The sequence below is a fragment of the Mytilus californianus genome, unplaced genomic scaffold, assembly GCF_021869535.1.
Source record: "Mytilus californianus isolate M0D057914Y unplaced genomic scaffold, xbMytCali1.0.p SCAF_2, whole genome shotgun sequence".
NCBI lineage: Eukaryota > Metazoa > Mollusca > Bivalvia > Mytilida > Mytilidae > Mytilus > Mytilus californianus.
This window is the reverse complement of record NW_026262668.1, coordinates 33,057,643-33,129,731: the sequence shown is the minus strand read 5'-3', so window position 1 is coordinate 33,129,731 and position 72,089 is coordinate 33,057,643. Positions and strand designations below refer to the sequence as shown.

Genomic DNA, 72,089 nt, shown 5'->3' with positions numbered 1-72,089 from the left:
TAATATTGGCTACCTAAACTTTTGGTCTCCAGAGTACCCCATGAAGGTCATTCCAAAGACATATTGAGTGCAAACGGAATTCATATCATTCGTTTTATAGAACTTTCCCCTACTAACTCGACTAGGCCTATTCTAATTAACTAAATCTGTAGATATAAGTGTTTTGTATATTATTTAAGAAATCTTAAATCTCCGTTGCCAAGGATCCGTTATGACTTTTGAAAGACGGTAATTAACCTAACAAATAGCTAATGTAAATGTCGCAATTTCATAACACATTGCAGGATAAGACAAACAAATTAAAGCATTTTTCGTATCAATTATTCATATCACACTCCGTTCAGTGTGATACGAACAATATATCTTCATTCGAGAACTATAGATAACAGGCCACCACCATTAGAGAATTTTCAACCTTTATAACAGAACAAAGACAAAGATTGCAACACAATAGAGTAAGTGTATGTTTACTTGTTTTTGTTTAAATGTCTTTTTGATCGAGTTAAGCCATTTCAATTGATAATTTATAGTGTGTCTTTTTATTTTGTAATGTTACACTAACTGTCTCAGGTTAGGGTGAAGGTTGGCGCCTGTTAAAACGTTTAAACCCGCTGCATTTTTATGCAACTGTCAGGAGACTGTTGTTCAGTGGTTGTCGTTTGTTGGTATGGTTCATATATGTTTCTCGTTTCTCGTTTTTTATATAAATTAGACCGTTGGTTTTCCTGTTTGAATTGTTTTACACTAGTCATTTTGGAGCCCTTTATAGCTTGCTGTTCGGTGTGAGCCAAGGCTCCGTGTTGAGGGCCGTACTTTGACCTATAATTGTTAACTTTTTATACATTGTGACTTGGATGGAGAGTTGTCTCATTGGCACTCATACCACATCTTCTTATTTAAAAGAACTATTATATTGAATTTTAACATTTTCATAGCGCAGTCAGGTGGCGTTGATATTGAAAAGGGTTTCAGTTTTGGTGAAAATCATCTAACTTAGTATAAATTTCAAAAGGAAGAATGTCAGATTTTAGCCAAAAACGGCTATTTTCTGAAACAATTTGGCTATACTGAAATAAAACACAAGCACAAAAAAATGTTCTTTGCAATCTAATATATAAACAAAATACACACTCAATGCTGTGTGAATATCTTCAGTGTCGAGCGTTGTGTGTTGGGTCAGGATTCTGTGTTTTGCGTTTTATTGAATATACTAGTATTTCAAAGCTGCATATCGGTCTAGAAAGTAGTTCTTTGCTTAAATCTGCAGATTTTAAGACAAAAAGGCAATTTATGTGTAAGACTGTTTATTTAGACAAAGAAAAATAGAAAAAGACTGTGATACAAATATGAAATATTTATTTTTGTTTGGTCCAATTTTTTAGCATAGCCATATAATGGTAGATAACTCTTAAAGTAAAATAATAATAATGGAATGTTAATAAAAATTTTCATTTTTGACTTTCAGCAAGAAAACAAAATCGGTGACATCATTTTTAATTTTTATTTTCTGAAAGCATATTACAAAACATGACTTTTCATTTTTTATTTCAAAATTCTATCTGATAGATTTCTTTCAATAAAAAAAAAAAAGTGTTTTTTCATGAATAAACTATACAAAATTGGGCAGTTTTTAATACATTTTTGAGAATCTCCAACAATATTCTGATGAGTGACAAAAATGCATAACAAATTAAAAAAGAAAAAGAAATTCGAAAAGCTTAAACTGATCGAGTAGAGTAAAACGGGCAATAGTTTAAACAGGCAACAAATATAGATTTATTTCGTCTTCAAGCCATTGTTCCACTACTAAACTGTCTATTCTACTTACTAGTACACTTGGTACAACCAAAAACCTGGTAATAAATTGTTCAAATAAGGCCTTTGAAAATAGTGGAATTAATTACTTATGGAGTGTCAAAAATTCGTTGGAAGTACTTAATAAATTGCATGCTTATATTGGTGATTTCGAATCTGTTCAGTTTTGATTTTTCTACCCTATATACTACTTTGCCTCATAATCTTATTAAGAAAAATTCCCACACCTAAATAAATGGGCATTTAAAAAGTCAGAATGCGAAAATATATGTTCAAACTCTTTTAGGTCATTTTTTAGTAACAACAAACAAAAGAACTATTTCAATTGGACCTGCTTTGAAACGATAACTGCCCTTGAATTTTTACTAGATAACATTTTTGTTCGCTATGAGATTCCGTATATAGTCAAGTTATCGGAATTCCAATGGAGACTAACTGTGCACCACTTATTGCGGACCTGTTTCTGTATTGTTATGAGTTACAATTTATGACTAAAATCAACAAAGACCCATCGAAACAACATCTGATACAAAAATTTAATAACACTTTTAGATATTTGAATGAAATATTGGCTCTCAATAATGACGACTTCAGTTTGTTCACTAAAGAGATTTATCCTGCGGCACTGACTTTAAATAAACCTAATACTAACAACGAACACTGCCCTTTCCTGGATCTTGATATCTATATCTTTAACGGGAAGCTTAATACCAAAATTTATGATAAAAGAGATGATTTTTCATTTCCTATTGTTAATTATCCATTTTTAGATGGTGACGTTCCCTTGTCACCATCTTATGGTGTTTATATATATCTCAACTTGTTCGATTCGCTCGTGTATGTAACAACGTAGTTGATTTTAACGAAAGAAATCTCTGTATTACTGAAAAATTATTACACCAGGTTTTCGATATCACAAACTAGTCAAAACATTTACTAAATTTTATCATCGGTACAAGGACAGCATTCGTAAATATAAATCAGCATGCAGACATCTTATACGTTCAGGTATTTCACATACAATCTTTTATGGTAATATTCTATACAAAGCACAAAAATGTCGGCACTCACCTCAAAAGCTAACCAAACCTTTAAACTTTGCATCGGAAATAAACACATTTATTCTAAAACCAGTTGTTGGCATGATACGGGTTATGTTCTTCTCATATATTTTATGATGGTATGATACTAAACCCCTAACGGGAGGGATTGTGCTTGATTTTCCTATGATGAAGACATAATCTTTCAATCAGTTTAGTTGAGGTCTGGAGCTGTCATGTCAGTAACTGCTAGCAGTCCTTTGTTAATGTATGTATCATTGTCAATTTTGCTTCGTTTCTTTTGTTACCTATTCTGACATCGGACTCGTACTTCATTTGAACTGAGTTTTACTGTACGTATTGCTGTGGGTTCGGCTGTTTTCTGCTCTTTGGTCGGGTTGTTGTCTCTTTGACACATTCCCCATTTCCATTCTCAATTTTATTGTTTATTTTACATTGGCTAGAGGTATAGGGGAGGATTGAGATCTCACAAAACATGTTAACCCCGCCGCATTTTTGCGCCTGTCCCAAAACAGGAGCCTCTTGCCTTTGTTAGTCTTGTATTTTTTTAATTTTAGTTCATTTATATGTTTTGGAGTGTAGTGTGACGTCCATTTTCACTGAACTAGTACACATTTTTATTTAGAGGCCGGCTGAGGCCCGCCTCCGGGTGCGGGATTTTCTCACTGTGTTGAAGACCCATTAGTGGCCTTCGGCTGTTTTCTGCTCTTTGGTCGGGTTGTTGTCTCTTTGACACAGTCCCCATTTCCATTCTCAATTTTAACAGTTAAAACATAATTGAAAACAATAATCTAACCTAAACATCAAATCTACACTCTTCAAAAGAAATTTCCCTTTCCTATCTAATAAGATGGGAATTGAATACAACCACAGAGGTGAATTTGAGTTCATAATAATAACACAATCAAATTAAAAGCTTTTTTTCTAACATAAGCTTAACGATTTTGGCTTAAATAGTTTCTTATTCTACATATATATATCAGTAAACTATTTTTTCCCAGTTATTATATATATGTACGTCTTTGTGAAAGATGATTATTTATAACATTCACTTATTTGTTTCAGAAATATTTCAATATGTTTAGCATGTATTGTAACAGTTGTGTTTTATCTATATCAATAATTTCTTTTGGACAACATTTTTCTCTGTATACACGTTGTTGATTTTAATTAACTTCGCCTAACTGCTCTGATCTTATAAAGGATCTGTTGATTAGAATTAACTTCGCCTAACTGCTCTGATCTTATAAAAAGCAAATTAACAAAAATATCGAACTCCAAGGAAAATTCAAAACGGAAAGTCCTTTACCAAATGGCAAAATTAAAAGCTCAAACACATCACACGAATGGAAAACAACTGTCATATTTCTGACTTGGTACAGACATTTCCTTATGCAGAAAATGGTGGACTAAACCTGGTTTTATAGTTAGCCAAACCTCTCACTTGTATGACAGTCGCACAATTTATATATTGTTAAATTAGAAACGTTTTTTTTTCCTTTTCAATCCCACTTTATTATAGAAATCGTGTTACTTTGTAAAAATACTAAATTATTTCGAAAAAAAGTTTTGTAAAATTACCAAATATTTTGCCTTAAAATATAGAATCTGTTAATTATCTCGCCGAACTGCTCTTATCTTATAAAGGATCGGTGAATACGTAACGCCTAGTTTTCCTTCTACAGGTGGTGGATTGTCGCCCTTTGGAGGCAAGAACTGAAATCTCTGAACAAGAGCTGTTAGATATAAGAATAACTCAATTCTTGCTAAAGATTCATCAAGACAGACTCTCCGACCTGAAAATAAAAAAAATTATAAAACATGTATACGGTAGTAGTCTGTTGTTGAAGGCTACTTTTTCATGCGATGAAAATAATTTGATTGAATGATTGGTTGATGGGTGTTTAACGCCACTTTCAGCACTATTGTGCTATTTGTGGCAGTCAGTTTTTATTGGTGGAGGAAGCCGGAGTGCCCGGAGAGAGAACCACCGACCTTCGGTAGGAAAACTTGCAATCCTAGTCAATTAAGATTGGAGTCGGGAGTCGAGCGCACCTGCCACGTGCGGGATATAATTTAAGAAAGGGATTCAACAGGATGCTTATAAGTTCATTATGGTTTTAGTAAGAAGAGTCTAAGAGAAAAAACCTTTGGGCTTTGGTGATAAAGGCATAGTGAATTTTAAAGCAAATATAACTACTAAGCTAGAAGAATGACAGTATTCGAGTCCTTTTCATTTGAAAAATATTCCCGATAGAATGACTGAATTAAGTATTTTTCAAGTGTTTTTAGTATATGCATTTTTCTAGTGTCTAAGTGAGTTGTTTGAAAATTTAGGTGTTTTATTTTTGCATAAACTAGAATTCATATCACATATTTACCCAATGAGAAAGTTAGGATTTTCTCCTGACCACTTAGTTTTCCATTTTCATCAATAAAACGTTCAGGATAAAAAATGTGACAATTTGGAAATAAGCTCTCATCATACACCACAGAATCGAGACTTGGGAATATGACTGAGTTCTTTGGAATCTTCATTCCTTTATAGTATATATCCTCTGATACGGTGTGTGGAACTGAAAAGGGAACAATATTTCCAAGTCTGAGTGATTCAAGAATAACAGCTTCACAGTAAGGAAGGTTTGGTTTGTCGGACAAACATGGCAGTCGCCCACTACCCACCATGTCATTAATTTCCTTCCACATTTTCTGCTGAATGTCCATATTGTTCAATAGGTACAATAAAGCCCACCTTATGGTTGTTGCTGTTGTTTCCGTTCCAGCTGCGAATAGATCGCCAATCGTTGATAACAAATTTTCACCTATATATAAAAAAACAAAACTGTATATATATCAGTATAGGGACAGGCACAATGCAATGTGAAGTCTATATGTAAGTGAGTAGTACCAGTCAAAGTCTGTCATTGGTGTCACTAGTTTCTACAACCGATCATGTATCATTTCTTGTCAATGCCCAGCGGCGGATCCAAGGGGCGTAGAGGACGTACGCCCCCCTTTTGATCGAAAAATATATCATTTTTGGGGCATAAAATCGTCCAAATTTTTTTCGCATCGCTCCGCTCGGCCATTTGCATGGTATAATTTCCCTTTTATAGAATTTGGCCTCCCACTTTCGAAAGTCCTTGATCCGCCGCTGATACCAGTATTTTTGTTTCCATTATGTCCGTAACCTATTATAGTGTAGTTAACCATGGAAACAGTACTGTCCCTCACGCAACGAGTGACGTTGCAGATAGTTTTTATCATCGGAAAATTTTAGCGATGGAAAGTAGTTTACGGGACATTCTTGTCAAAAATCTGTTTTGATGTAAATCATTCTTTTTGAAATATATCTACCCTTAGATACACTAGGCAATGTTGAACTAAATCAAGAAAATATCAACAGTGTGCTTAAATCTGCAAGTTAAAACATATTGGATTGAGAAAGGAATAATTCATTGCAAAGTTAAACAACTATAATGTAAAGAAAACGCATCACAAGGGGCGTCTTTCGCTTGCAGAAAATGGTATATATTCTGCCGAGTGGAGCGATGCGAATTGTAAATGAGAATAGAATTCATGACAAAAATATCTGTTTTGTTGATCTTGTATTGCTGATCATTTACTCTGTTTAGTTTCTATCTATCTTCTTTAATTTTTGCTCAAAACACAAAAGAGGGTAAAAAATATCCTCATTTAAGGGCAACCACTCCTATAAAGAGTGACAGTCTACTAACTATATCATCAAAATTTGACTTGTTAGTAGATCTTGACTTGATGATAATTTTTGTGTGTAAAGTGTCTATTTATCTATTATAATTTTTATCATATAAGGCAAAACGCTAAAAAAAAAATGGATAATCGTCATTAAAGGGCAATAACTCCAATAAAAAGTCGTCGGACGATTTCCTCCATATTATCTTGATTGTAGATCTTGTCTTGCTGATAATTTTTTCTTATTTAAGTTTCTATTTATCTATTATAATTTTTATGATATAAGGCAAAAACGCAAATAATTGGTAAAAATCGTCATCAAATGGCAAAAACTCTAATAAGACGTCGACTAACGATTTCGACCATGCAAACTTATTTGTAGAACTTGTCTTGCTGATCATTTTTGCAATTTAAAGTTTTTCTTTATCTGTTTTAGTTTTCAAGATAGTAGGCAAAAAGGAAAAAATGGTAAAATTTGTCATTTAAGGGCAATAACTCCTATAAAAGTCATCTGACAGTTTCGACGTATATGGACAATTGGTAGAGCTGAACATCCTGAACAGTTTTCTTCTCGATAGATTTTCTCTTCTTTTAACGGTTTTCAAAATATGGCAAAACTTGCATTTTACCCCTATGTTCTATTTTTAGCCATGTCGGCCATCTTGGTTGGCAGTCGGGGTCATCAGACACATTTATTAAACTAGATACCCAATGATGATTGAAGCCAAGTTTGGTTAAATTTGGCCCAGTAGTTTCAGAGGAGAAGATTTTTGTAATGGTTAACAGACAATGGAAAATCGTCATTAATGGGCAATAACTCCAATAAGGAGTCGTCGGACTATTTCGGATGTCTTAATTGTAGATCGTGTCTTGCTGATCAATTTTTTTTATTTAAGTTTCTATCCATATATTACAATTTTTAAGATATAAGGTAAAAACGCAAAAAAATGGTAAAAATCGTCATCAAAGGGCAATAACTCTAATAAGGAGTCGACCGACGATTTCGACTATCCAGACTTATTTGTAGAACTTGTCTCGCTGATCGTTTTTGCAATTTAAAGATTCTCTTTATCTGTTATAATTTTCAAGATAGTAGGCAAAGATGAAACAAAGGGGGTGGGGTGGGGGTCGTCTATGCTATGCCCCAATGAATCTGCCACTGTTATTTGTCCTCGTAGAAAGTTGAGCGTATATTGAATAGCTGTCCAGACTATGAAACTAAAATATATATATGACAGATTATGAATTTATGGAATATTTAACAGTGTTTTCACAATTAATCATATTGTGTTCATTAAAGTATGCCATACTCCGCTCGTATTTTGTATTTTGAATTATATTATATGTCAGTTATACTTTTATATTTATATATGGTGTAACCTAAAGAATATTTTGTAAAAATTCTTACTATTGGTGCATATAAATTATTATCAGTATACATTGTACGTATGTATCATATAAGCTGTAATTGCGTTTGTAATAAAGTCTTATTAATCCCTAAAATCAAATATTCATTATTCAATAAATTACCAGAAAAGTAGTTAGCAGTATCTCTTTCCCGTCTGAGCTCAACTAGGTATGCATCAATGAAATCTCTAATGTTATTTTCATCCAATGTCTTTTCATGTTCATTTATTTCATTTTGAAAGAAAGCGTCTGATCGCTCAGCATTCTTCGCCATTCGCTTTGCACCAAAAATGTCAACTGGCAACTTTTCAAGAATAGGAATAAAGTTTACTGGACCCAAAACTGCAGCATTGTTAAAATTTTCATTTAATAGTTGTACAAAATATGAAAATTCGGGATCTTTATAGTCGAATCGTCGTCCAACGGTGATGGCCATGACTATGTTCGACATGCTTGTATGAATTATTTCTGATATATCAAAAGGTTGCTCGTTATACTTTTCCAGTTCATTCAGAAATATTTCTAGTTCCTCGTGTATATTTGACTCAAAACTTCGTTTTCCGAATCCAAAGTCACGTAGTTTTGATAAAGCAAAGGTTCTTTGATGTTTCCAACTAGGACCACTTGCAGATATTATTCCTGGAATAATTAGCAAATATATAAACACAATAATGTAAGATGTCATTTCAAACGTTGAATCATCTTTAGTTTACGAAACACCTGAAGATCTGTTCATCTGCGAAAAAGAATGTGAAAATGTGACTTTAGTCTATGTAATCTTCCAGTTAAGTGGTAAAAATTTTAATAATTAACTCTGAGACCGAATATTTCCTTCTATTTTTTTATATAAAATTTTCTCATTTTTACAAATTGCACCTCGCTATGATCTGTTTTACAAGTACGTTTATTTATGATATGAACATTTCAACAAAAAATAAATTAGTGGAGCTAAGATAATTGTTGCACATATTGACTATCAAATGAAAATAATACTTTCTAAAAATTCTTGCGTCCGAAACGCTGTTTTTGGTTTTATTTTCATCAGTAACGCTCACTAGCTAAAAAAAAGTATGAAAGCCAATGGTGTATAAGTACTTAAATTTGCGAGGAGCTAAAAGGCCAAAAGGAACATAAAAATAATAGCCAAATTCATTTAAACCAGGAATCGCAATAAGAAGTTATGACCACAAACAGATATAAACCATTGACAAACATATACACATGATATATCAAATTACCAAAACAAATTTTACTTGCCTTTATTCTTAACTAGATTGAATACGAAAAATGTTGGTCTATCCGATGTTTTTTCTCCTCTTTTTACCAGAATTTCTCTTAAATTATCATTGCCATTCACTACAATAATCCAAAACGTTCCCAACGAAAGACTAAATATATCTCCGTATTTTTGCCTGAGTTCACGCAGTGATTGCATAAAATCCTTATTTGCTAAGTTATGAAAGTTTCCAATAACTGGGATAGGTGTTGGTCCTGGTGGATAGTCAGATGGTCTCCTTGATCTGATCCATACCAATAAAAGAAATAAAGATGCAATAACGAATATCAAATCTAAGTATCTAAAACTGAATAGAACGCCGTCCATGTTGACGACCTACTTACGTCTATTTTTATCTCGTTAGATTCCGTATCAAATAAGAAAGAAACAGGTCATTTATATCAATGATCTTAAGATAAATCCCATTTTAGATTAATAAAGTATTTTAGGTGTAAACAAAAAGTCCTTTAACTTGCATGCCGTCGATTCTCTTATATTTAATTTTTTCAGTTGTATGATATGTAAAGATTACAATATGAGTCTTATATTTGTGACAAAAGAAGGTTAACTAATAATATAGAATGCTGGTATTTAGTTGAATATTTGAAATTCAGGTTTTTTATCAAATAAGTTAAGCAAAAACTTTGAAAAAGTTTTATTACATTTTTAAACATAAAAAGAACAGAACAATAAAGCGTTAAATTCGATACATACTTACTTCAAACCAAAAACTTTGCTTTTTTCTAGCAGTTTGAACAATCTCTGCAACCCAAAATAGAAAAACAAACCAAAAACAAAAATAGATGGCAACATACAGTCTTCAACAAAAGACAGGTGTCTATATATACAATAAAGTGGTAAATTAGATACTTTCTTCCAACCAAACATTTAGCTGTTCTCAAGGAGTTGATCTACCTTTTCAACCCAGATAGTAAAAAATCAAAAGACACAATAAAGCGGTAAATTAGATACTTTCTTCAAACCAAAATAGCTACTTAGCTATTCTCAAGAAGTTGATCTGTCTTTGCAACCCAGATAGTAAAAAACCAAAAGACGACTAAAGGGCAAGATACAGTCTTCAACAAAATTACAGATATCTATACTACATGTCAAACTCTTAGTCGTCTAGAGTCATAGAAGTTGTGAATAAATTATACAAAAACTATCAAAGTTTGTATCATGCACCGGAATCATAAGTGTATATCATAAGAAACTTTGACTCAAGCTGTAATTACATTAGTTGTAAATTACTACATTTTAAAAGGTTTGTAGAAGGAAAGCTACTTTTGAGTTACTCGTACTGAAGTTGTTTTTTTTTACAAAAAAAAAACGATAAACAACAACAATGCACAAAAACCAATGTTTGCTATAGCATACATGAAAACTTTCTGCATTATGTCTTATTGAAGTGAATTAATTGAGCTGCATTTCATGCATTCAACAGTGTTTTCTTTTATACAATTACGAATTTTTTTTTAATAATTGTTCAGCGGTATTTCGCGACTATCAAACTCAAGCGTGGCACAAATAAATTATCTAAAAAAGCCTCTTTCTTTCTTATTATGTTGTCCTTCTGACTGTCTTGGCTAAGTTTAATGATCATGCGAAAGACTATTTTCAAAATTTGGCAAGCACATATATCATATATATTTGAAAGAGTTTTATGACTTTCCTGTTTGTGACCTTGTCAAGCTATAAATAGACATGAGCCTAGAAAAGTTGTGGATAATTTCAACAGAGACTATCAACTGTATCTGCCTTCCACATTACATTTCCTAAGACATTTTGATATAACTAAAGTCAATTACTAGCTCACAAGGCTTCCAACTTGGGACAGACACGTGAACATTTGGCGGGGCTAAAATGTATGATGTAACTAAAGTCAACACTAGCTCACAAGGCTCCCAACTTCGAACAGACACGTGAACATATGGCGGGGCTAAACTGTCTGATGTAACTAAAGTTAATCACTAGCTCACTAGGCTCCCGACTTGGTGACATTGTGATAACGTTTTTTGTGTTGAATAAACCTTAACCATGTTTTGGTTAGTGTATTGCTATAAATATTTTTTTCATTGTTTCTTAATAAAGTGACATTCTTTTTTTTAATTGCCATCTTTCACACAAATCACACGATATTGCATGCTGTCGAGGTCGGACCCTCTTATATATCATACTTGTCCAAACACACATGAGATCAAAGGGGCCAAGCTGTTAAAAACAATTATCTTTCATGTTTTTCATTTAAAATTTTCATTGATTTTACTCATACCAAGCTAACTACATGCAGTATCTACATCAAAGCTAGTTATAACAGCAATCATGATTTTCAAACACAGAACAAAGTACCAAATTTAGCTGTGTAAATACCAACTAAATTAACAGTCATTATACATAATTAACATTTAATAATTAATTATCAAATCAATAAAAAAAAACATTTCATATGATAATTCTCGAATTGTTATTCATGAAAATATAAATATTTTGGTATATACATCTAAAAAAAAACATCTAATAATTCAAACTGAATTTGAATAAAAATAGGGTGCGAACGTGTAGGGTGCGAACGGATCTAGGGGCGAGTGTGTGAGGTGCGAACGTGTATTGGGAGCGAATGGACCCGATACCATTCAAGAGTACGTCATTACCCATATTCATCATAAACCTGAAAGTGGTAATTAGTTTTTATACTCTTTGAACAAAAGAAACTTTTTGTTTCTTCTTGCAACAATCACCATTCAAAATCACATATTAAATATTCAAGCATTATATAACATAAAATTCCTGCACAATTGTATTCCTAATAATTGCAATGGTTGTTTTTAGAGTGGTTGTTTTTGAGATTACATTAGCATTTCCGATCTTGCAGCAATGGCTGACGTTTTAAGCATTTTACGTCAGTATAATATCAACAAAAAAGAGATTATAGAGAAGGATGACCAAGTCATTTTTAACGATTTAGCTTGGCCAAAAACAGTCAAAACAAATTACGTCATCTGGGGGTAAGCAATATTTGCGATCAGTAAATTAGTAAAAGGTAAACATAACAATAACATACTATCCGACTGCAGAAAACTTGTGATGTTTAACGGTATTTGGAGATCAGAAATCGACAGAATAGTGTGCAAACTGTAGCTAACAGATGAAAATATTGATTATTGAAGAATGCTCCGTAAAGCAACTCAGGAAACTTAAAACAGATTTTGTGAAAATTAAACCTGTTGAAAACAACAGTTAGTTCTATTTACTGTAACTGAGCGTTTTATAAAAGACATCTCAAACGGTCATCTGCTTATAATTGTGTATGTCAGATTTGCATTTCGTCTACAAAAGATAGACTCATCAGTGACTTTCGAATCGAAAAAATTAAAAGGCCAAATAAAAGGCATTTAGGACCAAAATTCTGAAATGTTTTGCCTACTATATATCTAATACTCATAACAAGTGAAAAAATCGTGATAAAAACTTATAAAACTTAAAAGGTCAAAGCAGTTGCTGAACCATGAAAATGAGGTCAATTACATCGGAGATATGCCGAACAAAAACTTAGAACATAAGGCATTTGTGTAGAGGTTATCTAGGTCTTAAACCTTCTGAAAAATAAAGCTTTATACAAATAGTACGACTTTAGAACATAAGGTATTTGTATAGAAGTTATCTAGGTCTTTAATTTTCTGAAAAATAAAGCTTTATGTAAATAGTATGGCTTCCAACATGTCCAACAATGAGCAAATATACTGTTATAGTCAGCTTTAAAACATATATTTGTATAAGACATATATAAATTTTCAGTTTCTGATCTTTCAATGTATCATTTCGCTTGACCTGTACATTTCAGAACTGGAAAAGATGGGATCACAAAAGAGTATTACACACTTGATTGCATTTTGTTTTTGTTGAGAAATGTTCAGCTACAGCATCCATTGTATGTGAGAGAGGCAGCAGTAAGTACTCTCCCATTTGTCTGGCATTCTTTATATCCCAATGATGACTAAATCCTCCTTGTTTTTATACGACCGCAAAAATAAATTTTTTTTTAACTCTTATGATTGAGATTTTAAAGTGGATACATGTACATTCTCTAAACCCACTAATTTTCGTGAGAGATTAATTTTTCCTGAATATGGGAGTAGTAAAATATTGCAAATTTAAATCTTCATGGATTTTTTAAACTTATATAAAACCTTAAGGAACAGGAAGAAATTGGGAAAGTCCGTTACAGAGGGCCATTTATGAAAATAAGTTGGTATGCAATATACATTTATTTAAGAATTGAATGCTTCTTTCTGTAATTTTATTGATGTGTAAAAGCATTGACCAAAGCACATTTTGTATAAAGCAATTCATATTGAAAATGTGCTCATGATCAACCTTTTTACAAGTATATGTTATAATTTATATCATGACATGATGTATATGTAAATTTAGAAATACCCCTGATCCTACTAAATATTTAGTACAATCCAGAATCCTAGTGCAAATCTGGATGTCCCAATTTCTACTAATAGATATTGAATTCTGATTCGTACTAGATTTAAATTAGTGTAAATCAGAATTCCAATTTCTACTAGTACATGTAGATGGATTCCAATTTGTACTGTTATATATACATGTACATCAAAATGTCATAAACAGATATGGAATAAACTAAAATTTTAAAACAAAAAAATGGGGAACTGCATGTACATTATGTCATTTATATTATGCAGTGTTCCCGCCTGCCCTAAATAGAAGGGTGACCCGCCCTTGGTGCCCTTACCCACGCCCTTCTGCCCTCCAAAGTAAAAGAATGCACCCCTCTGCCTTTTCAAAAAAATAAAATTTCCAAATTTCATGCCTGCAGGCGTTTCCGGTAAAATTGTTACCTGATTGTGTAACACTAATTAACTGACAATGGGATTAAATTAAATACCTAATGCTTTGGCAGTTTTATCACCTTTGTAAATGATTGTTTACTGCTAATTAGTGGATTTAAGATAATTGAACAAATACTAGATATTTAATACAGAATGAAATGTCCACATGTTATCCATTTGTAATGTTTATGTACACCTGAAAAAATTTATTTCAGTAGGCATAACATAAAAAATAAAATCTTAAACAATTTTAAAGGCATATGTTCATAGTTTTGACTTAATTGGTAAAAATGTTTTGTTTCATAACCATGAGTATGATATTTAAAAAGAATCAAAGAAATTTGTATTTTAAGATTGCACCACTTCCTGTTTTACTTCTTGTATTTTATAATCCTCCTGATATAGGAGCACTCAACAAATTAATTTTTAACAACGATGGAGAAAAAAGTAACTGTTTATACCTTCAGCAATATATGCAATATATTAGTGCATCATTACATAATAATATGAGCATCTCCTGTCTCACCTGTTATATTTATAAAACTCCTTACTGAGGAGCACTTTGGTGTGCACTTAAAAATACTTTTTTGTAACAATTCAAATGATAATAAATAACTCTCAATAACATATATACTATATGTTTGAACAAGTAATTTAAATGTAGATGATTAAATTAAATTAAACATTAAATTTTGCATGTATAACTCCATCTTTCAAAACTACTTGTTTATTTTTATAGACTGGTATAAGTTATAAAATATTGAAATTTCTGATTTTCCTTACCAAATGTACAAGTTTGTTTAGATTAACATCAAAATGATATGCTTTGCTTCATGGTATGATAATTTGATAAAAAAAAAAATCTTACTGGAACCAACATCAAGAACACATTAATTTCTGAATATGGTTTAAATACAACTAATGTTCTCCAGCTGAGCCTAGCAATATTTAAAGTAATTTATACACTGTCCAACAGTGCCCTTAAAATCTGAGTTAAAACGCTAAAGTGCCCTTTCAGACATCTAGCACCTTCTGCCCTGAGTTTCAAGCTGGAACACTGTTATGCTTATCCAATACATTAGATTGCTGTCTCATTTTTAAAACATCATTGAATATCTTTCAGCAACAGTCAAGATGAGAGACAGCAATAAAGGCACTGTTCCTTTGATATATTGGCGGTTTCTATTAGTACCTCATTTACATTAATTCATATCCACGATGATATCATTGCCTGTTTACATGTTCAGAGTTAAATTCAAATTTAACAAATGTGCTTAGGAAACGACTTCACCATAGTACATTGTTGTACTTCTTACAATCACCTCATTACAGTCTTTATACATCATTTGTACATGAAGAGTTATATTCTGGCATGTATGTGACTTAAAATATATACAAATATTTTGATTATTTAGATTCTTGAAAGAAAACATGTATTTTCATTCCATTTTTTATTTCAACAATTATTTAGGCTGCCTCTGTACCTGTTGTGCGTCGTCCTGATAGAAAAGATCTACTTGCCTACTTAAATGGAGAAACTGCAAGTTCTACTAACATTGACAAAAGTGCTCCATTGGAAATTCCACTTCAGAGACCAGCACAAGGTATTGCAAAGATTTCTTTTTGTACAAAATCTGAATGAAATAGATTACAATTAAATTTCCTTCCCCTTTTGGCTGGACATTTTTTAATGGTTTACATGGTTTAGGCAGTAAGCTGGTTTGTTCATCTTTAAGAATTTTTAGATACCATCATTAGATCCTCAGTTATCATTGCAAGGTTGATAAAATTATTTTTTATTTGAGGACTATTATCAGTGTCCTGCACAAACTCATGGAAATTATTTATCTGAGTGCAATAATTAAAACAGAGACAAAGTCTTTTTTCATTTGGACCGCCTAGGTGGTCTTGTGGAAGTGTGCACGCCTTGAGTGCAGGAGGTCCCTGGGTTTTATCCCCAGCCAGGTCAAACCAAAGACTTCAAAATTGGTATTTGCTGTTTCTCTGCTAAGCATACCACATTTAGGAGTAAGAGATAAGATTGTTGCGCCAGGAGTCAGAATCATGTGTCCAGGTATGTTGACATGTCTTCCTGCAGACTGTTGCCTTGTAAAAATCAAGCTCAACGTATCAGTCAAGTACAAAGCAGGGTTTATATTCACATCACATTAATGCCATCCATCAATTTTCATTTGGTTTAAATTTCATATATCTGATTTTCTTATATACCTTCAATATAAAACTTTAGATTTTGAATGTTCTAGCAAAGACTTCCATAATAAAAACTAAAATAAAGTTTTTAAGATGTCTCATGCAGGAGTAATCATGGTTAAGAAGGCCTGTGAGTTTAAATGTCAAGTAATTTGTTTCTGATTTTAGAATAATTATATTATATTGGAAAATTTATATATTTTATTTTAATCAGGCTGCAAATATTGAATAAGGATCTGTTGCTATTTTAGTCAAAAGATTTGCAGAAGATGCAGGAGAGGCAGATAAAAAGAAACCAAGACTTGAGGTAACAGTTGTGAAAAATTGATACACAATTAGTAAATATTTCCTAAATTTTGGATTTTTGTCTCGCCTTGACAGAGTCAAAAAGCGAGACATAGGTATGCTGTTTCCGGCAGCGGCGGTATCGGCGTCAACAATGTATTAGTTTGTGATTAGGTCTAGTTCATGGTGAACCACAAGTGGTAGGTCAATGATATTTGGTATGCAGTTGTATTAGCATTGGCACATCTCATTACCATGGAGATTATTTGACCCCGACCCTTCAGTCAAGGTCTATTGACTTTGAAACTTTTCATAGTTTACATGTATTAGTTTGTGATTAGGTCAATTTATGGGGAACCAATAGTGGTAGGTCAATGATATTTGGTATGCATTTGTATAAGCATTGGCATATCTCATTTCCATGGAGATTATTTGGCTCTGCCCCCTTAGTCATGGTCTGTAGACTTTGAAAATTTTGCTAAGTTAATATGTATTAGTTTGTGATTAGGTCAGTTCAAGGGGAACCATTAGTGGTAGGCCAATGTTAATTGGTGTTCAGTTGTATAAGCATTAGCACATCTCATTTCCATGGAGAATATTTGACCCCGCCTCCTCAGTCATGGTCTATTTACTTTGAAACTTTTGCTTAGTTTACATGTATTAGTTTGTGATGTGTTCAGTTTAAGATGAACTGCTAATGTTAAGTCAATGATATTTGGTATGCAAATTTATTGGCATTTGCAAGTATCGTTTCCATGGAAATTATATAGCCCCACCCCTGATCATGGTTCATTGACTTTGAAACTTTTACATAGTTTACAAGTTAATGTTTGTGTTTAGGTTTGTTTAAAGGGAACAACTTATAATAAGTCAATGGTATTTGGTATGCAGTTGTATATAAGCATTGGCAAATCTCATTCCATAGAGATTGTTTAGCCATGTACCTTCAGTCATGGTTCATCGACTTTGAATATTTGCATAACTTACATGTTAAAGTATTGCTATTTTAATTTCAACATTTGCATTATCAAAATTACAAAAAGGCGAGACATATCTCTGTGATAACAGTTTATTTCTAAAAAAGAAAAGGAAGAAAAATGCAATGCATAACTTCCTCAAGGCATCTAGTACAACAGAAGGCCAAGTAAAAAGGCCACTTTTAAAATTTTTACCCATTATCAGTGATTTTTGACTGATTTTAATTAACTCCAGAATATTTGAGTAACAACTTAATCAATTGGTGTTTACTGTTTTAAAATAAATAAAAAGTTAAAAACGTCAGTTTTATAAATATATGTATACTTGTGTTAATCATATGTATATTTGATTCACAGCTCAACTTTATTCAAGTTTACTTGAAGAAGTAGTTTTTTAAAGTAAAATATTCTATTTTATACCCCTGCATACAAAGTTTCGTTTTTGTTTCTTTTTGTGCCTTAAAGTTTGATAGCATAATTCCTCCTATTGAGGAGAATGGATTGTGATAAAACTTTACACAGTTGTAGAACACTACTGATTATTTGCATAACGGAATATAGTTCTGATCTTACAAGTTAGAGAGGAAATAATTGAACTTACTAACTTGAGTGTTGCAATATGAGGTAATAGTATTGCTAGGCAGGAAGAATCCTTCTATGAGTTTATCAGAGTTCTAGTTTATAATACATTTGCAATTTTAACAGTATTTCTTTTTTGTTGATAGGAAGAAAAAGTTCTACAAGACAAAATTATTTGGGCCAGAAAGATGGATGCTCCAAGAGAAACGGCAGTAAAACCTGCACAATTAGCGTAAGATTAAAGTTACTTTCAACCATACCAATAGTCAAAAGTTTATCAAAAATATATCTTTACTCTAATTTATCTTAAAAAGTCAAACTGTAGAAATACTGTAAATTCAAAACTAAAAATATTCATTTATTATTACAAATTTCCACCATAGATAACAATACCAGATTAATTAATGCCATTTCCATATTTGCTGGAGTAGAATGTTACTAGCAAAATTAAGGTCAAGTTACAATATTAAACAGGCTATGTGACAGATTTTGATAAAGTTTTGCATACAACTTTGGCTTGTTGATTTAAAAACATATGATAAGTGCAGATTGAAAAAAATAATGCATTTATCTCTTTTATTTTCTGAAATATTAGTGATTGAATTCTATCAAAATAGGTGAACATTTGCATAGGATGAACATAAAATCGGCAAAAAGTGTTCCTGAATTTGTCTTTAAATCATCAAATCTACAGTTTCACATTTATTGATTTTTTTTTGAAAAATTACATGTTGTTGATACACAATTTCAACCTGTATCTTGAATGATATTAAATATATCTTTCAAAAAGTACTTAATCACATTGGAAACCAGGTTTGAAGAGCTTTACACCATTGACTAAAATTTCCAGAATTTTTAAGATTTATTTTTATGATTTAAATGTTTCTTGTCTATGATAACATTTATAATTTTCAGTTCTTCGTCCCTCCCAGAGGCTATGCCATTAGAGAGAATTGCAGCCATCAAAGCAAAGAGATGGGCCAAAAAAAGATCTATGATAAAGGTAGATGATGCTGACATACAACCAGGACCATTAGAACATAGTAGCTTCGTAGATGCTGAAGTTGATGTTACAAGGGATATTGTCAGTAGAGAAAGACTCTGGAGAACAAGAACAACTATACTGCAAAGCAATGCAAAAGTTGGTATACTTGTTACAAAATTTTTTGAAAGATTTAAAAATGACTAAAGACAACTTTGTCATATTTTTAAATTAATATTTCAGTTTACATTTACAGTTTAAGAAAATTTGCGATTCCTTTGCATCATGCATTATAAAATGCTGGTAGGCATCTGAGAATCAAATGATATTATTGAATACCGTAGAAAGGCTTATATAGTTTGCACTGGTACATAGTCCGCACCCCCTTCTCCCCACGAAATTTTAGGTAAAAAAAACTTTTTGTAACTGTTAGAAAAGGTCTAATGAAACTCCGTTAATTTCAAATCCTGTGCGGTCGTTTGCGGTATTTTCCTGGAAAAACCTGTTTTCCATCATCAGCAGAAGCTGAAACTGCTTGTAAATGATTCTAGAACGCTTCATGATTGTTAAAATAAGTTTAATTCACTTAAAAAACAATTTAGAAACTTGTGTATGTTTAAACAGGAAGTTTAAAAAGCATGTGTAAAAGAAGAAATTAACCGGTGAGAGTCGAAATCCGTACATAACAGATATCACTATAATACGACTGAAAGTAAAACAGTTCCATCCTTTTGTAAAACAGTCTTTAATATATCTATCACATTAATGTTTGAAGGGTCTTAAGCTAATACAAACCATATTAGTCAGTATGAAACACCAAAACGGAACGAACAATAACCGATTACGTTTTGTAGTTTACAATTTCTAAGCTGGTTTACGGTTGTCTTTTTCACTATGTTTGTATCGTTTCAATCAAGCAGATACCAGTTTATTTCAACCAATTCATTGAAAAGAAACGAGAAATTTGTAATGAAAGGTTTAGTTTTTATACGACCGCAAAAAAATTTTGTGGTCGTATATTGGTATGACGTCGTCGTCGTCGTCGTCCGGCGTCGTCGTCCGAATACATATTGGTTTTCGCACTCTAACTTTAGTTTAAGTGAATGGATCTTTTTGAAATTTGACCATAAGGTTAAATACCACAAAAGGAAGGTTGGGATTGATTTTGGGGGTTATGGTACCAACAGTTAAGGAATTAGGGGCCAAAAAGGGGCCAAAAATGAGCATTTTCTAGTTTCCAGACAATAACTGTGGAACGGTGTATGGATCTCTCTGAAATTATACTACAAGTTTCCATACCACAAAGGGATGGTTAGGATTTGCTTTGGGGGGTTATGGCTCAAACCGTTTAGGAATTAGGGGCAAAAAAGGGGGAAAAACAAGGTTGTCCTGGTTAATGGACAAATACTTTAGTACAAAACATAATTTAAAGCAGTGTAAGGGAGATAAATCAAATACATCATTGAAATTATCTCCCTTACACTGCTTTTAAATTATGTATAAAGTAATGGTTAATGAACAATAAAGATAATCTAAAACAGTGTAAGGGAGGTAATCCAAATACAACGTTTTGGTTACTTCCCTTACACTGCTTTTAAATTATGTTTAAAGAAATGCATATTTATAAAGGAAGACCAGTAAAAATATCTGCAAATGTTTTCATCTTTTTATTTTACAAAAAAATCCATATGAAAGATTTGACACTATATTTTTATTAATTCTATTATAAAATAGATTAAGTTAGCACTATGGTAAATTTAAATGGGTAATTATGGTTGCCAACTCCATTGGAAATTTGAATTGAGATTATGACCATATCTTGAGGGAAAGAATTTTTTTGGGGGAAAAAGGGGGGGGGGGGGGGGGGATAAAAAGAAATTGTGGGGGGCCAATTTTTTCTCATTTCAGATTTCAGAAATTAAAAAGAATTATTCTTCAAATATTATTTTTTTTTCAAATTTCAAGAAGTAATCTTTAATTGCACAGTATGGCGCATTAGATTTGTAAAATCTTTGATCACATTTATTTATTTGTTATGCCGAATCTAACAGTGTATTTAGATTTTTAATTTTGGGTCAAGTTTTCAAATTGGTCTACATTAATGTCCAAAGGGTCCAAAATTAAACTTTGTTTGATTTTAGCAAAAATTGAATATATGAGGTTCTTTGATATGCTGAATCTAAACATGTATTTAGATTTTTGATTTTTGGCCCAGTTTTCAAGTTGGTCCAAATTGGGGTCCAAAATTTAACTTTGTTTGATTTCAACAAAAATTGAATATATGGGGTTCTTTGATATGCTGAATCTAACCATGTATTTAGATTTTTTATTTGTGGACCCCTTTATCTAATTGGTTCATATTGAGGTCAAAAGGGTCCAAAATTAAACTTTGTTTGATTTCATCTAAAATTGAATTATTGGGGTTCTTTGATATTCCAAATCTAACCGTGTATTTAGGTTTTTAATTTTGGGTCCTGTTTTTTAAATTGGTCTACATTGAGGTCCAAAGGGTCCAAAATTAAACTTAGTTTGATTTTAACAAAAATTGAATTCTTGGGGTTCTTTGATTTGCTGAATCTAAACATGTGTTTAGATTTTTGATTATGGGCCCAGTTTTCAAGTTGGTCCAAGATAGGGTCCAGTATTTAAACTTTGTTTGATTTCAACAAAAATTGAATATATGGGGTTCTTTGATATGCTGAATCTAAACATGTATTTAGATTTTTGATTATGGGCCCAGTTTTCAAGTTGGTCCAAATTGGGGTCCAAAATTAAACTTTGTTTGATTTCAACAAAAATTGAATATATGAGGTTCTTTGATATGCTGAATCTAACCATGTATTTAGATTTTTTATTTGTAGGCCCCGCTATCAAATTGGTTCATATTGAGGTCAAAAGGGTCCAAAATTAAACTTTGTTTGATTTCATCAAAAATTGAATTATTGGGGTTCTTTGATATGCCAAATCTAACCGTGTTTTTAGATTTTTAATTTGGGTCCCGTTTTTTAAATTGGTCTTCATTGAGGTCCAAAGGGTCCAAAATTAAACTTAGTTTGATTTTAACAAAAATTGAATTCTTGGGGTTCTTTGATATGCTGAATCTAAACATGTGTTTAGATTTTTGATTATGGGCCCAGTTTTCAAGTTGGTCCAAGTTGGGGTCCAAAATTAAACTTTTTTTGATTTCAACAAAAATTGAATATATGGCAATGTATGGGGTTCTTTGATATGCTGAATCTAACCATGAATTTAGAGTTTTTATTTGTGGGCCCCGCTATCAAATTGGTTCACATTGAGGTCAAAAGGGTCCAAAATAAAACTTTGTTTGATTTCATCAAAAATTGAATTATTGGGGTTCTTTGATATTCCAAATCTAACCGTGTATTTAGATTTTTAATTTTAAGTCCCGTTTTTTAAATTGGTCTACATTAAGGTCCAAAGGGTCCAAAATTAAACTTAGTTTGATTATAGCAAAAATTGAATTCTTGGGGTTCTTTGATATGCTGAATCTAAACATGTGTTTAGATTTTTGATTATGGGCCCAGTTTTCAAGTTTGTCCAAGTTGGGGTCCAAAATTAAACTTTGTTTGATTTTAACAAAAATTAAATATATGGGGTTCTTTGATATGCTGAATCTAACCATGTATTTTGATTTTGGACATTGGACCATAATAGGTAAATTAAAAAAATTCAAGTTCTTAGACCACATTCTTTCTGTGTCAGAAACCTATGCTGTGTCAAATATTTAATAACAATCCAAATTCAGAGCTGTATCAAGCTTGAATGTTGTGTCCATATTTGCCCCAACTGTTCAGGGTTCGACCTCTGCGGTCGTATCAAGCTGCGCCCCAGCGAAGCATTTTATTATATTTATCAGTATTAATTTGATATTGAATAGAAATAACTTATTAATATGGATGAGTTAAAATTATTAGTTTGAAAAATGATAAGAGCGCCCTCTACAATATAAATAACAAAGATGGCGGAATGTAAACAAACCACCTCACCCGCGAAATTGAAATTTTTCTCTTATTTCTTGCTTATTGTACACTATAGTCCGCACCCCGTCTGGAAGGTCCAATTTTGGAGAATAAAACCGCAGACTATGCAAGCCTTTCTACGGTATGGCCTTAATGCTTTTAAAGAATTGAATATGAACTGAATCATGATTAACCATATTGAAGCTAGAGACATGTTGATAATAGTTTGTCAAAATGATCAAAACCCCTAATCTGAAAATATGACAGTATTAATGCTATTTCTGTTGCAGAGTTTTGCAAAGAACATTTTTGGAATACTTCAGTCAATAAAAGCTCGAGAAGAAGGATCACAAAAACATAAATCAAGTCACACGTCACACACACCATCAGCAGTAAGTATCAAATCAGCTTTCTTTCTTTAGAGGCTTAGAGCATTGAAATCTAGAAATATGTTTTATATATAATGATTAGGTCTAAAAAGATAAATCTAAAGTTAACAATCATAGATAATGTGATTTTCAGCTTTATCACTTGGCACTTGCATTAATTTTTTTTATATTCAAAACATGTGAAATGTAAATAGAATCACTCAAATAAGTGACCAATGAAAACACATATACATACAACTCTCCTTTACTAATGAAGGCACCATTGTAACATAGCTAGATATTTAAAAAAAAAAAACGCCAATGATTGAGTTAGGAAATTTTATTATTTATTTCAGTCACAACCAAGACCTGCTCCACAGGTGGCAGCTTACAGCAGATACGACCAGGAGAGATTTAAAGGCAAAGCAGGTGGGTTTAACTTCAGTATAAACTTAATTTCATAAGTGATATAGCCAAAATGTTTGGTAATGGGTGACAAATCATCTATTTGTTTCTATTATATAACTGACAATATCTGAAAAGTAAATATCAGTGTTCTCCCCAGGCCGATATGACGCTGCGGTACCGCAGCGCCTTCATAATATTTTTGTAGATCCCGCAGCGTCTTAATTGGCCGCTGTCCCTTAATACTTGATCCCGCAGCGTGTTAATTTTCACATTTTCATTATAAATGTTGGTTAAAATTGTCAAGTAACTGATCACCGCTGATGGGTCGGTCAGTGTTACGCAATAACTGATAATTAGTTTTACCTGAGCCACGCTTATCTCAGCCTTATCGGACTATGTTATCAGGTAATAGCGTAAGTGATCATCAAGAAGATAGATATTTTTTGAAGAAAATAAAAAAATTTAAAAACTTCAGTGCAGAAATTGAAGAAATAGATCGCAAATACATTGTATTTACGCATCGTGTGTGTGATCACTTTACCATTTATATAACGAATTTTTTCATTGGTCGAGAAGAAGAATCTATTTAAACACGACCAATGAACGTGTTGAATACACATGATAAATTTGAATACACATTGCTAAAGATATTTACGATGAAAACTATGAATGAAAGTATTATTAGTTGAAAAAATTAAAATAAAGTTTGATTAAAGATAACGAGGAGTGATTTACTTTAATAGAAAATGAAAAAATGTTGCTTGCAAGGTAAATTCGTCTGAAACTGTCATATTTTTAGAAATAAAATGATCATTGAACATCGATCGTGAATCCGTGCGTCGGGAAATATGTGACAATATAAAACGGGTACAGTATCGCCACAGCTTCTGTATAATGTCACTGGTAAATAATTTCAATGGTTTTAACTTAAACGATTTGTAAAATTTCGTTTATATCTATCTGCCAAAGATAGTATTAAACAATAATACGCACGGAAGCGTTATGTGAAACTACGGAAACTGGTCAGCTGTTCATTTATAAAAAAAAATTGTTTTAAAAAGTTGTATACCAAATATCTTAACCATATTCGATTTTATTAATTCTGAATGAACATGTTCTCTGCAAATAACAAAGGGCTGAATTATAAGTAAAAGGTAGATGATGGAAGTAGAAGTTTTTTTCAGACCAATGACTTCTAATGAAAAGGGGAATACACCTCCGTCTACACTGTCAGTATAAGCAGATTTCATTGCTTCTCCTAATCCCAACCAAGCTCAAGTTTTAGCAATTGATAAAAGCAAGCACCATGTTTCTGGTTTCAATGACAAGTGGCTGACTGAGTTTTCATGGCTTAGAAATGTTAAAGGGGGTATAAGCAAAAGTTATTGTGAGTGGGGGTTTAATTTTTAACCCTGAAGAGGATAAAGACAAAGTTGAGGAACAGACTGTCCCACAAAATAACACTATCTTAAAACAATATCCCTAGAAGGAGCAGAGAGTAGAGATGAATATTTATATTTTGACTTCTTTAATTGACTGAATATAAATAACTTTTGTGTTTAAAATCAATTTATTTCATATATATATTCTTGTAATTCATTAATACTCTGCATTATTAAACACATAACACAAAGCATTATAATTCATATTGCATGTCATGATTTATGACTTATTGCTTCAGATCACTCTAAAAAAAGAGTTACGCGCCCTTGAATTTTGCGTCTTAAAAAAATCCTGGGGAGAACACTGAATATGGTCCACAATAATGTCTTAATATGAATCTGCAATAAGCAGATGTGTTAAATCTATATATAAAAAAACCCTGACGGTCAGGCCATAATCTTGCCGGCGAAATGACGATTTAAGTCGCCAAAGAATTTTGAAAATCGCTAAATCTCGCCGGCCGACTGACTTCATAGCGAAGTCAAATCGCTATCAAAATCGGTAAAAGGGAGACAACTTGTGATTGACAAGTCTCACAGGTAAAAAAAATGGCGGCTGACAAGGAAACTCGAGATTTTCGAAACGACCCAGGACTAATACTGTCAACGATCAAATTAAATAAATACAACGGCGACTTTGAACATCCTCGGATATAACTTTCAAAACTGTTCAAACGGAAAACTGACCGTCTGTTTAAGTTATCATATTACGATAATTTTCATCTGAGGATGTTGCGTAATCACTCAGCTGATTTGTTTTATTTTTACAACTTACACGAATCGATCAATTTTACTATTCGGTAGGTAAAAGGTTGGAATTAACGGTAGATTTATTATATTGATTGAATAAAAATTGAAATATAAAAGGTAGAAAGACTGCTGATGGATAATGTGATGGCAAACGTACGACACTCGACCAGGTTATGATCAGCAGTGGATTGTTTCTCACGACCATTTCGTTGATATGGATGATATTTTTAAAAAATGATAGTAATTAGCTCTTTGTCGGATAATTAATATGCGATTGAAAAATATTTTCATTTATAGACTTACAATCTTTAACGATAATCTCAATTTACAACTAACATAATGTCCTGGACATTCAATAATGTTTTACAAAATAATGACAAGTGGTGATATAAATTAAATTCCCAGTCATGTGCAATTCAACAGGAAAACTGGGAGTTATATTTTTTCTGGAATTTTAAAAATAAATTGAGGCAGATGCACATGAATTTAATGCATCATAATCATGATAATATTACTAGGCTACTCCCTCATGTCCCAATCAACAAATTTTATTTTATAGAACACAATGGTATCAATAAATAAATAAATAACAACTATATATTGTCTAAACCTTTTTATTAAGAACTTTCTATATATACATTGTGTACAATAACATATGAAAAAACTGCAAGTATATCTTTTATTGAATATAAAACAATTTCCTTAGTGATAAGCACGAAAACACGATGCAACCGAAACGGTAATGGAATCTCACTTCTCCAAGAAATTGACCACTTCTCCCTTCTCTCTCTTGGAAGGAGAAGTCACTTCTCCCTCTTCAAAATCCTAGATTAGGCCCTGCTGACGGTTGTAGTAACAGATGAAGCTAAAACTTGAGAAAGTAATTAAACATCTTCTGAAATTTAATATATTATACTTATATGACAATAATAAAGGAGCTTGTCTTCCTTGTGTCCCTATTTTTATTTACTTGATTATTTAAAACTTAATATAAATATCAATTAGGAAAGAAAATATATGGATATGGAAATATCAGAACATTTAATGTATTATTGCTGTTTCTCATCTAACTTAAACTAAAGAGCTTATGAATTACAGTATGATTAAGAGCGATTAAGACTTTCACTAATATTATAACTTTGATATTCATTGAATCTATTTGAAGGAAAAAAACCAGAGGTACTGTATTAATAAATTACATATGAAAATGATGAATTCTTCCTATATTAAAATTCTATACTGTGGATGCATTGTTATTCGTTGGATACCAATTTTCGAGGATTTCGTGGGAATAGGTGAACCACAAAATTAAACGTTTAACAAATGACAAATTTTCTATAGGCTTGTATGCAAACTTCAGCAAAACCATGAAATTAAATATCCACGAGCATATAAGTTTTCCTTAATCCACAAAAAATTGGTACCCACGAAAATAAATGAATCCACAGTATCTTATTTCTTTTTTAAGTGGAGGTCTTTGTGAATTATGAATGGCTGTTGTTGCCTATTAATTATTTATTTCTTAAGCATATGGTGTATCCTTGTTTTCTTTTCCAGAAACTGAGGGTTTCAATATTGATACCATGCAGACGTTTCACGGAATGGCATTGAAACATGTGACTGAAGAATCAACTAGAAAACCAGAGAAACCAGAAAAACCTAAAGAACCATCACTGCCATCACAAACACCACCACATCAGACACCACAGCAAGTTTCACGCCCAATATCTCAGGCTAGACCACCTCCTAGTCAAAAGAAAGGTAAAGTACTAGTGAAGAATAAATAGTTCATTAGTTTGGTATCAGAAATCAATCATTTAATACAGTTTCTGACTTTGTCATAACCAACATGGCATTCAATGTCTTGTTCACGGCTCTTCATTGATTGAAATTCAGGTGTGACACTCTAGTGTGTAATATTTTAGCTTTAACATTCACGACTGATGACAGCACACATTAAGAACACTTTTTGATAGATCAGAAAAGAAGCAATTTTTAGATGACTCCTAGAATGACAATTTTTTTACTAATTTACGAGTTTTGGCCTATAATCTTGAAAACTATAATAGATAAATAGAAACTGTGAACAGCAAAAATAATCAGCTATACAAGTTCTTCAAAAATGCCAATATGACCTTAACTATGAGATGGCTCCTTTTAGAAGTTATTGTCCTTAAGGAAAGGATGATTATATACTAACTTTTGAGTATTTGCCTGTAATCTTCAAAAATATAATAGATAGGTAGAAACTGTTAACAGCAAAAATGATCCATAAACAAGATATATAAGAATGAAAATATGACAGAAACCATTTGCTGACCCTTTGTTCTAATTGCCCTTGAAAGACAATTTTTATACGAATGCAAAAAAAATTTTGGGGGATCGTATAATGGTATGATGTCGTCGTCCGAAGACACATTGGTTTCCGGACAATAACTTTAGTTTAAGTGAATGGATCTCTATGAAAATATTTTAAGAAGGTTCAATACCACAAAAGGAAGGTTGGGATTGATTTTGGGGATGATGGTCCTAACCGTTTAGGAATTAGGGGCCCAAAACAAGCATTTTTCTAGTTTCAGGATAATAACTTGTGTATAAGTATTTCGATTGCTCTGAAATTGTACCACAATGTTTAATACCACAAGTAGAAGGTTTTGATTCATTTAAGGGGTTATGGGGCCAACAGTTTAGGAATTAAGGACCAAAAAGGGGCCAAAAACAAGCATTTTTCAAGTTTCCAGACAATAACTTGTGTGTAAGTGTATGGATCTCTCTGACATTGTACCACAAGGTTCCATATAACAAAGGGAAGGCTGTGATTGAGTTTGGGGTTAATTGCCCCAAACATGTAGGAATTAGGGGACAAAAACAAGCATTTTTATACGCCCGTCAAATTTTTGACGGGACGTATTATGGTATACAAATGTCCGGCGTCCGTCTGTCTGTCCGGCGTAAACATGTCACACCGTAACTTGAGAATGACTTATCCAAATTTCATGAAACTTAACCTAGTTGTTTCTTATGATGGTCAAACGATCTGTATATTTTTTGGTGAAAATAAGATTAAAACTTTTTGAGTTACGGGACTTAGTAACTAAAACAGGTGTGTGGTTTTTTTCATGTCGCGCCGTATCTCAAAAACAATTTATGATTATTGCTTAAAACTTTACAAACTTCTTAGTTATATTAACCTTAAGATCTGTATACTTTTTGGTGATGATTCATAATTTTGTTTTTGAGTTATTGAGTATTTTGTAAAAAAAGGGGGAGGGTTTTTTCACATGTCGCGCCGTATCTCAAAAACGATTTATATTTATTGCTTAAAATTTTACACACTTCTTAGTTATATTAATCTAAAGATCTGTATACTTTTTGGTTTGATTCAAAATTTTATTTTTGAGATATTGATTTTTTTTTTTTTTTAAAGGGGGGGTTTTCACATGTCGCGCCGTATCTCGAAAACGATTTATGATTATTGCTTAAAATTTTACACACTTCTTAGTTATATTAATCTAAAGATCTGTATACTTTTTGGTTTTGATTCAAAATTTTATTTAAGAGATATTGAGTTTTTGTAAAAAAAAAAAGGGGGGTTTTCGCATGTCACGCCGTATGTCAGATACTATTTATGCTTATTGCATAAAAATTCACACACAAGATGACGGGCGTATCATGCGCTCATGACGCAGCTGTTTATTCTAGTTTCCAGACAATAACTTGCATTTAAGTGTATGGATCTCTCTGAAATTGTACTACAATGTTCCATAATACAAAGGAAAGGCTGGGATTGAGTTTTGGGATTATTGCTCCAAGGGGGGTTTCAAAAAGTTGGGGGGGGTGGGGGGGGATTTTTTTCCCAAAATTTTTCAAATTTCAAATTTTTGAAAAGTTTCAAGAAGAAATCTTCAATTGCACAGTATTGCGCAATAGATTTTTGTTGAGCCTACGACTTTTGTCGAAAAAGCGAGACATAGCGATCCTACATTCCGTCGGCGGCGGCGTCCACAAATATTCACTCTAGTGGTTAAAGTTTTTAAAATTTTAATAACTATCTTAAACTATCCTGGATTTCTACCAAACTTGGACAGAAGCTTGTTTATGATCATAAGATAATATTCAAAAGTAAATTTTGTAAAAAAAAATTCCATTTTTTCCGTATTTTACTTATAAATGGACTTAGTTTTTCTGCCAGAAACTATACATTCACTCTGTGGTTAAAGTTTTTGAAATTTTAATAACTTTCTTAAACTGGCCTGGATTTCTACCAGACTTGGAAAGAAGCTTGTTTGTGATCATAAGATAGTATCCAGAAATAAATTTTGTAAAAAAAAAATTCCATTTTTTCTGTATTTTACTTATAATTGGACTTAGTTTTTCTGCCAGGAAACATTACATTCACTCTGTGGTTAAAGTTTTTGAAATTTTAATAACTTTCTTAAACTATCCTGAATTTCTACCAAACTTGGAAAGAAGCTTGTTTATGATCATAAGATAGTATCCAGAAATAAATTTTGTAAAAAAAAATTCCATTTTTTCTGTATTTTACTTATAAATGGATTTAGTTTTTCTGCCAGTTAACATTACATTCACTCTTTGGTTAAAGTTTTTTGAAATTTTAACAACTTTCTTAAACTATCCTGGATTTGTATCAAACTTGGACAGAAGCTTGTTTATGATTAAAAGCTAGTATCTAGAAGGAAATTTTGTTAAAATTTTGTTCCATTTTTTCTGTATTTTACTTATAAATGGACTTAGTTTTTCTTCCAGTTAACATTACATACAGTCTGCAGTTTAAGTTTTTAAAACATTTATTAGATTCATAAACTATCCTGGATTTTTACCAAACTTGAACAGAAGCTACTTACAATCAAAAGATAGTATAGAGAGGAATATTTTTATCAATTTTTTTTCCTCATTTTTGTTGAGCCTGCGATTAACAGCAAAAGTAGGCGAGACACTGGGTTCCGCGGAACCCTTACGAATTTTTAAGATCTTTGACCACATTTATTTTGTGTCAGAAACCTATATTATGTCAAAAATTTGATCACAATCCAAATTCAGACAGTATCAAGCTTGAATATTGTGTCCAAATTTGCCCAAACTGCTCAGGGTTCAACCTCTGCGGTCGTATCAGGCTGCGCTCACCGAAGCATTTTATTTACTAACGTTTTACTTTTTACCTAATATTTCAAGTTTTGACAGGTTACAATTCAGGCTCTTTGCAGCCTCTTGTTAAGAGACTTTGAAAATAATTGTGAATGGTCGATATTAACATACACTCAACAACAGGCCTGGTATAGATTAATTATATTGCAATGTTTTATAAGAACATTACTACAGGCTGTTTAATAGGTATAAGACAAAGTTACTGTGCTGATGAAACACATATGCATAATTGTGAATAGAATGGAGAAAAAGAGATTTTAAGTCCAGTAAAATTTTTTATTTATCTTTTAAGGATCTCGGACACCAATCATCATTATTCCAGCAGCTCTTACATCCCTCATCACTATGTTTAATGCTAAAGATATGTTACAGGAATTTAGGTAAGTGAAGAAGATATAAAAGTGAATAGTGTTCTATATGGATTCCTTGAGCGTTTTGTATCATTTAGGTAGTCCGGGTGTATCAGTACAACATAAGAACAAACTATAAAAATCAGTTGAAAAGGGCTTAATTCATCAATTCAATATAAAAGCATAAAAAAACTAACAAAAACACTAAAGACACAAAGTACAGATCTGATAGTACTTGCGGTTCCGTTCAAAGAGAACCATTTAGGATAAGTCAATGGTATTTAACATTTGTATTAGCATTGGCATTTCTCATTTCCACGGAGATTATTTGGGCCTGCACTTTCAGTCATGATTTATTGACTTTGACTGTTTTGCATAGGTGACATATTAGAGTACTGTGGATTCATTTATTTTCGTGGGTATCAATTTTCGAATTTTTCGTGGATTGAGGAAAACTTGCATTTTCATGGATATTTTATTTCGTGGTTTTACCAATTTCTGCATACAAAGCCAATAGAAAGTTTGTAATTCGTTGAACATTTGAATTCGTGGTTCACCTGTACCCACGAAACCCACGAAAATTGGTATCCAACGAATAATAATGAATCCACAGTATTGCCATTTTACTTTTAACATTTGCATTGTACTATCAAAATTACATAAAGGTGAAACATATCTCTATTTCAACAGTTTATTACTTACTTTAATAGATGGAACATATTGTGTTGTGTGTATTGAAAAACATTGGCAATCGTACCTCATTTTAAATACTTTTAGAACATCATCTCCTTATTTTATGTACGTTTAGAACATGTTGTTTAGTGTATATTGAAATACAGTTGAAAGAAATGTGTGTAACTATATTGCTACTGAAACTATACATGTTGTTTACCAATTTTCTTGTAGAAGGTTTTAAGTTCTTTCAACATATTGAAACATTCAAAGTATTGGCAAACAGAAAGTAGGTTACTGACAGATCTGAAAAGTGATCACACATTACAACTAACCAATGTCAAGTTACTGACTAAGTATGAAGTCATTTTGCTAAGCAGTTTTTGAGAAGAATGTGACAAAAATATTTGTTATAACTGATATGAAGTGCTGACACTTTACAACTCATCGTCACTGTCAAACTGATAATTGTGTAGATGTTTCAAATTTGTTTACACTTTAATATATGATATATTGTGTATATGTTTCAGATTTGTTTTCACTTTAATATATGATATATGGTCAGGGTTTCAGCTAGGATTTTGAGGGCTTTAGTCACTTTTGCGCGAGATGAAAATCAACCTTATTTTGGGTAACAGCAATGAATCAAGGACGTATATTTCTAGCTTTACATATGCCCAAGTCCTTCAAGGAATAGGACCTTTGTAGGGCTTAGGCCTGCTAATGTAGGCAGTCATTGCATGATTTGACTAATGTGATACTTAAATATGAAGATAAGAACAGGGATCCGGAAATCTAGTTCACAATTTCACTTCAGGTATTTGCAGGGGACATTCCTGATCAACAAAAGTTGGGTGCCTCTTTTTTAAAACCATAGCATAATTCCCATAAATGAACTTGTAACGACTATTTCACTGCGTAATCATTATCCTTGTAAAGACATTTAAATCGAAATTTGGAATTCATTTCTTTGAAGTTGGAAACAAGGATTTGTATCAATACTTAATGGAACGATTGTTATGGCTGTAAATTGTAAATTAATCGAGAATAGATTACGTTTACTTTCGATTTTTAAACGAAATGAAAATGGGAAGTGACAAGTAGATAATAAATTAAGAATAAATCCGGATTCATCTACGGATTGGTTTGTGGTTAACAAAAAGAAGGAAATTATCATTTTTTTAAAATTAAGTTGCTTAGTAATAAATATATTTGTCTCTTGTTTAATTTGATACTAAAAGATTTCGTATTTTATGTTTTAGTGTCTACAAATTTATAAGAATACTTTCATGCATGCCCAGTACAACGTAAAGGAAGCACCTGTTTGACCCGTGAATAAAAATGTTCTATCTTTTTAATCGAAATTGTCGAAAGTTTCTGGTGAAAAGTTATATCAAATCTGACGAAAATACGTTCATATGACGAAACTACAACAAACAAACTGCAAATTGGGATCGTTTGAGAAATATTGAAATTAAAATGCGAACTGTCTGGGGGGAAACAATTTTGTTTTAATGACGAAACTAGGATAAACAAACTGCAAATTGTGGTCGTTTGAGAAATATAGAAATTGAAAATTTTTACTGGGATGAATAATTATGATGGTCAATTATAAGGTATATAAACAATTAACGAATAAGTGACCCATCCGATGGCGATAAGCAAATTAACTAATCACATCTTTTAACACCTGTTGTAAACATTGATTAGCCGAGGGTCATAAACTTGTCAGAAACATGAAGACAGGTAGAAATATAGTATTTTCATGCGAAATTTTTTTACACTTTCCAAATTTTAAGTGACGAAATTGATTTGAAATACTTTCGTCATTTCGAAATTGTTTCGTAAAAGACGAAAGTGACGAGCGCTAGCAAAATCACTGTATATGGTGTATATATGATTTAGATTTGTTTACACTTTAATATATGATATATGGTGTATATGTTTTAGATTTGTTTCAACTGATGACAAGAAAGGGCAGGGAGCAAAACGTGACAATGAAGTTTTAATACAGAGACGGAAGAATGGAGGGTTAACAGTGCCATACAGGATAATAGACAGTGCTGCTAAATTGAGTACAGATGATTGGGATAGGGTTGTGGCTGTTTTTGTACAGGGACCTGCATGGCAGTTCAAAGGCTGGCCATGGAATGGTAACCCTGTAGATATATTTGCAAAAGGTAAGGCCAATACTTTTAAGTGAAATTTTTCTGTGTAGTTGTTACAAATGTACATTAATTATAGGAACTTGCAAGTAGTTGTTTGCCATAGAAGAATATTTCAGTGGAAAAATGCTGGATAATAACAAAACAGTGTTCTCCTGTAGACCATTATGAGACAATGGAGTGACCTTGTTCAATATGCTGTTGATTAATAAGGGCTATGCATCAAGGATGGATCCTTCCCACGTTGTTAGTTTTCTAGATCTAGTGGGTCACAATTTTCATAGATTGAGGAAAAGTTGTATTTTCATTAAAACTTAATTAGTCCCCTAACGACGAATTCAAAGGGGACTTTAGGTTTGCACTCTGTCTGTCCATCCGTCAGTCCGGCAAATCAGTTTTCCACACTTTTTTTCTTCATGCTTGAAGATATTGATTTGATATTTGTTGTATTGTTTTATCATGACAAGTTACAGATCAAGTTCGGATTTTGTTCCGGTCATATGATTTTGTGCAGAGTTATGGTCCTTTGACTTAGAAAATTCACGTAAATAATCAGTTTTCTCCACTTTTTTTCGTCATGCTTGAAGATATTAACTTGATATTTGTTATATAGTTTACACCATGACAAGTTATAGATCAAGTTAGAATTTTGTTCCAAGACAATGAATTTTTAATCGGTAGGGAACTATGTATTGCCATGCAATACTCACAGAATGCTTGTTTTGTTGTTCTTACAAACATTGCAAACAAGCCTATAGGAAATTTGTAATCTGATGGGTACTTTAATTTGAGATTCACCTGTTTGTCAGACAAAATTATGCAATTTAGCAGAGTATGCTTGTATTGAAAATTTAAAATTACAGAGTCCATAAGATTGATATGTAACAAAATCCCTGAAGAAAGATGAGAAGCCGTGATTCACATGTACAGTATTGAGATCTATTAAAATTTACATGTTTGATGTTATGTATATTTACTTCTTTCTATAAAGAATAATTGTATTTTAATGGACCAGTTATAAAAATAACAGTTATACAGACTTTTTTGTAAACACCAACACATATTGAGCTGATTTTTATACGACCGCAAAAATTGAAAATTTTTTGGTCGTATATTGGTATGACGTTGGCGTCGTCGTCGTCGTCGTCGTCGTCGTCGTCGTCGTCGTCGTCCGGCGTCGTCCGAAGACACATTGGTTTTCGCACTCTAACTTTAGTTTAAGTGAATGGATCTCCATGAAATTTTACCATAAGGTTCAATACCACGAAAGGAAGGTTGGGATTGATTTTGGGGGTTATGGTACCAACAGTTAAGGAATTAGGGGCCAAAAAGGGGCCAAAAATAAGCATTTTTGTAACTTCCAGACAATAACTTGTGTGTAAGTGTATGGATCTCTCTGACATTGTACCACAAGGTTCCATATCACAAAGGGAAGGCTGTAATTGATTTTGGGGGTAATTGCCTCAAAATTTTAGGAATTAGGGGCCAAAAAAGGGGCAAAAAACAAGCATTTTTCTAGTTTCATGACAATAACTTGTGTGTAAGTGTTTGGATATTTCTGAAATTGTACTACAAGGTTCCATATCACAAAGGGAAAGCTGGAATTGAGTTTGGGGGTAATTGCCTGAAACGTTTAGGAATTGGGGGCCAAAAAGGGGCCAAAAATAAGCATTTTTCTAGTTTCCAGACAATAACTTGTGTTCAAGTGTATGGATCTCTCTGAAATTGTACTGCAAGGTACCATACCACAAAGGGAAGGCTGGGATTGAGTTTGGGGGTGATGAATCATAAGGGGGTTCAAAAAATTTGGGGGGGGGGGATTTTTTTTTTCTCTTTTTTTTCTTTTTTTCCTTTTTTTTTTCTTTTAAAATTTTCCATTTTAAGTTGGTTATTTCTGATTAATATTTAAAAGCAAATAATAATGATATGGTAGGAGATACACACCAAACAGGATGTGTAAATTATTATATAATAAGTATTGTGCAATAGCAAGAAATTTTCAATTGCACAGTATTGCACAATTGCAAGAAATCTTCAATTGCACAGTATTGCGCAATAGCAAGAAATCTTCAATTGCACAGTATTGCGCAATAGCAAGAAATATCCAATAGCACAATATTGGGCAATAGCAAGAAATTGTCAATTGTACAGTATTGCAATATAGCAAGAAATATTCAATTGCACAGTATTGTGCAAAAGAAGATACTTCGTATAAATTGCTTATTTCTTGATCAATTTCAATGGGGTTTTATTCTTGAATTCTTGGGGTTCTTTAATATGCTGAATCTAACCGTGTATTAAGTTTTTGGATTTTGGGCCCCGTTTTTAAATTGGTCCACATTGAGGTCCAAAGGGTCCAAAATTTAACTTTGTTTGATTTCATCAAAAATTGAATTATTGGGGTTCTTTGATATGCCGAATCTAACCGTGTATTTAGATTCTTAATTTTTGGTTCCGTTTTCAAATTGGTCTACATTAAGGTCAAAAGGGTCCAAAATTAAACTTAGTTTGATTTTAACAAAAATTGAATTTTTAGGGTTCTTTGATATGCTGAATCTAAACATGTATTTAGATTTTTGATTATGGGCCCAGTTTTCAAGTTGGTCCAAATCAGGGTCCAAAATTAAACTTTGTTTCATTTCAACAAAAATTGAATATATGGGGTTCTTTGATATGCTGAATCTAACCATGTATTTAGATTTTTGATTTTTAGGCCCCGTTATCAACTTTGTCCACATTGAGGTCAAAAGGGTCCAAAATTAAACTTTGTTTGATTTCATCAAAAATTGAATTCTTGGGGTTCTTTGATATGCTGAATCTAACCATGTAATTAGATTTTTATGCCCCCGCCGTAGCGGAGGGGGCATTAAGTTTTACCCTTGTCCGTCTGTACGTACGTACGTACGTACGTACGTACGTCCCGAAATTGGTTACCGTTCTCTTACTTGAGTTTGCCTCAACCAAATGTTATGAAACTTATACACAATGCTTATTACCACAAAACACAGATCAAGTTTGAATTTTGGTTGCGTCACTTTAACCGATCTAGAGTTATGCCCCTTTATAAAAGGAAATATTGCAAAATTTTTAGTTTCCGTTCTCTAACTTAAGTTTGCCTCAACCAAATGTTATGAAACTTGTACACAATGCTTATTACCACAAAACACAGATCAAGTTTGAATTTTGGTGGTGTCACTTTAACTGATCTAGAGTTATGCCCCTTTATAAAAGGAAAAATTGCAAAATTTTTATTTTCTTCTAAATATCAAGTTCATATAATATATTTTTAAAATTGGAGTTATCTTCCTTTGACCATGATTATAGTTGAATCAACTACAATCAATGCTTTATACAATGCAATGTTTAATTTTGACTTCCACTGATAAAACACAGATCAAGTTGAATTTGTGTAGTGTCACTTTAACCATTATTGAGTTATGCCCCTTTATAAATAGAAAGATTGCAAAATCTTTTAGTTTCCATTCTGTAACTGAAGTTTTCCCCAGCCAAACATTATGAAACCTATACACAATATTCATTACCACAAAACTCAGTAAAGATCAAGTACAATTTTTTTGTTTCAGTTCTCTAACTTGAGTTTGCCTCAACCAAATGTTATGAAACTTATACACAAATGCTTATTACTACATAATACAGATTAAGTACGAAATTAGGTGGCAACACTTTTACCATTCTAGAGTTATGTCCCTTTATAAACTTAAAAACTGCTGAAATTTTTAGTTTGTCTCAACCAAATGTTGTAAAACTTATACACAACCGTTCTAGAGTTATGCGTGTTTACAAATAGAAAAATTGCTGAATTTTTAGTTTCTGTTCTCTCCTCAAGTTAGCCTCAACCAAATGTTATGAGACTTACACACAATGCTTATTACCACAAAACTCAGATCAAGTTCAAATTTGGGTAGCGTCACTTTTACCGTTCTTCAGTTATGTCCCTTTATAACTATATGATATGCAAGCGGGGGCATCATCTGTGTCCACATGTGGACACTATCCACATTTATTTATTTGTGGACCCGCTATCAAATTGGTTCATATTGAGGTCAAAAGGGTCCAAAATTAAACTTTGTTTGATTTCATCAAAAATTGAATTATTGGGGTTCTTTGATATGCTGAATCTAAACATGTGTTTAGAATTTTGATTATGGGCCCAGTTTTCAAGTTGGTCCAAGTTGGGGTCCAAAATTAAACTTTGTTTGATTTTTACAAAAATTGAATATATGGGGTTCATTGATATGCTGAATCTAAGCATGTATTTAGATTTTAGATTTTTGGCCCAGTTTTCAAGTTGGTCCAAATTGGGGTCCAAAATTAAACTTTGTTTGATTTCAACAAAAATTGAATATATGGGGTTCTTTGATATGCTGAATCTTACCATTTATTTAGATTTTTTATTTTGTAGGCCCGCTATCAAATTGGTTCATATTGTGGTCAAAAGGGTCCAAAATTAAACTTTGTTTGATTTCATCAAAAATTGAATTATTGGGGTTCTTTGATATGCCAAATGTAACCGTGTTTTTAGATTTTTAATTTTGGGTCCCGTTTTTTAAATTGGTCTACATTAAGGTCCAAAGGGTCCAAAATTAAACTTAGTTTGATTTTAACAAAAATTGAATTCTTGGGGTTTTTTGATATGCTGAATCTAAACATGTGTTTAGATTTTTGATTATGGGCCCAGTTTTCAAGTTTGTCCAAGTTGGGGTCCAAAATTAAACTTTGTTTGATTTTAACAAAAATTGAATATATGGGGTTCTTTGATATGCTGAATCTAACCATGTATTTTGATTTTGGACATTGGACCATAATAGGTAAATTAAAAAAATTCAAGTTCTTAGACCACATTCTTTCTGTGTCAGAAACCTATGCTGTGTCAAATATTTAATAACAATCCAAATTCAGAGCTGTATCAAGCTTGAATGTTGTGTCCATACTTGCCCCAACTGTTCAGGGTTCGACCTCTGCGGTCGTATCAAGCTGCGCCCCAGCGAAGCATTTTATTAGTATTTGAGTTATACTGTGACGAGTTACAGATAGAGTTTACGTTTGGTTCCGTTCCTTTGTTTTTTGCCGAAATTACGGGCTTTGGACTTTGAAAATTTCATGAAATAACAGTTATAGACTTTTATCTAAATGCCTTCCCATATTGCGCTGATTTTTAGTATGTGAGTCTACTATGATAAGTAACAGATCGAGTTTAAGTTTGGTTCGGCTCCACTGATTTTTTCCAAACAATGGGCTTTGGAATTTCCATTCCTAAAAATTGCTTCAAGCTTTTTTTGCGAGCAGTGCCATTCGTGTTGTTCCTTCACATCTAGTTTTCTGACATTTCCTTATTAAACCGAAAGGCCTCTTGTCAGGCTATGCAAACAACCAGATTTTTTAACATTAGATGAATAGAAATGGTTTTGGTCTTAAACATGATATAATCCTCTTTAAGACTTTTTCTTTGAAGAATCTCCTTTGAAATCTCTCATGTGAATTTTTATTTTCAGTGAAAGCATTTCATATAAAATGGTCAGACTTACCATTGGACAACAATGTAAAGAAATGGAATGTGACTGTCCTTAACTTAGACAGAAATAAAAGACATTTAGACAGAGCACACATTCAGACATTTTGGGAAGTTCTTGACAAGTAAGTTTCTTACATTATGGAGTCACTCACACCAATCACCAGTACATAGGAATCATGTAACTAACAAACAAAATACACAGAAAAAGTTTACAAGCCAAAGTAGTGCATAATATAATGAATAAACTTTTGTTCAGATGACAAATTTCTATGAAACTTTGGCAGAAGCTTTTTTATAATAATTAAGAGATAATTTTTGTCTCGCCTTGACGAAAGTCATGGAAAGAGAGACATAGGGATTGCTGCGACTTCGTCAACAATTGTTAAGTTTTCTTCTTAAGTTAGTTTTGATAGGAACTACTTGTGATAGATCATTGATATTTAATATAAAGTTGCATAACTATCAGTACATATCAGTTTGATGACTACTTTGAGGCCCTGCCCCCTAGGACATGATTCAGTGACTTTGAATTAATTAGCAATTATCAATGTTAAGTTTTCTGCTTAATAAGCAATGTTGCCGTCCATCAGATTGTCTTTTTCTGATTTTTGTGCAGATAGGCGAGACAAATCTCTGTGTCAACAGTTTACTTAAACCAAATTTTGAAAATTGTTAGAAACTTGGACTGAATCTAATCTTCAAGGTCAAGAAAGAACCTCGGAGGAAAAAGTTTGATATAAAAAAAAATATCTGTATTTTACTGATGAGTAGACTTACCTTATACAGTCAACATTACACTTATACACTGACAGCAGCAATCGTAGTCGAGACACAGGGTTCTGTAGAGCCCTGTACAAATTTTTACTAGAAAAAAACGTACACTAATGTTATTTGTAACATCATTTTCTGAACGCTTATGACAAGGGTATTGATTATAACCTTCATTGTAATGCTAAGTTCATCTTTCTATTTTTTAGGTTTATGGCTAAGAACAAATCCCATCTGAGATGCTGAAAAGGGATTATAAAACTTCAGTGTTTACAATCATGAAATCTCATTGTTGAGATAAAATGTATTAAACTATACCATCTTGATATCAGCTGAAAGTTGATGAAGATAAACAAAGTGCTAATATTGGTGAAAGACAGTCTAGAATTTATTATTAAAGATTTTGTTTTGACATACACCCTTTAAAGCTTGCTTATGTAAATAAGATAACAAACATGATCAATTATATAATTACAATAATGTAATACTAAGTGGTCATGACATCCAATGAAAAAGGTTTAAAACAGATCACACATGGAAAGCTTATATCTTCAATTGTTTTGAACTCTTAAAATGGTATGTGTAATGTGAAAGGTTTTGTTACACAAGGGAGACAGTTCATTCATGAAAAGACTTAAGAAAACTGATAATCATGAAGTGAGAATGACTTAGATTTGCTGTATGTATGTTATTTCATTACAGATGTATCATTTATGTACTGTTTATATTTGTTTCATTTTCATGTTTTACCAAATATCTAATTAAGTGTGAGAAATACATTTAAATGAAATTTATTAAAGTTTAACTAAGGGAAAAGAGGAAATACTTAAATATACATAGCAGTATATCAAGGATCAAAGAATGTATGTCATGTGAACAGTTTAGTAAAGGAGATGTTAGTCTGCGGTATTCTTCAAATTTCCACTACCATTGCATAGATTGTGTCATATCTTTTCTTTAAAATAATTATACAATATGAAAGATTCATAAATTTATTTATACAATTTTTCTGTTTCCTTTATGTTAGGCAGCTCATAGGTTCTTGGCTTGGTTAGTCAGCTTATAGGTTCTTTACTTTGGTTATTAATGACTTAGACCAAAACAGATCTTTTGATTAGTGTTTTTAAAGAAACTATTTTGTAAGATTTCCAAAAGTTTTTAATGTTGGTTTATTTCTATAAATTGTACTTAATTTATTTCATATTTCACAAATAGACATTGTCTTCCTAAACCATGATAGTTTTGTTAAAAGCTGGTGTACATTGGATTAACATGGCTTAGATTATTGACCAGTACTCTTGTCAAATGTTTTAAAATTTTTATAGGATGGAGAGAAAAAATATTGATTTCAGTAATGTCATTCAGATTTTTCTGTGTAAAGTATACATTCATGTTAGAAATCAGATTCAATTTATTAGTTTGTAATAAATTTTTCTTGCATCCAATTCAAGTCTTCAAACCTGATAATTGTGTAATCCCTGTACTTACCATGTACTTTATATGTAAATAACTAGGTAAAAATTGTCTATATGTATAAAAGATTTGTACATAATATTGCCGTGTTGTAAAGGAAGAGTTATGATGCGAAAGTTTATATACATGTATGTAGATTTTAATCTTGTCATGCAACCTTAGCAGTGTTGGATCTTTCATATACTTTCCATAGTTATATAAATGGACTCTCAACATTTCTAAAATAGCTTTAAATATCATTTTATTTCTTCTGTCCATAAAGCAAATGAAGACCAATTAAGTAAACAGTGTCACTCAATTAAATGTCTGGAATCTGGAACAGCCTTCTTTCTGTGAAAGACTCTAGATTAGGTCTTCTGTTCATTGGTGAACAAAAGTCTTATTTGCAGAATTTAAAGGTTGTACAATGACACCAACATTGAGCAATTCAGTTGAATAAGAATGTACATGATAAATGGAGGATGTGGATGTATGTGTGTGAGATAGTGTATGTTATACATGCAGAAACAGATGCAAGTGTATGAAAAAGTGAGAGCTGTTTGAGATTTTATTTTTTGTGTCATTTAATAGACACAGTATAAGTGTACCCTCTTGTTATTAATGAGAACAAGAATAAAATATGAGAAATTTTATTTGTATTTCTGCTTTTATTATTTGCATTATTTGCTTCATCTAAGTTGGAGTGGACTACTTTTCTTTGCACCCATTGACAGGCTTTTATACTATACATTTTATTCAAATGGATTATGTTTTTGATCTTGAGCTCTCCTGATGAAAATAAATTCAGAAATATGCATTGTGCATCAAATAAAGTAAAATTTCAAAATTTTACCCTTATTATAGCCAGGATGGTACTAAACAATTGGATATGCATGTTTGAAAATAAAAGACAGTTTTGAGCTAATGTAGAGGATACATACTTTTTGACTTCATGGTCGAAGGTACAGTTTAATTTTATAATTAGGACCCCTTGACTATTCTCATTCAGTCAGTCATTCAGTCAGCACTTCTATGTAGTACCATAAGTCAAGATTGCCTCAACTTATGCACAGTGTTAACACCTAAAAGGAAAATATATTACAATTTTTGTTGAAATTTGAGGGAAAAAATGTGTTGAAAACCTTAGTTTATGTTGAAAAAAAAATCACCAATTTTTTAGAAACATCTTTTTGTTTTAGGATTTTAACAAAAATTGATACATTGGTATCAATATATTTAAAATTGCTTCCCAGTGTCAAAAATTCATTTTCATAAAAATTGTGGGGAAATCGTTGAAAAAAAATGACAAAATTTGACTGATGTAAAAGTTCGTGATTAGGTCAGTATATGGGGAAACATTAGTGGTAGGTCAAAAATATTTGGTTTGCAGTTGGACAAGCATTTGCAAGTCTCTTTTCCATGAAGATTATATTGCCCCACCCAATCATCATGGTTCATTGACTTTGAAACTTTTGCATAGTACAGAAGTTCAAGTTTGTGTTAATGTTAGTTTAAAGGGAACCACATATTATAAGTCAATGGAGTTTGGTATGCAGTTTTATAAGCATAGGATTTCTCATTTCTATGGAGGTTTTTTGGCCCTGCACCTTCAGTCATGGTTCATTGACTTTGAATGTTTTGATCTGAATTTTGTGATAATAAGTATTGTGTATAGGTCTCATAATGTTTGGTTGGGGCAAACTTAAGTTACCGAACATAACTAAAATTTTTGCAATTTTTCAATTTATAAACTAAAGGGGCATAACTCGATAATGGTTAAAGTGATGCCACCAAAATTCAACTTGATCTGTGTTTTGTGGTAATGAGCATTGTGTATAAGTTTCATAACATTTGGTTGAGGCAACTTAAGTTAGAGAATGGAAACTAAAAATTTTGCATTTTTTTTTCAATTTATAAAGGAGCATAACTCGAGAATGGTTAAGGTGACCCCACCAAAATTCAAACTTGATCTGTATTTTGTGGTAATAAGCATTGTGTATAAGTTTCATAACATTTGGTTGAGGCAAACTTCAGTTAGAGAACGGAAACTAAAAATTTAGCAATTTTTATACGACCGCAAAAATTTTTTGCAGTCGTATATTGGTATGACGTTGGCGTCGTCGTTGTCTGAAGACACATTGGTTTTCGCACTATAACTTTAGTTTAAGTGAATGGAACTCTATGAAATTTTACCATAAGATTAAATACCACAAAAGGAAGGTTGGGATTGATTTTGGGGGTTATGTTACCAACAGATAAGGAATTAGGGGCCAAAAGGGGCCAAAAATAAGCATTTTCTAGTTTCCAGACAATAACTTGTGGAACGGTGAATGAATCTCTCTGAAATTATACCACAAGTTTCCAAACCACAAAGGGATCGTTAGGATTTGCTTTGGGGGGTTATGGCTCAAACCGTTTAGGAATTGGGGGCAAAAAAGGGGGAAAAACAAGGTTGTCCTGGTTTATGGACAAATACTTTAGTACAAAACATAATTGAAAGCAGTGTAAGGGAGATAAATCAAATACATCATTTGAATTACCTCCCTTACACTACTTAAAGAAATGCATATTTATAAAGGAAGACCAGTAAAAATAACTGCAAATGTTGAATCCTTTTTTTTACAAAAAAATCCATATGAAAGATTTGACACCATATTTTAAAGTCTATTATAAAATAGATTAAGTTAGCACTATGGTAAATTTAAATGGGTAATTATGGTTGCAAACTCCATTGGAAATTTGAATTGAGATTATGACCATATCTTGAGGGAAAGATTTTTTGGGGGGAAAAAGGGGGGGGGGGGGATAAAAAGAAATTGTGGGGGGTCAGTTTGTTCTCATTTCAGATTTCAGAAATTAAAAAGAATTCTTCTTCTAATATTTTTTTTTTTTTTCAAATTTCAAATATTGAAAAATTTCAAGAAGTTATCTTTAAGTGCACAGTATGGCGCATTAGATTTGTAAAATCTTTGACCACATTTATTTATTTGTTATACCAAATCTAACCGTGTGTTTAGATTTTTTAATTTTGGGTCCAGTTTTCAAATTGGTCTACATTAAGGTCCAAAGGGTCCAAAATTAAACTTAGTTTGATTTTAACAAAAATTGAATTCTTGGGGTTCTTTGATATGCTGAATCTAAAATGTATTTAGATTTTTGATTTTGGGCCCAGTTTTCAAGTTGGTCCAAATTGGGGTCCAAAATTAAATTTTGTTTGATTTCAACAAAAATTGAATATATGGGGTTCTTTGATATGCTGAATCTAACCATGTATTTAAATATTTTATTTGTGGGCCCCGCTTTCAAATTGGTTCATATTGAGGTCCAAAGGGTCCAAAATTAAACTAAGTTTGATTTTAACAAAAATTGAATTCTTGGGGTTCTTTGATATGCTGAATCTAAACATGTGTTTAGATTTTTTATTATGGGCCCAGTTTTCAAGTTGGTCCAATTTGGGGTCCAAAATTAAACTTTGTTTGATTTCAACAAAAATTGAATATATGGGGTTCTTTGATATGCTGAATCTAACCATGTATTTTGATTTTTGGGCCCCATTATCAAATTGGTCCACATTGAGGTCAAAAGGGTCCCGAAATTAAACTTTGTTTGATTTCATCAAAAATTGAATTCTTTGGATTCTTTGATATGCTGAATCTAACCATGTATTTATATTTTGGATATTGGACCATAATAGGTAAATTAAAAATGTTAGACCACATTCATTCTGTGTCGGAAACCTATGCTGTGTCAAATATTTAATCACAATCCAAATTCAGAGCTATATCAAGCTTGAATGTTGTGTCCATACTTGCCCCAACTGTTCAGGGTTCCACCTCTGCGGTCGTATCAAGCTGCGCCCAGTGGAGCATTTTATTCAATTTATAAAGGGGCATAACTCTAGAACAGTTAAAGTGACGCCACCAAAATTCAAACTTGATCTGTATTATGTGGTAATAAGCATTTTGTATAAGTTTCATAACATTTGGTTGAGGCAAACTTAAGTTAGAGAACGGAAACTAAAAATTTTGTAGTTTTTCCATTAATAAAGGGGCAGAACTCTAGAACTGTTAAAGTGACGCCACCAAAATTCAAACTTGATCTGTGTTTTGTGGTAATAAGCATTGTGTATAAGTTTCATAATATTTTGTTGAGGCAAACTCCAAGTTAGTGAACAGAAATCAATTTTGGGACGTACGTACAGACGGACAAGGGTAAAACTAAATGCCCCCTCTACTACGGCGGGGGCATAAATATATGTCAGAAAATCCTCCAATACCATGACCAAAAACCAACTCTCCACACAACACTTAAGATTGAGCAACACTAACCCCATCAAAAACAAGGATGAACTCAAATGCTCCAGAAGATTGGGCAGTTTCTGTTCCAATACTGGCATATGTTCATGGCAAGTAAAAATTTGGGAATGTCAAGAGGACAAGATTGTGGCTGTGCAGGTAGAACATACTTGTAGTCGCCTTTACACAGAATTCAGTAATATTCAACCAAATCATAGAATCTGTAAAATTTACATAGGGATGACATCAACTTCACCACTTAGAACCCTTAATAGCTTTAAGTGCTTTCCTGATGAAGGTAAATCCACAAATCTTAGACAAACTTTATCTTTTTAGGTTGCAATTCTGTAAATTCAGACAATGCAATTTCCCATAGGAACTCCCTTTGCGGCTAAAACTGTGACACTTTTACTATGAAGTTTCGTGAAAAATAATATCCCAGAACGGAAAGTTTATATGCACCACTATTTTATTCAAAGGTCAAAATATAGGGCTGTGCGGCATATTTTCAACATTTATATGCCCTGAACTTCTAAGAGTTTAAACTTATACTAAAATTCTATACTACCCTTACCTCCATTTTTGGACCTCCTAAGAATTAAAATTTAGCCGCTACCATGTTTTTCTATACTGGTTACATTCCCAAGTGATGTCTCTATGAGATGAAACACAGAGATCATCAATGGGAACCAGTACGTTAACAAATTAACATACCTATGAATATTAAATATCTCCCCAAAAGAGGCGTGGTTTGAGAAACAGCTGTATTTACAAAGTGCAACCTATACAAACATTTATTCAAATAGAAAACTCTCTAAAAACACTTTTTCTCACAACAATACTTATTTATCAGAATTATAGCCTTAAAGAAATCACTGCATATACTCTAAGTCTCCTTTTACAGTACATTTTATACCCCTGCCCCTGTTTCAATTTTTTAAAGATTTTGAAAACAAGACTCTAATTATTGCCAGCTTACCCTATGTGAATGTTTTCTGACATGAACTGTCTAAAACCTGTTTGAAACTATTCTGATAACAAATTGAAAGCATTTTAGAATACTATAAATGTATTGTTTAGTAGTTAAGCATTCCAACATTCAAGATTATACAAAGTATCCAATCCTGCCTGTGTCTCCAGTCCACATCTTACTGTATGCCTATTTGTCAATGAAAGTTCACAATTTCTGCCTCAAATGGTCAGTTTAGAATTCTTGTCACAACAGTATCATCCCTAACCATATATCTAACATAAGTTAGTTAATATATGTCCTAGAAGTGTTTAAACAAAGCCATATTTGCAAAAGTTGTATTTATGAAGATATCAGTCTGGTGCATAAATTCACTAACAGTTTGATTGAAATGACTGCTTACATCTGATTTTTGCATAACTTCCTAGCACAGTTATTGTTTACTTTATAAAAGACCTTTAAAATAAAAAAATCATAGCATTTACAAGTTAAATTATCTGTTTTATGACTCAGGGGTATGCATTTTTCTCTGTGTTTTGCCCCTGGGGCCTCACATTTCCTAATTTTTTCCCCTGTTTCTAGCAATGTGGAATATTTACTACATATTTAGGATAGAACACACTATTGTCAGTTTTACTGAGGTCTTTTTGTAATTCTAGTTTGTACTTTTTTATGCCGCAGTCACAAAAAAGCACATTTAGGCGTTACGGCTTACTTTTGGGTTATCGACAGGACAAAAACACCCCACCAGAAATATTTAGGAAGGATCAATGAGTTGCAATTACTGCGAAGAGTAAATATAAGCACTTCTAAACAATTTAAATTACAAATAGGCATATATTATGAATTTATTTTGAATTCAGGGCTTTAAGTAAACCATGCATACTGTAAACTGTGAATTTATGCTGAGTCATCATAGTTAAGGCCCAGGATTTTCTCAATCTTCATGAAATATTTATAAAACTTCATATTTGAGTTAAATTCTTTAAAATCTCTGAGATAAACCAGATTTTGTGAAATTCTGTATGTTCTATTTTTTAACCCTATATAGGTTGCAATTCTGTAAATTCAGACAATGCAATTTCCCATAGGAACTCCCTTTGCGGCTAAAACTGTGACACTTTTACTATGAAGTTTCGTGAAAAATAATATCCCAGAACGGAAAGTTTATATGCACCACTATTTTATTCAAAGGTCAAAATATAGGGCTGTGCGGCATATTTTCAACATTTATATGCCCTGAACTTCTAAGAGTTTAAACTTATACTAAAATTCTATACTACCCTTACCTCCATTTTTGGACCTCCTAAGAATTAAAATTTAGCCGCTACCATGTTTTTCTATACTGGTTACATTCCCAAGTGATGTCTCTATGAGATGAAACACAGAGATCATCAATGGGAACCAGTACGTTAACAAATTAACATACCTATGAATATTAAATATCTCCCCAAAAGAGGCGTGGTTTGAGAAACAGCTGTATTTACAAAGTGCAACCTATATACAACCACAAAATTTTTGTGGTCGTATAATGTTGTGACGTTGTCAGCATCGTTGTCGACGTCTGATGACATTTGGTTTTCAGACAATAACTTGAGAATAAGTGTATGGATGGATCTCTTATGAAATTATACCGCAAGGATCCATACCACAAAAGGAAGGTTGAGATTGATTGTGGGGGTTATTGTCCTGGTTAGGAATTAGGGACCAAAACAAGCATTTTCCTTGTTTCAGGACTGATTTCATAAAAAATTGAATTATTGGGGTTCTTTGATTTGCCGAAACTAACCCTGTATTTTGTTATCAAATTGGTCCACATTGAGGTCCAAAGGGTCCAAAATTAAACTTTGTTTGATTTCAGAAAAAATTTAATTTTTGGGGTTCTTTGATATGCTGATTCTAACCACGTATTTAGATTTTGGATATTTAACCATAATAGGTCCAATATCAAATTTTTAAGTTCTTAAACCATTCATTCTGTGTCAGAACATATGCTATGTCTAATATTTAATCACAATTCAAGTTCAGAGCTGTATTTCACAATTAATAGAAATTGTAAGTAAGTCATAGTTAAATGATAGATATAGCATCAAATCTAATTTTAGAGAAGAAATTATGTATAAATATCATTATTACATTGGTTGCAATGGATTACACTGATTTCCCAGTGAAATAAAAACCGATAATTTCACATGTGAAATAAACGTGGTTATTTCACTCCTCTGACGTCATACAACAATAGGCGTTGTCAAGACGTCGATAACGTCGGATCAAAACAAATTGTGAATGCGTAGAAAAAGAGTAGTAGTTCCTTACATTTTCTACTTTAATTTCATAAAAAAAAAGTCATTTGCCAATGTAATAAAAAGAATAACTAATTAAAGAATTCAAATATCGAAAAATATTCAACTCGTGACCGAACAACACTGATAATTAACTCATGCGCTTCGCGCATTCGTGAATTAATGTGTTGTTCGGTCACGAGTTGAATATTTTTCGATATTTGAATTCTTCGATTAGTTATTCTATAATTACTAGATATTTTGAAAAATAATTACAGGTAAGTTTTATAGATTTATTTAAAGACATTGTAATAATGAGGAACAATATTTTGGAAATTGTTTTTTCCACTTTTTGGGTAAATTTTGGTGGTAGGTTTGTTTGTAATTCTGTATAAATTAATTTTTATATATATATTTTTTGTTTGATGAAGCAAACCCCTTTAAAAACTTAGCATATATTGTCCATCAATAAAAAAATTAACTCTAATTCTTGGTGTACTTGGATATGCTGAATCTTACCATGTACAGTATTTAGATTTTGGATATTGGACAATAATAGGTATAATTCAATTTCAAATTTTTCAGTTCTTTGACCACATTCATTCTGTGTCAGAAACCTATACTGTGTCAAATATTTAATCGCAATCCAAATTCAGAGCTGTATCACCCTAGAATGTAGTGTCCATACTTACCCCAACTATTCATGGTTTGACCTCTGCAGTCGTATCAAGCTGAGCCTAGCAGAGCATTTTATTTTCCAATGATCTGCAAAAATATGATCTTTTTATGTGAGGTCATCGGGCATGGTTGCCTTCTTTTCGCAACGTCAAAATCGCAAATTCAGAGGAAAGCAACAAAATTTGATGTCATAATTTAATTTTGACCAATGAAGAACTAATATCAAGATTATGGTCTGATGGAAGACATGTACCCTACCTGGACCTATTATTCTGCATCTGAGCCAATCATTCCTTGGTCCTATTCACAGATAAGTATTCTTAGCAGATTTGTGACAAAGTTTAGATTGCTGTAAATAAACAGTTGATTTACAGATCACATAAAAACAACAACAGAGTAATAAAACTGTATAAAATAGAGTGACTATTATAAATTTATTATGTAAATTCAAATCTAACATCAATTAGAAAAGCACCTATCAATAATAAATGCCTGCTTATCATTGCCAAGTACCTTAAATACTCATATTGTAACAACAAAGGTGACTTTATATACATAGCACCAACATAAGAAAGTTAGATACAATATTCTATTGGAATGTTAACAACATGCCTCCCCATGGAAAGAAGGGAGACAAAAATCATTCAACAGTTGATTCATGTTTGGAATGTTTGCATATTTTTATTATGATGACTGTTTGAAGTGCAACAAACTCTTTCTGAATTTATCAAGTACCGGGGTAATAGTATAATAAATATTAATAATAAAACCCTACAAATGTCACTAATTAAAAATAATAAGTAAATATGCACTGTCCTTGGTAGCTATCTAGAGTTCTCTATTTTAGAAATCCTATATGTTACTTGAACTAAATTTTTATTTTAAATAATGTTTGTCTAGTTTTAGCAAGGATGGCTATTAATTATAAATTCACAAGAAAACATTCTGGTAAATAGTAACGATAATTATAAATTCACAAGAAAATGTTCTGGTAAATAGTAACGATAATTATAAATTCACAAGAAAATGTTCTGGTAAATAGTAACAATAACACGTAATTGAAATAAAAACAAAATTTTCATATAATGTTATCATTTCCCTCCCAAAGTAGCAAACAATGAGTACAGCAGGCTATAGGAACTTTGTGTAAAATTGGTTAAAATGTTGCTATGCGAACAAATTTCAGGAGTACCAACTTCAAACTATATTTTTACTGGCTATTTACCTCTCTGGAAAACACCAATTGTCCATATATGTATGCAGCTAAATCAAAGAAATACAGGGGAAATAACCAATGGAATCGATTGATATGCAGCAAAGATTAACTCTTCTGAAATTAAGTTACTAAGCAAATTCAAACAAGACCTTATCCCGATGTAAACATTGAAAGTGAATAGATCAAGAAGACCGCAAATACATGTACAGAAATAGAGGCAACCTTTTCTTAGAATCATATAAAACATAGTAAAAATATTTTAACAGACAACTTACTTGAGAAAAATAGTTATCTTTAATTTTTTAACCTGCAGAAACATGACTTTTAAATTGTTATATTCAAGATAAGACAATATTTCTATATGGAAAGTTCATGTGACAAGAGTAGACCAGTGTACTCGAAAACTTAAGACGTGAAAAAAGGTATTTTGCTCATTGTTGAAGGCTGTACGGTGACCTATAGCTGTTAATTTCTTTGTTATGTGGTCTCTTGTGGCGAGTTGTCTCATTGGCGATCATACCACATCTTCTTTTTTATATATTTGGGAAATAGTAACATGCTACAGACTATGTGGAACACTCAGAAAATTTTTGACCTGAAAGATCTTTAGATTTTGTTTATTCATGATGTTTTCCTTTTTTTTTTAATTAATATGCAGCAAAGATTAACATTTTTTTAAATTTCAGTTTAACAAGCTTCTAATGCAATTATCTCTCTAAATAATAAATATAAAAATATACGATTGTTGTTTAGAAATAACTTTTGATCAGTATCGTCACCGGCATTGTTTTACTGTTGATTTTCTCGACTTTTTCATAAGAAGAGTGCATTTTCTTTTGTTCTTGTTCATCTTTTAAGTCTGGATAATTGTTGTATTTCATAGGAAAGACAAAGGTTAAACTATGCCATGTTCACTGTTTGGTGGAATTTAAAACATATCATTCCTTAAGCCAATCTAATAAGTCTGGAGTGTAGTATGAGATAATAATGTCAGCACCAGCTCTCCTCATGCTTGTCAGCACTTCTAGCAATGTGGTTTTCAGATTAAAAGCTCCAGCCTTAGCACCATGATATAACATTGCATACTCTCCAGACACTTGGTAAATAGCAAGTGGATGGCAAGGATACTGAAAATAATTTCAAGATTGATTATTTTTCTTTTCTAAACTAAAATTAATTAAAATGTGCTTACCTAATTAAATAAATATACTTTATATGATAACTGGAATGGTAGTTATTTATTCTGCAGTACCGGTAAATGACCATTATTGTCTACCATAAAACTAATTCGAAAATTTTAAATGATCAATAAATAAATTAATGCAACATTTTCAATAAAAGGTTAAATCTATGCTAATCAAGACCTATAGCTGTTAATTTCTGCGTCATGTGGTCTCTTGTGGAGAGTTGTCTCATTGGCAATCATACCACATCTTCTTTTTTATACTTATTCAAATATGCTAAATCTTACACATCCTCACATAATTTGAATAGTTTGATTACTATTTACCACAATTCAAATAGTCACACTTGGATACTTTGATATGCTAAACCTTCGACTGCACTAAATTGATAATTGTGTCTTTATTTTGTGTTGTCCAGTTGCAAATATCACATTAATATCACATAATTTATAGCACATTGCATCTGGTTTGCATTAATATTAAGTTAATTTATACATCTTATTGTTTCCAAATAGTATTTACCTTTGTCTTGACCATCTTGACCACATCTAGATAAGCCAGACCAGGTTTTACCATCAAAATATCAGCACCTTCTCGTACATCACGGTCCTGGGTTAGAGAAACAATTTGTTGATCACATGGAATTAAATAGAATTTTCTTTTAACAAAATCCAGGAATAAACTTTGGAAGGTAAAAATATTTCTAGTTGGTTATTTGTGTACCATCAAAAGATTGAAAAAAGTAAATAAGCTCTCAGTAGCTTATTTGGATCAGTTGACACATGCATTCTCTGGACTCATGTACAACTGCCTCTATTCCTATTCCCCAAATGTAAATTCAACTATTCTCTCTACTGTGTGAACTCAGTTAAACTCATTCCATGTGTTTAATGTTTATTCTTCTAATGTACTTTTAGTTGATATGTTATAGAAAATGCATATTTTAAAGTTTTTCTTGTCGTATAACACACAGAGGGACGTCAGGATTGTTTAAATGAAAGACAGAACGTAGGTTTGGGCAATCCTGACAACCCAAGGTGTGTTCACAAATTGAGAATCAGGACAGAATATTATATAATTTTATCTCATATAATTGTGCATTAAAGACGTGTTCTTGTACTAGTATTTCAATTAAATAAAGGGAGTAAAGGAGTAAATGTTTCTGCCTAAAACCTTTTAGGAATATTTCAGATGGGAAATTGTATAGAAAGCCTCCCAATTGACAACAACACACGATTATCATCAAATGATGTTTTAACAAACTTAACTTTTACTTATAATCAGGCTTAATTATGACCTGACACAGGTCATTATTTTATGCCTTAAAGCACTTTTCATTAAAACTTGGTATTGTCTGGGTTGTTTCTTCAAAATAATGACCTATCGTTCTGAAAGGACCTAACTCCATATAGGTATACAAGTTTGATGACAGAATATCACATGAGTCACATGACTACATATTTTACAAACTTTACTTCAGACAGAGTTTGCATTTTTGAAAATCATGCAGTCAGTTAAAATTTTTGCAGGCAACAAATAACAGACTTTGATTGAAAACATCACCATTTTTTTAATAATTTCTTCTTACCAGAATGTACCTATAGGAATTTGAAGCAAAAAGTGGCAAATTTAAAAGAAAACCCTTCAAGATAATTCTTAGTTTGGTCTTGATCTTGAGATAGTGTGTGCGTATGGTTAAAAGGGATATTTGCATGTGCTCATGGATAAAAGGGCTATTTGCATGTGCTCATGGATAAAAAGGGCTATTTGCATGTGCTCATGGTTAAAAGGGCTATTTGCTTGTGCTCATGGTTAAAAGGGCTATTTGCATGTGCTCATGGTTAAAAGGGCTATTTGCATGTGCTCGTGGTTAAAAGGGCTATTTGCATGTGCTCATGGTTAAATGGGCTATTTGCATGTGCTCATGGTTAAAAGGGCTATTTGCATGTGCTCATGGTTAAAAGGGCTATTTGCATGCGCTCATGGTTAAAAGGGCTATTTGCATGTGCTCGATGTTAAAAGGGCTATTTGCATGTGCTCATGGTTAAAAGGGCTGTTTGCATGTGCTCATGGATAAAGGTTTACTTTCAAAATGAAGAACAGCAACTGTTCATTCTGGCTACCGGTAATGTGTTGATGTTGACCTTTTTCTTCAGCTTGACCTTTGACTCCTGATACTGAACCAAGTCCTGCTATTTCTCATGAAAGTATATAGCAATGCCATAAACCTTTCTTGAATTAATTGACTTACGACAGCTCTCTCTGCTAGACCTGATGAACCTGGAGGTAACTGATAACACTTCCTATCACCAAATGCAGGAGCTGACTTTGCTGCATCTCTATAATATAATCAAAATTAAAAAAAATAAACACTGCAGTTCATTTTACTGATTAAACTTGATTATAAACTTCAGTAAAAAAAAATTCAGATAAAGTTAAACTCTAAATAAAAAATGGACATGGAATAGAATTACAGTTTTATACAACCTCCTACAATAACAGAAAGCTGTTCAATAGAACTCACATCACTTTTTATGCCTATTTTCCTAAAAATGTGTTACCAAAAGGGTTGACAAGGGTATAGCCTTGTGTAAGAGTGAGTGCCACGCTTTCTGTATGTTTAAGAACCCCTGCCAAAATTCTCACATGAGTCTGTAGGTGACTTGCTCTGTCCAACATACCCAATTGTCCAGTGGCTGTCGAAATTCTTACCCTTCATCATGGTTGACCCATTTTACAGAGCCCATCTTTTACATAAATTCTTTATTTTATCTTGTCCTAGATATGCATGAAATAGTTACCATTGGACATTAAGCAAACAATCATCAATCAATCAATACTAATAAAATGCTCCGCAGGGCGCAGCTTGATACGACCGCAGAGGTCGAACCCTGAACAGTTGGGGGAAGTATGGACACAACATTCAAGCTTGATACAGCTTTGGATTTGGATTGTGATTAAATATTTGACACAGCATAGGTTTCTAACACAGATTGAATGTGGTCTAAGAACTTAAAAATTTTAAATTGGACATTCACCTATTATGGTCCAATATCCAAAATCTAAATACATGGTTAGATTCAGCATATCAAAGAACCCCAAGAATTCAATTTTTGATGAAATCAAACAAAGTTTAATTTTGGACCCTTTTGACCTCAATGTGGACAAAGTTGATAACGGGGCCCAAAAATCAAAAATCTAAATACATGGTTAGATTCAGCATATCAAAGAACACCATATATTCAATTTTTGTTGAAATCAAACAAAGTTTAATTTTGGACCCCGATTTGGACCAACTTGAAAACTTGGCCCATAATCAAAAATCTAAATACATGTTTAGATTCAGCATATCAAAGAACCCTAAGAATTCAATTTTTGTTAAAATCAAACTAAGTTTAATTTTGGACCCTTTGGACCTTAATGTAGACCAATTTGAAAACGGAACCAAAAATTAAGAATCTAAATACACGGTTAGATTCGGCATATCAAAGAACCCCATATATTCAATTTTTGATGAAATCAAACAAAGTTTAATTTTGGACCCTTTTGACCTCAATGTGGACAAAGTTGATAACGGGGCCCAAAAATCAAAAATCTAAATACATGGTTAGATTCAGCATATCAAAGAACCCCATATATTCAATTTTTGTTGAAATCAAACAAAGTTTAATTTTGGACCCCGATTTGGACCAACTTGAAAACTTGGCCCATAATCAAAAATCTAAATACATGTTTAGATTCAGCATATCAAAGAACCCTAAGAATTCAATTTTTGTTAAAATCAAACTAAGTTTAATTTTGGACCCTTTGGACCTTAATGTAGACCAATTTGAAAACGGAACCAAAAATTAAGAATCTAAATACACGGTTAGATTCGGCATATCAAAGAACCCCATATATTCAATTTTTGATGAAATCAAACAAAGTTTAATTTTGGACCCTTTTGACCTCAATGTGGACAAAGTTGATAACGGGGCCCAAAAATCAAAAATCTAAATACATGGTTAGATTCAGCATATCAAAGAACCCCATATATTCAATTTTTGTTGAAATCAAACAAAGTTTAATTTTGGACCCCGATTTGGACCAACTTGAAAACTGGGCCCATAATCAAAAATCTAAATACATGTTTAGATTCAGCATATCAAAGAACCCTTAGAATTCAATTTTTGTTAAAATCAAACTAAGTTTAATTTTGGACCCTTTGGACCTTAATGTAGACCAATTTGAAAACGGAACCAAATTTAAGAATCTAAATACACAGTTAGATTTGGCATATCAAAGAACCCCAATAATTCAATTTTTGATGAAATCAAACAAAGTTTAATTTTGGACCCTTTGGACCTCAATGTGGACCAATTTAAAAACGGGGCCCAAAATCCAAAAACTAAATACACGGTTAGATTCAGCATATTAAAGAACCCCATGAAATCAAGAATAAAACCCCATTGAAATTGGTCAAGAAATAAGCAATTTATAGGAAGTATCTTCTTTTGCACAATCCTGTGCTATTAAATATTTCTTGCTATTGCGCAATACTGTACAATTGACAATTTCTTGCTATTGCGCAATATTGTGCTATTGGATATTTCTTGCTATTGCGCAATACTGTGCAATTGAAGATTTCTTGCTATTGCGCAATACTGTGCAATTGAAGATTTCTTGCTATTGTGCAATACTGTGCAATTGAAAATTTCTTGCTATTGCACAATACTTATTATATAATAATTTACACATCCTGTTTGGTGTGTATCTCCTACCATATCATTATTATTTGATTTTAAATATAAATCAGAAATAACCAACTTAAAATGGAAAATTTTAAAAGAAACAAAAAAGGAAAAAAAGAAAAAAAAGGAAAAAAAAATAAATCCCCCCCAAAAATTTTTTGAACCCCCATTATGATTCATCACCCCCAAACTCAATCCCAGCCTTCCCTTTGTGGTATGGTACCTTGCAGTACAATTTCAGAGAGATCCATACACTTGAACACAAGTTATTGTCTGGAAACTAGAAAAAAATGTGTTTTTTGGCCCCTTTTTGGCCCCAAATTCCTAAACGTTTAGGGCAATTACCCCCAAACTCAAACCCAGCTTTCCCTTTGTGATATGGAACCTTGTAGTACAATTTCAGAAAGATCCATACACTTACACACAAGTTATTGTCATGAAACTAGAAAAATGCTTGTTTTTTGCCCCTTTTTTGGCCCCTAATTCCTAAAATTTGGAGGCAATTACCCCCAAAATCAATCCCAGCATTCCTTTAGTGATATGGAACCTTGTGGTACAATGTCAGAGAGATCCATACACTAACACACAAGTTATGTCTGGAAGTTACAAAAATGCTTATTTTTGGCCCCTTTTTGGCCCCTAATTCCTTTACTGTTATTACCATAACCCCCAAAATCACTCCCAACCTTCCTTTTGTGGTATTGAACCTTGTGGTAAAATTTCATAAAGATCCATTCACTTAAACTAAAGTTAGAGTGCGAAAACCAATGTGTCTTCGGACGACGCCGGACGACGACGACGACGCCAACGTCATACCAATATACGACCACAAAAATTTGTTTGCGGTCGTATAAAAACCAGGTCTAAACTAATATTCTACCTCCCATTCCAAATGACACTTCATTCAATTTCACTGCAAATTGGTATATATAAAAAATATGCCAATGAGACAACTCTCCACCAAATGACGTAGAGACCATTCAGAAACCATGTGAAAAAGTAATGAAAAATCAGAAAACAAGGCACCAAAATCTCACTTACTGTCAATTTCAAATTTTTTTTTTTAAATCCAGTTTTGAGGATGTCAGTTATAAAACATTTGAGTCTTACATAACATAGAAATATTAAGAGCATATATAGCTTTGCCTTCTCAAGAACCAGGAGATTGAAAAAGTATCATAAAATACCCATTATAATTCATGGGGTGTGCATTTAGCCAAAAAAATGTTTTTCAAGTGATACTTGGGGCTAAATGTCAAAATATTTTATAACAACTGTTCAATAGCTGAAACTAAAAGGAGAGCATTACTTGGTTGACAAAGTAAATTCAAGTAATGCAGACAAACAAAAAACTTTTCACATTATAGCTATTACTCAACAATATTGTGCTATATGGAGAGGGCAAATTTCAGGGCTTTTTTAGCCCTGTAAATTCTCTGACAAAAAACACTGTATGACCTAATTACTAATCACATTATTTTAACTTCAGAAGAAAGGCTTTCAGTAAATACTTCCGAAAGTTATCAATGGCTTGATTTCACAATTTGACTGTCACGTAAATTGAACCAAGTCTAGTTGAGACAGTAAGTGAAATGGAAAAATTGCCATAAAATTTTGATACAAAACACAAAATTATAATATATTTACACTGTACCTAAATGGTCCATAGAATGATGATGCAAATTTGGCACTATAACTCATTACTGTAACTGTATTTCCAAGGCCATTGTCTGCAAGGATTTGTTTTATTGCACCAACCCTTCCATCCATCATGTCTGATGGAGCTATTATCTGACAACCTAAAGATAAAAGCATAAACATGCATTGCTTCTTTCTTGCTAATATATAGTTGAATATAATGTTTTATATCTTTTTCCTACTGTATGTAGATCTCTTTACTTCACAATAATATTCAGCATGTAAGAACATATTTAAAAAAAACAAAAACATTTATCAATCTAATCACCTATATCATTGTAAATCATTATATATAGACAAAATTAGTTACCTGCTTTGGCATAGGCTAAAGAAACCTCTGCCAATCTTTTTATGCTGGCATCATTATCAATGCTTCCATCTTTTCTTAGTATACCTGAAAAAAATCATAGATCTGTTAGCATCAAGAAACCGAACTGTATCAAAGTTTGTTAATTAATTTTGAAGTCAAAGTTTTCAAATTCAAAAGTAAAAATAAAACTCAAATTTTATCTTTTTTTTTCATACCAACCAGGGGAATATCTGATCCATTTCAAAAAAGTGCAAAAAATTGTCCATTGCTCAAAATTGTCTAGAAAATTCATAAGCATTCATTTTATTGGCTTGCTTTGAAATTTATGATGAAAATATCTGTACTTATTTTTTACCTTTAACAAAATTACATATACCCATGGCTGACACTGAATCAGGAAAGATTTTAATAGAAGTGAAGTGCTGGTTTACAATTTAAAGATTTCTTTGTTTAAATCAATTATATTCAAACAAAGAGATCATATAACACTAATTCATACATTATTATGTCTCACAGTGAGTCAGGGGAGACAATCATCCCTCGTCTATCAAATGATTAGATTTAAATACACTTCTTAAATTGTTTTATTTTGGGATCAGAACAACTGAATAAAATCAATTCTATGCTCTTTTAACATACCACAATGTCCATGACTGGTGTATGGACAAAGGCACACATCACATGCTACCATTAGACTAGGAAACCATTCTCTAAGTTTTCTTGTAGCTATGATGGCTGGTGTATTTGAACAATCTGCACTAGAACCAGTATCATCCTTCAAATAAACATTCAGTTTATCATTTTAGCTTGACTTTAGTATAAACTGCAAGCATACTTTGATAAGATATTATTTTTTACAGTTAATGACACAGCAGTGTTGCTGTTGTCTGTAATACATATATCATTGGAACAATTTGCATGCTGTATCTGGAAACAATTTTATTTTAGCATTTTTTACCTTATAACTTTTTCTCTTTCAAATTGAGATAATAATAGGAGTGTTTAGTACATACAAAAGTTTAATCCCCTACATTATGGGTCTATCACAGGTCATCTCACGAATAGTCCTGTCTAGGGAGTCTTTTATCATTCAGAAATTTTATGTTTAATAATAATAGGGAATACTGTAAATTCAGAAATTATTGCGAGGTTTTTATTAATGCGAATAATGCGACTCGGTGAGTATCGCAATAATAAGAACTCGCATTTTGATTACTGAAACGTAGACCTGTATGCAGTTGTTTTCGAAATCGCAATAATCAAACTCGCATTTTTGTCCTTATTTGGAAAATCGCAATAATAAATGCACGCAATAATTTCTGAATTTACAGTAATTAAATAGTTCTTTAAAGCCACTTCACTTGGACTCTGTTGGATACTTGTCTCATTGACAATCATACCACCAAATTTCCTTATTTTGTATAAACTCTATGGTCAATTAAAGAAAAAATTCCATACATATACTAGCCACCGAAAAAGGCTAAAACAATCCACAGTAGAAAATAGGGATTAGATTGTCGTTGTCCAGACTTGATATAAACTTTGCAAATGAATGATGTGGGTTAAACCAGATTGTAATGCATGCCAAACCTCCCTCTTGAACGAATATCATTTTCATTTTAAATCTAGCCAAGAATTAAAATCAAAACAAAAGACTCACAGAGAATCGAAAGACACTATTATATTTTCAACTTTATTTATCCTTAATAGAAAGTTATATATACAAGTACACTCCTACAAAACCATGTATGAGAATCGGTAGGACAAAGCAACACATTTAAAATCTTGACTTTATACATTGTTGACCAATTGTTGTTTACTTTACAATCAGTGGCAAATATCTAGAGCATATTCGGAATGAAAGGGAAGATTTTGACTGCTACTGGAAAAAGAAAGCATGTTGGATGATTTTTGGTAACCTTTTTTGCTTTTGGGTTGTTTTCTAATTTAACTAGTTTATATACATGATAAATTGCAGGTTACAAAACTACACAAACATTCTATATGGGGGCCTTGGTGGCCGAGTGGTCTAAGTAGTTACTACTGTAATCACTAGCCAGTCAACACTGAGGTTGTGAGTTCGAACCACGCTCGTGCGGGTGCACTCGACTCCAATCTTAATTGACTAGGATTGTTATGGAAGGTCGGTGGTTTTCTCCGGGCACTCCGGCTTCCTCCACCAATAAAAACTGGCTGCCACGAAATAGCCCAAAAGCGGTGCTTAAAAGTGGCGTTAAAACACCAAAAATCAAATCAAATCAAATCATTCTATATGTTCCTGTCCAAAGACAGTGGTTGTCGTTGGTTCCTGTTTGTCATACTTGTTTTTTCTTTATTGTTTTGTAATAAATCAGGTTGTTGGTTTTTTATTTAAAATTGTTTCACATTGTCATGTCCGGGCATTTTATTGCTGACTATACAGTAATGGTTTTTGCACATTGTTGAAGGCCATACAGTGACCTATAGCTGCTTAAATCTGCTCTGTCTGGGCTCTGTTGGTTAGTTGTCTCATTGGTAATCATAACACATCTCCTTATTCATTATATATCTTAAAAGTCATGAAAGTGGTGCTCAGCTTTACAATTCAGTTAATCTGAAACGATAAAGTAGATTCATGGAATGATGACCTGAGTAGATGGAGTATCCATACCTTTGGCAATTTACTTGGAACTCCAAATATCAGCACAGTTTTAAGGCCTTTAGCTACTAGTGGTTCTAAGGCATTCTTGAGTGTGTTGACACCATATCTTGATTGGCCAGGCATGCTGGTAATTTCTTGTATTGTGTCATCATCATCTCTGCAAATATATTACCGATTTATAATAATGATTAAATGAACCTTATCTTTCTGATATTTTTTTGCAACGTCAGAGTACTTGCTAGTTCAAAGCAAAAATCAGTGTATAAGAGTAACCAGTTTGATAATGTTATAAAGAGAGAATTACTACAGAACAGTAAGATTATGATTTTTCAGGGCACAAACTATTTTCTATCAGCCAATTCAGAAGAAGTCAATCTGTAGAGAAGGAAAATTGTGAAAAATATTCTAATTACTGTATGTATTCTCTTAAGAAGCTGTACACAGAAGATCAGCCTGTTATAGTGTATGTGATGGTGTACATAAAACATTAAACATTTCCAATTTGGAGCCTTTGTGGGGCATAAAGATACATACATGTGATAAGATAGAATGATCCAAATAAAGATAGCAATAAGACATGTAAGATAAACTATGTTGTGACACATGATATTTTTTAATAAGTATACTGAAAGGTTAATGTACAATCTAAATCCTTTGTATGATGTCTATTGTCAGAATACAAATGTTTACAGAAATAATATGTGAATATATATTAAGGAATGTCTTTGTTTCTCATTTCATAGCTATAAAAACAAGAAGATGTGGTATGATTGCCAATGAGACAACTCTCCACCAGAGACCAAATGACATAGAAGTTTACAACTATAGTTCACCATACTAGTTTGCATAAAATTTGAAAGTATACATAAAATGGTTTAATTCATCTTCATTAGTGAGGACCCAATCAAATTTTTTCCATTACTAACCATAAATTGTTTTGACATAAATGACCAATTTCAGTAGTCAGTTTTTGTTTTTCATTGGCATAGAGTGGACATTCAAGCAGAAAATGTTATTCATCCTCAACTTTAGATTGATTGGTGTTTTACACTACTTTCAGCACTATTGGCTATATCTTGGCCGTCAGTTTTTATTGGTGGTGGAAGCCAGAGTGACCTTCATCTTTAGATAATATACAATGAGTGCATAATCTATCTGCTCCTCTAAGGGGTACTAACTTTTCATTTATTTTCCTTTTCCATAGTGCCCAGTTTCAATATGAAGTAGGTGGCCACTAAGTCTAAACTTAGTTTTAATATTATGCTATCTAAAATCTATTATACTTAAATAGGCTTCTCGTTGAAAGCTGGTTTGTAATCTATACAATGTGGTAAATTTACCAGAGTCAAAGCCAGACTCTTTTTGGTGTTTCAAAATTTTAGAAAATTTTCTCTCACATAAATACTATGGTGGCAGGTAGTTCTGTTTGTCCAGGAAGGTCGTTCGTTGAACTTTATCTAAATAAAATTGATCATGTCCAGATTTGCTTTTGAACCCTGATTTCATGTAAGTCTTATATTATATATATATATCCTCGTATTATGGGTTTGCGTGCTATTTAGAATGCATTGTGATGTCACAATTTCCATTGAACAAGCATGCATAGTATAAATTCATATGATGATCTGACAATAATGCTAAATATTCCGTCAATAGCAGGGGTTCAAAGTCTGTCCCTTAATATTAGTAATTTCGAATCATTCTAACTTGTGTAGGTTGTTTGACTGTAAAACACTAACAATCAATTGAATAATCATATAGTAATAAGTTATTGTTCATTTGTACAAAAAAAATATAAGATTTATAAAATTAAACTATTTTAAAAATAAACTCATTAAGAACTTAATGAAATATGGAAGATTACGTTATAAATAATGGATAAATTAGATTATCGGCAGTTAAGGATGTGTTTGTCTGTTGCCATGACCGCAAAACCTGATGGTGATAGCCACTGTGTAAGGCAGTGTGGCACGACATGTTGTCTGCAATGTGGCACGCTTCGGAAATGGGTAAAGTCCGAGAAATCCAAAAGGATATTAAGACGTGCTCGACTTTTTTGGTAAAACAAATATTCATTTATATTCATAAAAAAAAAAAAAAAAAAAAAAAAATTAATTGTGTGTAAAATTTTTGTAATTGAGCTTTTTTATTGATGTAGGTGCAAAATTGATCATTTATTGATTAATCACAAAAACTGTTCAAGCACGCCTTTTGTACAAATTTGTCAGTAGAGTTATCTGCCTTTGCCATATTTCCGGCATGACTTTAGAGGAAGATAACTGACATATAATAAGACTTGTACGTACAAATTTTAAATGCAAGACATAATAAGGATAAAATCTGTTTGTGCTATCAATATGAAAGACTTTAATTTCTTTGATAAATGAATGAAATTGTTATAATATGAGGCAGGTGTTACCTGTGACAGAGGACGAAGTCCGTATAAATAACTATAAAATTTTTTTTAAATACAAACTTGAAACTAGTTTTTAAATCTTATTACTAAGGCAAACAATTTATTTACATTTTACAAATTATGGCTTTTGATACAAAAACTATAATTTAAAAAATCAGTAACTTTTGCCATATATAGATAGACCTTATCGACATTTATTCCGATACTACACCTTATCGCTTTTCTAATCTAATCTAGCTTATCTTTAACCTCCTTTATAGAGGAACCATATTTTCATATGTAGAACAGATGCTCTCATTATGTACAGAGCTGGTACTCCTTCCGCCATTTGACATCTGTTTGTACAGGAACCATATTTTCATGTGGTATCCGGTCGTTCCGTCCCCAAACCGATCCGGCCCCAAGTCGATCCGGCCCAAAGTCGATCCGTCCCAAGTCGATCCGGCCCACGTCGATCCGGCCCAAAGTCGATCCGGCCCCATAATAAAATATGAATAAACTATATTGACTTTGGAGGATTTTAACAGTATAAATGGATTTTGCAAAAAGTATCGATGATGGATGACAACAGGTAAGTGAAGTATTGGTGTACCAGTCAAAGAATTATTTTAAATCGATACGAAACTGAGTGTGATTGTGTCTGTTTGTATAGCAGCTTCAACATTTTAATATGAAGTTATTTTCCATGATAACTTTGAATGTCATGGCGATTTTTATTTTATTCAATTCACACACATAATAGCTAAATAAATATTAACAGTCCAATGGAACCTATAAAATTTAACTCATAATATAATGACTTGTTTCATCAAATCATTAGTCTATAATTGGTTTGTTTATTCAACACTGAAAAACAAATGATGAAAGACTTGTTAAGATCACAGTCAATTGAAAGAAAATGATAATTACTGCTGATTAATGTTGATGTCTGTTGATTGTACTAAATTCTGTTATATACGTTTTTATTATAATTATACCCAATAATCTTGAAAACTTGTAATGAAAACATAATCAACCTACTTGTTTTATACTCATCTAAAGAAAATATTTGTCAAAGGCCATTTTTTTTACCGTACACCTTTTACATTATAATAAAATTCATAAACATTTATGAATTACAATTAATATATATCTTTATTTTTATTCCTTATAAATATATTTTTTTATTGGGGCCGGATCGACTTTAAATAAGGGCCGGATCGACGTGGGACGGATCGACTTGGGCCGGATCGACATGAAAGCTTTTCATGTGTAGATCCAGTGCTATCTCTAGATCTTTGTACAGTGCTGTTTTACTCCCTCCACCATTCAGCATTTATTGTCAGTGTTCCAGCTAGGCCGTTTTCAGAGGGTGAGGCGCCTGCCCTTTTTAGAGTGGCGCCCTTTGCCCTTTTTACAGTTTCCAGGGCGCCCTTTGCCTTTTTCATGGCACCCTGCCTTTTTGAAGATTGATTGTATTTTATTTTGTTCGTTTTGTTATGATCTGCCATTACGAAATTAAACTTCCTTGTCAACACTATATAAATAGGTAAAAATATGTTTACCTGTCGTTAACAGCTGATCAGTACACATTAATTAACGATGATTTAAACTCATTAAATAAAAATCTATATAACATTATGAGTTTGTGTTTCTTGTCTTATTCCAATCACAATGCCCAAGCGTGAAAGACATTTACAAGAGGAAATTAAAAAATCTAAAGAGACTAACATAAGTTTGGTCGACTTTTTTAGTACTACGTGAGTCTTCTATGTTATATATTTTCAATTTTGACAGTTCCTAATGTGAATATTTGATAATTGAAGAAAAACTTTGAGAATTTTTTTAACGTTTTTCGATTTTTCAAATGCATCTTTCTAACAATACTCCTGGGAAACGTACGATGATAATTGAAAAAAAAATAGAGATTTTTTAAAACCTTTTTGATGTTTCAAATCGATCTTTCTAATTTCTGAAAAAGAGAAAAAATATTTTTTCAGAAATCGGAATACTCTGTTTGACACATCCACGATGGCAGAGGTACCAGAGACATATGCTGTTGCTGAGCTACAGGAACTGTCTGCACATTTTGGCATTGAAGATGACATTCTATTAAATGAATGGACATCTTTTTGTGAACTTATAGGGGACAAATGCAGTCAAGATAGAACAATCATGACTTGTCTGAAATTCCTATTAAATGATAAATTAGGTTTAACTACACTATATCCTAACATTGTGCATTTACTGAGCACAGCTGCTGTATTGAAGCACAGCAGAGGTAGAAAGGGTCTTTTCCCAGGTAAAACTTGTAAAGTGTGACCATAGAAACAGAATGAAGCAGGACACCTTGCAAAACATACTGCATACAAAGCTAAACTGTGACAAGCAATGCTTTGAAAACTTGTGTGACAAGGTGCTTGACAAGTTTTTCAGCATAAAAGTAGAAAGATAGAATTTTATCTGGGCTAATCATTCAGTAATGTACATTTATAATTTGTATTCATGTTGTACTTGTATATATATAAAACCAGTGATTCAATGAAAAAAGACAATGTTTGATTAATATCTTTATTAAAACATGCCCTTTTCATATTATCATATCACCCTTATGTTAAATGCCCTTTTTCAGGATTGGCACCCTGCCCTTTTGAAATCCTAGCTGGAACACTGAGTGTGCACATATTAACATTGATATCCTACCCACACACAATTTGTGTAAGATCTTGTATTATACATTTACACAGCTACTTTTGCATAGGTACTATTTCTGTACCAAAAATCTATAGTACTGAAAATCTACTTTTAATATTCAGTACTATTTTGTTACTTTAAAATTATTGTAATACTTAGGTACCTGTATTTTACAGTACTTGATATGTACTTGAAATTTAAGTACTAAAAAATTTTGGTTACACCATTACATTTTCAGCATTTTGAAAGTTTGTCTATTTCAAATCTCTTAAAGTTATGATTTTCAAACATGGAATATTGTTATCACTGTTGGTATTACTTCTGTACCAAAAATTTCAAGTACAAATCAAGTACTGTAAAATTCAGGTACCTTAATATTACAAGAATTTCAAAGTAAAGAAATAGTACTTAATATTAAAAGTAAATTTCCAGTACTACAGATTATTAGTACAGAAATAGTACCTATGCAAAAGTAGCAGTGTAATATCACTTGGGTAAGCATTTAGTCCAATCCGAAAAAAAATCAATGGCCTGAAAAACTAAACCACTGAATTACAGGCTCCTGACCTCAGACTAGCATAAAGAAATAAGAATGTGGCAGGGTTAAACATTGTTTGTCTAGGACAGTGGTACAACAGCATTACAAACTTTAAAAATCAGTTGGAAATGGCTTAACTATACAGTTGGTATGGAGCACAAAAGACAACAAAATGTGTCAAACATTGTTACAAACAGTTTGTAACATATAAACAAAAGACACAAAAAGTACTTTTACAAGCTATTTTTACATGTGTGAATATGCAAGTAATATTTACTTGTACATGTATAAGTAAATTTTTCAGATTTGAATGATCTTTTCAATTTTTGAAAAATCTTCATTTAGCTTCTGATTTCCATTCTAATTCATTAATTGTAGTTCAACCTTTGGTCTTATTGTTAAAAGTGTGCAAAGAAATCTACATCACACAGATGCAAAGTAACTCATGTAACTAGAAAGGCCTTCTGGCTTTAAAAATTGTGCTCTGGAGACTTGTGAATAGGCAATTTTTTGCTCATGAAATTGTAATTTAATAAATAAGTCAATTAAGAAAGTCAACTTAAAAGCACAGACAAGAACACACTCTATTAGAGCAATTTTGTCAAAAGAAAGCCAAGAAGAGAAGCAAATTTGACTTTTTACCTGAACAAATACATGATGTTTTGTAATAAAAAATGGATGTCCAAGAGAGATAACTCTGCAAACATTTTGGAGCTACAGAGTGAGAGATGTCCCACTTTCAAGATACACTAATGAGGGATATAATGCGTGACAGCCTTTTTCAGTGCAATAAGATAAAATTAAGTTATCTATACATGGATTTAATTTGTTAAAACAACATTCTTGAAAACCTGGCAGTGGGATGTCTTTTTACTATATAAATAAGCATTCTATTGCAATACAGAGAAAATCAATCAAAGAAAATATTCCATTGTGTATCAAAACAACTCAAATGGTGTGAAGAGGGCATACCTGTCTATTGACCCTTTTTTGTGGGTCAAATCTATGAATTTAAGAGCTCAACATAGATTTTTGTCTCGCCTTGACGGAGTCAAAAATCGAGACATAGGTACGCTGTTTCTGGCATCGTCAACAATGTATTAGTTTGTGATAAGGTCTAGTTTATGGTGAACCACAAGTGGTAGGTCAATCTTATTTGGTATGCAGTTGTATTAGAATTGGCACATCTCATTTCCATGGAGATTATTTGGCTCCGTCCCCTTAGTCATGGTCTATTGACTTAGAAACTTTTGCTTAGTTTACATGTATTAGTTTGTGATTAGATCAGTTTAAGATGAACTGCTAATGTTAAGTCAACAATATTTGGTATGCAAATTTATTGGCATTTGCAAGTATCGTTTCCATGGAGATTATATAGCCCCACCCTTCTTCATGGTTCATTGACTTTGAAACTTTTACATAGTTTACAAGTTAATGTTTGTGTTTAGGTTTGTTTAAAGGGAACGACTTATAATAAGTCAATGGTATTTGGTATGCAGCTGTATTAGCTTTGGCACATCTCATTTGCATGGAGATTGTTTAGCCATGTACCTCAGTCATGGTTCATTGACTTTGAATATTTGCATAACTTATGAAACATGTGAAAGCATTGCTATTTTAATTTCAACATTTGCATAATCAAAATTACAAAAGGGCGAGACATATCTCTGTGATAACAGTTTATTTAATACATGTACCTGCCTGGGTCATCCAATAACCCAGGATTTCAGCAGTTTTCACTCATATTCCAGTAGTGACTTTGTATTAAATATAGGTACTTGCTAGTAGAGGTATCGTTTTTTCATCCTTTGTACAGTAGCATACATATACATTTTTTGTAGGTAAATATAGTCTTGTTTTTCTTATTGTGAAAATTTTAATCTTTTAGGAATATGTCTAGCAAAATGTCAAGATGTCCACATGTGGTTTCAGTTGATAGTGTTACATGGGAGGAACTTAGAAAGAAAAGCAAGGTAAGCTTAATAAGGAGCAAAATACATGTACATGTAGCTATTGCCATGGTAGCAAGGCCTAAAATGGAAATGGATTTGTTTGATATTACTAGCATACCATTTGAAATTAGCTAGACCCCTAAAATATTATGTCTTGTTACTTGTTACAGTCTGGTAAATTATAATTGTAATTATTTATTTTTATTTTTGCTGTTTAGCTGTTTGTACGGAGCTCCAAAAACGAAATCAATAAAGGTCCGCCATATCTATGTTTGAGTGTATTCTTTTCCAAAGTTTTTCTGCATTTTAAGTGACTTTATTATTTTGAAATGCATGGTACATAGTATGTTAGTGAGGGCTATTCCACGAAAAATAACGATGATAAAATAGGGGGGCACCTTTTTTCTCTTAACAATTGTCATATATTGTATATGATTTAAATTATAACATGTATAAAGTGCAGACAAACCTGAACCCCATCTTCCTGGTTGTCTGAGAATATTTCAGAAGTATTTTGTCATACATGTAGTTATCTATAAGTGGCTAAAGAGACCAAAATGGCACTTTGTTTAAACAATATGCCAGTTACATTGTATCAATGAAGAGGAACACAAAATATAAAATTGTACATAATTATGTTACCGTATTTAAGAATTTTGTTTTCATCTATGTAAACAAAATTTTTTTAGTTTATGATTTGGTTGCTTTTTCCAAAATCCTCCAGAAAGAGACCGTGGATATTATACAGGTCTTTCATATAACTATCAACGGTTTAGAAAATGGCATGTTCAGTCTAATTTTCACGAGTCCTTGACTCATCTTAGTGAGAAATTTGAACTTATCTTGTTGTATGTGGTGAGCTCTTTATTTCAAGTGATATGTTATGTTCCTAACACTAAATACAAAATATGATGTTAATTTCAATACAATTCTGTTGTATTTGTAGACCCAACAAGAATGTTTTACCTGTGGTGTGAAAGTCAGCAATCTATGGCTGTGCTTAGTTGGAGCATGTCAAAACATTGGTTGTGGAGAATCATCTAAAGATCACAGTTCTGCCCATGCTAAGGTTGTGTTTAATTATCTTTATACAAATAAACCTCTCTGTGCTTTAAATTTAGAAAATATATTGAACAGTATCTTAGTATTTTCATTTTAATCTCACATTGCAAAGCCTTCATGATCTTTTACTGTCTGTTGTTCAGTAATTGTACATTTAAGATTTTCATTTTCAGATAACAATATGAAACCTTCATGATAAGATTGGTTCAATCTCACTCTTTTTTTATGTACAACTGACTATGGTTTAGAGTTAATTCTAGAAATTGAGCAATTACATGTGTATTTTGTTAGCAGATTTAGGGATGCCTGAAATAGTCGTCTCTGAAATATCAAGAATATGGCTGCTGGAAGTGACAGATGTCTTTCAAGAAACATTTTTAACTCGCCTGGTCCCATACACATTACAAAATCTGCAATTGTTAATATAACAGCAAGATAAAAATAGAAAACTAATGTAAATATTTTTAATTTTCAGGATAAGAAACACAGTTTGACTATAAATTTAAGTTCTATGAGAGTATGGTGTTATGAATGTGAAGCAGAAGTCCTCCATGACAAGAATATCCCAAGTTTTGTGTGAGTATAGACATACATGTATGTTGAAGCTTCTGTATTGAACAAGATCAAGTTTTTAGAAGGTTACTTCTGTCCCAGTGCTATAAAAAAATAACATTGATTCACATGAAAATACTACTGTAATAATACTCATTTGAAAGATCTTCTACTATTGGCTTCAAATGCACATCTTGCATGCCAAAATGTTATATAAATTGAATTGAGGAATAAGCCAATAAACTTGATGTGTTTGAGCTTTTGATTTTGCCATTGGATAAGGGACATTCCGTTTTGAATTTTCCTTGGAGTTCTGTATTTTTGTTATTTTACTTTTTGAACACAACCTTTGGCATACCTTCATATGAATTTCAAGAATGAACATAATATCAAATTGTTTGTACACAGGGTTACCATTTAATGTTTGATTTAAGATTTAAAAAAGGTCAAGAAGTTCAAGCTTTATCCCTTTCATTTTTATACGACCGCAAAAAAATTTTTGTGGTCGTATATTGGTATGACGTTGGCGTCGTCGTCATCTGGCGTCGTCCGAAGACACATTAGTTTTCGCACTCTAACTTTAGTTTAAGTGAATGGATCTCTATGAAATTTTACCACAAGGTTCAATACCACAAAAGGAAAGTTGGGATTGATTTTGGGGGTTATGGTACC

At 32.2% G+C, this 72,089-nt stretch overlaps 4 protein-coding genes across 4 annotated transcripts in view; 2 read left to right on the top strand and 2 right to left on the bottom strand.

The window, feature by feature from the left end:
- Positions 1–3,751: 3,751 nt before the first annotated feature.
- LOC127729734 (cytochrome P450 2B4-like) lies at positions 3,752–9,619 on the bottom strand. The gene is made up of 4 exons (XM_052237605.1): positions 9,255–9,619; positions 8,121–8,636; positions 5,258–5,698; positions 3,752–4,672 (listed from the first exon to the last, which is right to left on the bottom strand). The coding sequence occupies exons 1-4, from the start codon at positions 9,598–9,600 to the stop codon at positions 4,488–4,490; spliced, it is 1,488 nt and encodes a 495-aa protein (XP_052093565.1). The 5' UTR covers positions 9,601–9,619; the 3' UTR covers positions 3,752–4,487.
- A 2,518-nt stretch (positions 9,620–12,137) lies between these two features.
- On the top strand, positions 12,138–42,873 carry LOC127729729 (parafibromin-like). Its single transcript, XM_052237602.1, has 13 exons — positions 12,138–12,278; positions 13,115–13,220; positions 15,604–15,736; positions 16,595–16,650; positions 18,331–18,416; positions 19,100–19,325; positions 23,437–23,538; positions 23,871–23,943; positions 27,672–27,875; positions 31,573–31,660; positions 34,253–34,482; positions 39,981–40,122; positions 40,978–42,873. The coding sequence occupies exons 1-13, from the start codon at positions 12,148–12,150 to the stop codon at positions 41,012–41,014; spliced, it is 1,614 nt and encodes a 537-aa protein (XP_052093562.1). The 5' UTR covers positions 12,138–12,147; the 3' UTR covers positions 41,015–42,873.
- A 7,972-nt stretch (positions 42,874–50,845) lies between these two features.
- Positions 50,846–64,236, bottom strand: LOC127729730 (delta-aminolevulinic acid dehydratase-like). Its single transcript, XM_052237603.1, has 8 exons — positions 64,089–64,236; positions 62,234–62,381; positions 60,223–60,358; positions 59,584–59,667; positions 59,230–59,374; positions 55,097–55,184; positions 53,368–53,454; positions 50,846–52,788 (listed from the first exon to the last, which is right to left on the bottom strand). Exons 1-8 carry the CDS (start codon positions 64,199–64,201, stop codon positions 52,600–52,602), a joined length of 990 nt encoding a protein of 329 aa, XP_052093563.1. The 5' UTR covers positions 64,202–64,236; the 3' UTR covers positions 50,846–52,599.
- Positions 64,237–64,480: 244 nt separating this feature from the next.
- The window catches only part of LOC127729726 (ubiquitin carboxyl-terminal hydrolase 20-like), a 34,419-nt gene continuing 26,810 nt past the window's right edge, over positions 64,481–72,089 (top strand). Inside the window, exons 1-4 of the mRNA XM_052237600.1 lie at positions 64,481–64,522; positions 69,740–69,824; positions 70,750–70,872; positions 71,341–71,441. Of these exons, the coding sequence (XP_052093560.1) occupies positions 69,744–69,824; positions 70,750–70,872; positions 71,341–71,441 (305 nt within the window). The 5' untranslated portion in view covers positions 64,481–64,522; positions 69,740–69,743. The remainder of the gene's footprint in view (positions 64,523–69,739; positions 69,825–70,749; positions 70,873–71,340; positions 71,442–72,089) is intronic.

Bases quoted from the DNA above. Each gene is read 5' to 3' on its own strand.
- LOC127729734 (XM_052237605.1), bottom strand. From the start codon at position 9,600: ATGGACGGCGTTCTATTCAGTTTTAGATACTTAGATTTGATATTCGTT. The intron at 8,637-9,254 runs GCAAGTAAAATT...TAATTATTCCAG, and splicing joins CAATCTAGTTAAGAATAAAG to GAATAATATCTGCAAGTGGT. The intron at 4,673-5,257 runs GTAAATATGTGA...TTTTATTTTCAG, and splicing joins AATCCTAACTTTCTCATTGG to GTCGGAGAGTCTGTCTTGAT.
- LOC127729729 (XM_052237602.1), top strand. From the start codon at position 12,148: ATGGCTGACGTTTTAAGCATTTTACGTCAGTATAATATCAACAAAAAA. The intron at 15,737-16,594 runs GTATTGCAAAGA...TTGCTATTTTAG, and splicing joins ACTTCAGAGACCAGCACAAG to TCAAAAGATTTGCAGAAGAT. The intron at 19,326-23,436 runs GTTGGTATACTT...TTTCTGTTGCAG, and splicing joins TACTGCAAAGCAATGCAAAA to AGTTTTGCAAAGAACATTTT.
- LOC127729730 (XM_052237603.1), bottom strand. From the start codon at position 64,201: ATGTCGTGCCACACTGCCTTACACAGTGGCTATCACCATCAGGTTTTG. The intron at 60,359-62,233 runs GTATGGATACTC...GTTTATTTGAAG, and splicing joins TTCCAAGTAAATTGCCAAAG to GATGATACTGGTTCTAGTGC. The intron at 52,789-53,367 runs GTAAATACTATT...AATTATTTTCAG, and splicing joins TCAAGATGGTCAAGACAAAG to TATCCTTGCCATCCACTTGC.